This window comes from Musca vetustissima, unplaced genomic scaffold (assembly GCF_032173495.1).
Source record: "Musca vetustissima isolate MV318-11 ecotype Yass unplaced genomic scaffold, APGP_CSIRO_Mvet_v1 utg6009, whole genome shotgun sequence".
Classification (NCBI taxonomy): Eukaryota; Metazoa; Arthropoda; class Insecta; order Diptera; family Muscidae; genus Musca; species Musca vetustissima.
In genome coordinates, this window is record NW_026882788.1 from 167,681 (window position 1) to 228,628 (window position 60,948).

At 32.2% G+C, this 60,948-nt stretch overlaps 4 protein-coding genes across 4 annotated transcripts; 3 read left to right on the plus strand and 1 right to left on the minus strand.

Moving 5' to 3' along the window:
• Positions 1-1,724: 1,724 nt before the first annotated feature.
• LOC133329489 (sodium bicarbonate cotransporter 3) lies at positions 1,725-27,307 on the plus strand. The gene is made up of 11 exons (XM_061537962.1): positions 1,725-1,826; positions 6,600-6,734; positions 6,951-7,424; positions 13,056-13,335; positions 13,453-14,263; positions 14,330-14,464; positions 14,526-15,028; positions 17,389-17,701; positions 17,764-18,006; positions 22,991-23,277; positions 27,196-27,307. The coding sequence occupies exons 1-11, from the start codon at positions 1,730-1,732 to the stop codon at positions 27,296-27,298; spliced, it is 3,381 nt and encodes a 1,126-aa protein (XP_061393946.1). The 5' UTR covers positions 1,725-1,729; the 3' UTR covers positions 27,299-27,307.
• A 1,979-nt stretch (positions 27,308-29,286) lies between these two features.
• On the plus strand, positions 29,287-31,912 carry LOC133329490 (elongation factor G, mitochondrial). Its single transcript, XM_061537963.1, has 3 exons — positions 29,287-29,405; positions 29,535-31,555; positions 31,620-31,912. The coding sequence occupies exons 1-3, from the start codon at positions 29,334-29,336 to the stop codon at positions 31,762-31,764; spliced, it is 2,238 nt and encodes a 745-aa protein (XP_061393947.1). The 5' UTR covers positions 29,287-29,333; the 3' UTR covers positions 31,765-31,912.
• Positions 31,913-32,834: 922 nt separating this feature from the next.
• On the minus strand, positions 32,835-33,811 carry LOC133329488 (large ribosomal subunit protein uL4m). Its single transcript, XM_061537961.1, has 2 exons — positions 33,126-33,811; positions 32,835-33,064 (listed from the first exon to the last, which is right to left on the minus strand). Exons 1-2 carry the CDS (start codon positions 33,809-33,811, stop codon positions 32,845-32,847), a joined length of 906 nt encoding a protein of 301 aa, XP_061393945.1. The 3' UTR covers positions 32,835-32,844.
• A 7,114-nt stretch (positions 33,812-40,925) lies between these two features.
• LOC133329493 (NF-kappa-B inhibitor cactus) lies at positions 40,926-60,345 on the plus strand. The gene is made up of 6 exons (XM_061537966.1): positions 40,926-41,623; positions 42,563-42,740; positions 43,538-43,742; positions 57,069-57,157; positions 57,439-57,699; positions 60,214-60,345. The coding sequence occupies exons 1-6, from the start codon at positions 40,926-40,928 to the stop codon at positions 60,286-60,288; spliced, it is 1,506 nt and encodes a 501-aa protein (XP_061393950.1). The 3' UTR covers positions 60,289-60,345.
• The last annotated feature ends 603 nt before the right edge of the window (positions 60,346-60,948 follow it).

Genomic DNA, 60,948 nt, shown 5'->3' on the forward strand with positions numbered 1-60,948 from the left:
AGAAGCCTGTTACATTGGCGCCCAACGAGGAGCTCGTCTCATTAACGCCCTAGGAGGGGCCTATTACGTTGGCGTACAACGTGGGCCATGTTACAATTTATACATACTGAAAATGTTGACCCTTTGTGGGGGAGGTACCCGAAGGAGTGGACCAATGGGTCCCATCTTCGCACTTCATCAAGGCTTGGTAATGATAATAGATTTTGCATGGTTTGGGTTAAATCCAACAATTCATTCCCGCCTAAAATCGGATTTATAAGTATTGAAAATTGAAATTGATAGACCCATTTGATGGTGACTGGAGATGAGAAATGGATCATATACGAAAACGATCGTGGTCAAAGAGCGGTGAATCACCTTAAACGGTGGCCAAACCAGGACTAACGACCAGGAAGGTTCTGCTATGCATTTGGTGAGACTGGAAGGGGATTATTTATTTTGAGTTCCTTCCATATGGCCAAATTCTGATCTCTACTGTCAACAACTGGACCGTTTGAAGATAGCAATTGAGCAGAAACTGCCAGAATTGGCCAACAGGAGAGGTGTTGTGTTCCACCAGGACAACGATAGTCCACACACATCTACAGTGACTCACCAGAAACTTCGGGAGCTTGGTTGAGAAGTTTTAATGCATCCGCCATACAGTCTGGCCTTGGCACAAGATTATCATTTTTTTAATGATAAAAAATTGGTATCTAGGGAGGATTGTGGAAATACTAGAGTTTTTGGCAATTAGAGAGTAGGACTTCTATGAGAAATGCATTATGAAATTACCTTTAAAATGGCAACAAATCATACAACAAAACATTCTGAAGCATGTTAAATAAAGTCCTATAGTTCACATAAAAAAATTGGATTTCTTTTTCCCCAGCCTAATATTAATAATTTTCAAGAAACCAGGCTCAGTTCTATCGTGATTTCAACAGACGGGCAGGCAGGGCTAAATCGACATAGAACTTTATTCTGATAAAGAATAGGGGTCTCCGACAAATATTTCGAAGTATTGCAAACAAAATGATAAATTTAATAAACATTTATCATGGAGTCCCAAAAATAATAGGCAATAATGATTTTAAATACTGTTACATGGTGGCCTCAAACACTGGGTCCCGATCGATAATAAAAAATAAATATAATTTTTATTTTTTTAAATACCTAAATTTTTTGTAACACTGTGTTGTGGTAGTAGTTGCTCAACTGCCTGGCATTACTAATCCCATTGCAAATTGTTTGTAAACGTCACACTAAGTGAAAAGGTGTAACCGTTGATAAAAACGCCGGCAGATTATAGTTATAATAATTCTAGAAACAAATTGTTTATTTATGATTTGTGTGTGTGTGTTTTTTGCCAACAACAAATAGTAATGTTTATATAATTTATTAATTTAACCCTCTTAATAAATTTAAAACGGCATTCATTCAAAAAGGGCGTTAATAGTTGTTAAACCTTTTATTGCCAAGAATTTACACTTGGTGTATTTTGTTGATTATCACAACAACAGCAGATAAGTTATTTGCAATAAAATTATTACATTTGTTTTATATGTATGTGTTTTAATTTTACATTTTGTATAATGTAAATATTTATTTTACAAAATTTGTGATTAATTTTTGTTGTTTTCTTTTTGTTCTCTTGTTTGAGTTGAATTTCATTGAACGACGTTGATGTTTTCAAGGAAAAAATTATTAATTTATTTTCGTTTTTGATTTATTTTGCAGACCCTGGACCATGCATACTTCCAGCGGTGATGATGAGGCCTCTAAGGATCCTCGTATAATAGGCGATCAAGATTTCAGTCAACAGTATACAGAAAATGATTTTGAAGGTAAGTGCCGAAAAAAAGACAATTTTACAGTCAATTAAATAATAAGAACCATACGGTCGGCTAAATTTATATAAATTAGGAATAAATGCAAACACATGTCTGAAATAGGCCTATAACACTGTATAAGAGATCTTTATATGGTGGAAATTTCATATTGGGTGAAAGCCCTTGGCGAGTATATTAAGTTTTGGAGTTATGACGGGATGATGTTTTTTTTTATATATATGAATCGTTTATTTTAAAAGTGGTGTATGTCGATATCAGACCAGAAACGGCCAGAATTGGCCAATAGGAGAGGTGTCGTGTTCCACCAGAAACTTCGGGAGCTTGGTTCGTTATTTTCTTGAAGCGTAAACTAATACCACAAGAAGAGATTTTTTGACCTACAAACATTATACAAAAATGTCGCTCATTTCTCGATCGATTTCCGATATAAACTACAAATAAAATTTAGATACAATTTAAAGTATTAAAGATTTTATTTTATAATTTTGTTAGCACATCTGCAAATCGCCAGGCTTAAAAAGTTTGTTACAACTCCGATACCTTCCTTATATTTTTGTGCGGGTTATTGCTTTTAAGACTTTATATTTTTGGTTTCTCATGATGCTGTTGAATAATTTTGTTAGAAGTTTTTTGTTCACAGTTCATTTTTCTCAAAACTTCAACATTAGAAACATGGGCTGTCCATTGAAATTTTTAGAACTTGACTATATGTCCACATTTCAAATGCTTCTAACTTTTTTATATCGGACGATTTTTTTTGTTTTCATTATCTAATTACACTAATAAATTTCGTATAAATTTCAGATTTGTCTGAAATAATTACCATAAATAAATCTCATTATGCCAAACATTTATTCATCGTTGAGAGAGACAGATGTGGTTTTCAAAATTTTAGAACCATATTCTAATACCGGTTTTCATCAAACGAAATAAAATTAAATGCACAACATTTGAAACCTAAAAAACTTGCTAATAACATCGAATAATTTGTATGCTTACAGTTAACATGATAAAACCGTTTATGGCACAACAGTTCTAGTGTTTTACTATCGCATCTGGCTCAACATTTATTCCATGTGATTAACAATATTTTTGAAATTTAAATGACATGCATATATGTTAGATTGGTTTATTAAAATCTATACAAAATCGGTTTTATTATCTTCAAATAAGGTTCAAAAATTTAGTGATCCGGATCTATCTCCCGCAAAAAATATTGAAGTGTTTGGCCAGATCTATTTATAGTAAATATTTCAGCTCGCAGTATGCAAGATAGTGTTTTAGAATCGGATATATCGGTCCACGTTTTGGTTCTAGATTCTATGGCACGATGATCCGTTCACGGCTGTTTGAAGCTTTGAGACACATTTCCAACCGAATTGTTGGACATATTTCCAATCGGAGACATTCTGCCTTATTCGTGATTAAGAAAACTTATTTTCCACATAGGTCTTCGTTTTGACATTACTTTTCGGTATATTAAGATTCCAACTAACTTAAGTGTTTGTAATTTGGTATTTTCTTTAAAAAATATCCCGACAGACTATTAACAAAATATCCCCCACATAATGGTGCCGATGGTTTTTAAGTATCACGGTGGGGGTGCATAGGGTTCGGCATGTTTGTCACAAGTCTCATAAAAATGGACTCCTGGATTTTCGATATGTTAAGGGTACGGTCAAATTTTACAACCTAAGCCTCTTTAATTCGGTATTCCTGGTATACAAGTTTCGGTCCGACGGATCTCATTGACGTTCTTACATCGTATTGTCGTTTTATACCCTCAGCCTTATGACTAATGAGGGTATATACACTTTGATAGGGCAAAAAATGAGCCTCGTCGAAATATTGGTTTTACCCCACATCTGTTTCAGAAAATTTGTAGTCGATTTACAAATGTCCATTTGGCCGCACAATAACTCTCGAAGGGAGTAACCGATATCATCCAAACATTGCACATCGTAATATTTCTACCAAACTGTGTTCAAGTTCGAAAAGGGGTAATATCAGTCCACTCCTGCTGATACCTCCCCTACAAAATGATCAAAATTTAGCTAAAATATATTTTATGATATGCTGGCAGACTATCCGATTTTAACCAAATTTTGTACAACCTAATATATCTTTACCAAACCTAAATCAAGTCCGACGATGGGGCCCATTGCTTCACACCTTCTGGTACCTCCCCCACAAAGGTTGAAATTTTTCAATATTTATAAATAAAATATCAGGTGAATGGAATGTCCGATTTCAACTAAACTTTAAATAAACTATTATATTTACAAAGCCTAGATCAAATAGGAAAATGGGATCCATTGGTCCATTCTTTCGGTTACCTCCTCCATAAAACGTCAAAATTTGTAATATCTATAAATCCAATTTCAGGCGAGAATGGAATGTACGATTTGAACCAAACCTTGCACAACCTATTATCTTTACCAAGCCTAGATCAAGACCAAGATGGGACCAATTGGTCCTCTTCTTCTGATGCCTCCCCCATAAATGGTCAAAATGTCCAATATTTATAAATCCAATATTAGGCGTTTCTATTCTCTTTACTTTTAAAATACCATTTCTGTATTTTGAAAGTTGGCCGCATTTTTAGCAGATGGGGTTGTAATCAGGCACTCCGCTTTTCAACATAGCCCCCATGGACAGGATCTGTTAAATTTAAGGCATTTTACTTGTATGACATTTTGTGTTGTTAGTGGGGAAATTTTCGGGGATTTCCAATAATGTCCACTTTTTGATATAGTCCCTATTTTGCATTTGGAAGAACTTAACTGAATTTTACAGTCGAATGATTTGCAATTTGGCATTACGGCTTTTTGGAGTATAAAAAATGTAAAAACTTCTTCGCAGAAAATTTTCAATGTGGGTCCATATTTTCTACATAAAGGTTCCGCACCATTTTCAGTCAACATTTTCTAACCTCACTGTCGACAATTTTCACCCAACCGATTCCACTTACTTTCAATGACCACCTCATGGTGAATAGTATAAAGAGTTCGGCCCAGCGGAACTTAATGACATTTTCACATTTTATGTATTTGTTCTTTTTTGATTACCAAAAATACCATGTTTCAGAATAATGCAAACACCCTCGACTCACAAAATAGCAACTGCGACCAACGACACACTTTTTTCGATCACTTAACTGTTAACAATTATGCGTGAATGATTTGTTTGCGTGGTGTTTTTCATTAACAAAATTTTATCCAAACAACCAACGACAAGAAAAAATATAATTAATTTCGTTGTTGGTGGGTCAGCCAGTTTGTTCTTATTTCGAAAAGCCTCGGAATTTTTTAATTGAAAAATAAATACTAGAGAAAACGTAAACATGTATTTAAATTTTCAATGTGTTTTCAAACAAAACAATTTAAAAATTTTGTAATTGAAATTTTTTTTTGGAAGAATATAAAGTTACTAGTAGTTTTAAAAAATAAAAACTCTTCCATGAAAATGTCAATCAAAATTATTGAAATTAATTACAAGTAATTAAAACCACAAAATTGTCTGTGGCATTTTGTCATTTGACAAAAAAACACACACACAAACACTAACTATGAGTGTGGGAAGAAATAATTTGCACTGTCATCATATTAAGAATATCATAATTTATGTGGGCTATTTAGGAGCAATAAAGAGTGTTAATGCTTTTAAGCTACTAGACATGGATATTTAATTGCAATTTATGTTAACTATTTATATTATAGTTAATTATAATATTAACATAACATAAAAATGTTGTAGCTAAACAAAAAATATATACATAATAAAATATTAGTAAAAATTGTATTTAATATATGTGAGGTGAAAATTACACCATATCAAAGAGCATTCGATTTTTTCCTTCCCTTCGATTTAGTTCGAAATTTAAGTGGGGTCCCATTATTATTACATGATTTTGTATTATTTTTTTTTTAATTGTCGGCTACATTTCCTTTTCATTTTGTTTGCTGGGTTATCACCTACTATCACCCAAAAACTAATCACAAGCTAAACATTGTATATAAATATATATATTTTTTATGATTGCTTTGAATTAGCTAACATTCATATTTATCTATGACAGCTGTGAAATTTAATAGCAAAACCAAATTGTTTACAGGCGCCAGGTTGTCTATGACGAAAATGGCAATTCTATTTAAACGTCATGCAAATTATCCAAATTAAATACAGAAATTTAAACTATTTTTAACACGATGATAATTAAAATATCAATTAATTGTTAGTAAATAATTAAATAATAATAAAAATCTTGAATTTCATATTAATAACACTTTAAAGGGGGAACAGTAAACAAAGGAAGTGATATAAATAGAAAAATAAATATGTATTTAACTTGTTTGTATTTTCTAATTATATTCTACATCATTGGGTGCTGCCAGGTATTATAAAGTTTAGCAGGGGTAATAATGCTTGGAACTATTTGGATTATACTGGATTAAACTGATAATGAATTAAGGGGATTTAACTGGATAATACTAAATTGGCTGTGGATTAATGTTTATGATTTATGATTATATTTTTTTTAAAATTTCAAATTTGTGATGAATATTAAAAAATTAAAAAACAAAATTGCAAGGTCAATTTCCAATTATAGAGAATAATACTAAAGGTTTTCGAATATGAGTTATTATTTTAGTATTAAATAAACAATGTCATATTTTGAGCTAAACGGTTTTATTTTTATTCGATAATGCTTGAAATAATTTAAATTTAAAAAATATTTTTAAAATATCAATTTTCTTTATTTTGCAGGACATCGAGCCCACTCTGTCTATGTAGGTGTACATGTACCCGGTGGACGTCGCCATTCGCAAAGAAGGCGCAAACATCATCATGGCAAAAGTGATAGCAGTGGTGATGAGAGACAACCGGAAGTTGAAAGGCCGGGTATGTAAGAACAACAACAACAACAACAACAACAAAAAAGAAATTCAACAAATTAAATATTACAAAACTACAATTAAGTAATAGAATTGGTCATTGACATGCAACGGCCAAAAAGCGATTAAAAAATAAAAATTCCACTTAGCAAAAACAAAAAAGAAAACAAATAGAAAAAGTTGTTAACCAATCCACCTTATCTTCCCACCATTACCATTACAGTCACCCCTCCCGCCCAACGGGTACAATTCATTTTGGGTGAGGATGCTGATGACGGTACCCACGTCTCACATCCCCTATTCTCGGAATACTTAACATTGGTTAAAGAAGGCGACGAAATCGAATGGAAAGAAACAGCCCGATGGATTAAATTCGAAGAAGATGTGGAAGAGGGCGGCAATCGTTGGTCCAAACCCCATGTGGCCACGCTGTCATTACATTCACTGTTCGAACTGAGAACCCTGCTGTTAAATGGATCTGTGATATTGGACATGGAAGCGAACAATTTGGATTTGATAGCCGATTTAGTTTGTGAGAATATGGTAAATGCCCGCACATTACCGGCCGGCTCAAGGGATAAAGTTAAGGATGCTCTGTTGAGACGTCATCGTCATCAGCATGAATATAATAAGAAGACAAAATTGCCGATTATACGTTCATTGGCTGATATCGGACGGAATCATTCATCATCGAAAAGTAAGTTTTGTTGTAGAAGTGAATGAAAACCAAACATACACTCATACATATATACATATGGATCATATTGAGATATTACAGAAAAAATGTAATTAATATATCATCTAATGATCATAGACATACATTTTTAAGGCACAAAGAGAGGAGTGATATGTCACTGAGATAAAAATGTAGAAATTGAATAACCCATCAATTGACAACATAAGTGAACGCAAATTTTGAATATGAATGCTTATGACAGCGTTTACACTACAAAATCCACTCAATCTCAAACGTCAATTCCATAGCGTAAACGTATATTATATTTGACGTTTACGTTATGGAATTGACATAAGAGATCGAGTGGATTTCGTAAATCTAAACGCTGATCTAAATTTCAGTAACATTTTTTTCTTAAAATGAGATAGATTTAGCTCTCATATATATCTCAGTATATAAACATCTCTCTCTTTGTGTCTTTTTTTTTCTCTCATTTCACCATTTACATTACATTTTAAAAGTATTTTTTTCATTTCTCTGTTCCAAATCATTGTATAAAGTAAATTATAGCGGGAGAGTGAGCAATGTTCTTGCTCTCACTAAACGATTTTTTGTGTTGTGTATTTTATATTGTCTCTCTCATCATTAACATTTCTATCTCATAATCTCGTATCCAAAGCAAAGAAAGTTTCTCAGAGTCCTCCTAACATGTTTTCACGTTTAATTCATGGATTTGTGGAAATTAGTAGACAACGTAACGTAAGACGTAGTCAGTAGCTATTTTGGTAATATAACGTTTACACTATGTAACAAAAAATTATTATAAGATTATGGGGAAATTATTGATAAAATCGGTAAGGAAAACATTAATACCCAACAGATGTATACCCTCAGCCTATGGTTTGAGGAGATTTTCGGAGTTACATACAGGCTTTATTATTCGTTTCATATACAAGTTTATATATTATTAAATCTAGGCTATGTAAAGATAATAGATTGTGCAAAGTTAAGTTTAAATCGGACATTCCATTTGCCTGATTTTGGATTTAGAAATATTGAAAATGTTGACCCTTTGTGGGGGATGTACCAGAAGTATTGGATCAATGGATCCCATTTTCGGTCTTTATGTAGGTTGGGTTAAGAAAATACGATGTACAAAGTTTGCTTCAAATTCGGCATTCCGTTCGCTTAGAAATATTGAAAATGTTGACCATTTGTGGGTAGGTACCAGAAGGAGTTAAGAAGTTAAAGATAATGGGTTGTACGTGTTATTATAAAATTAATTTTTTGCACACTTTTGACCATTTTGTGGGGGAGGTACCAGAAGGAGTGAACCAATATTCCCCATCTTCTAACTTGAACTAAGTTTGGTAGAAATATTACGATGTGCAAAGTTTGGATGAAATCGGTTACTCCCTTCGAGAGTTGTTTTGCGCACCAGACGGACATTTGTGAATCGACACCAAATTGTCTGAAACGGATTTGGTCCAAAAAAAACATGGGGTCTAATAACAATATTTCGATGAAGTACATTTTTGCCGTGTCAAAGCCATAAGGCTGAGGGTATACAAATAATATGTTGCAAATGGCCACCGGAAGTGCCATCTTACAGGCTCATATCCGAATCAAAAAGTTACAAGGTCTAAAACCACAAAATCGTGGTGATAAACTGTGATCGTCTCTTGTAAAGATAACTAGACCCAGATATTGTCGAGTTATCTTTAAGGCATTGAATTTTCCGAGGCTTGTTAACTTCCTAATAGGAACTGGATCTCTTCAGAATAATGATTTTCTTGAGCTCTAAACAAATGATTTTTATGCAAATAGGGCGTAATGGCATAGGGCTCTAAAAAGGCATAAAAACAAAACTCGGAAAAATTGTTCTTTGGGCTACAGTAGCAATATCCTCAGTTGTTCTTGTTTGAAAGTCCTGTACAAAATTATACCCTGTACAAAAGAGATGACATAATTTTCCGTCATATCTTTCAAAGAAATTCCCAAACACTATCCCTTTTTTATTGTTTTATATTTCCTCAAAGTCTACCGATTTTATATCTAAATCAAAATCTTTCAAATTTGTTACATAGTGTAATATTCGTATAGATATAGAGTTCTAATACTGGGTTTATTTAACACATCACAAATACTAATCCAATGTTAATATGTATAAGATTTACATGCCTCTACCAACTCATTGCATGTGAATGTGTCCTCAACAGGACTTGATGGCAGCAGTCCGCTATATGCATCGACATCAACGCCTTATTATGCCACTAGTAAGGATCAGCGAGGTTGTTACCTAGCTGTGCCCACAGGTAGAGCCACAATAATTTCAAATTACTTTTTTAGTTAATCTTCTCTAATATTAAGTGTAAATAATATTGTTGTTGCTTTCAGTTGAATTTGTTACTTTTGGCTAGAAATATTCCTAAACAAAAAACAGAACAGCAGCAGAATATTTAGATGCCAAGGCACCCAACCAAAACACCTGTAAAAATGTAAAATTTTTCATTTTATTAAAGGCACCCCTTGCAAAGCTAGAAAACCACCCTAGGGAATAGATAAACAGACATTATTTTTCCCACATAATTTCTAGAGGTGCAAATGTAGGCCATCATTCACCAACAACAGCAGCAGCACATTTCCCCTTTCCCTATTTCATAAACTACTTTTTTTCTATAAAATCACATCATCCTCTGCTTGTAAAAAATAAACAAAAGCAAAGCAAAGAAAACCACTAAATGTATTTATTTATAAAAAATGCTCCTCATATACTTCCTTCCTTCCTTAATTATTATTAACTTAATAGCTGAACTTGGTCACATTGGTGTAACCACTTGGTTTCATGCCGGCTCCTCACATTCTCCACATGGTTCACATGGATACTCGACAGCTAATAAACGTAAAGAAGGTTTTGTCGTAAAAAAATAGTGTGCTACAAAAAAAACAACAATTAATACTAGCAAACTAAAGAAAATGTGTTTAACTCTCTTCCTTCCTATTTCTCTACAAAAAATATTAACAAAATAACAACTCTTTGTCACTCTCTTTCAATAAGGATTTTTAAAGAGAGAGATTTATTTTCAACTTTTCTCAAATTCACATTCAAGTCTTGTGTGTTGTGCTACAAACGTTATCCTGTTATTAAAAACTTTTTTCGCTCTCTCCCTTTTTCTCTCTCTCCATGTTGTTGATATCAATGTGTGCTGAGTATAAAAATTCTCTTCACGTTATGTTTTGTTTTTCTCTTTAAAATGTCACTATGTGCAAAATTCCTTTGCATTTTTTTTATTTGTTTATTGTGTTTTGTTTTTTAATTTCCTAGAGATATGGGTCATTCCACTAACTAGTTAAAGATAATAATTAAAGCTGATATAAAATAAATTATATGTTAGATAATTTAAAAATGAATAATAATTAATTAATTAAAATTATACAAACTAAAATATTATGGAAAATTCAACAAGGGAGTAGCATTTACGAAGTTATCTATTTTATGACACGAAGTTATCTAGAGTACACAAGAAAGCATACGAAGTTATTTACTGGATTGTATATGACATACGAAGTTAGTACATGATATACGAAGTCATCTAATCAATAATAAATGGCATACAAAGTTATCTACTTTATAGTAAACAAAATACGAAGTCATTTATTTTATAGCAGACGACATACGAAGTCATATACTCAATATTAAACGACATACGAAGGTGTCTACTCCAAAATAGATAATATACGAACTCATATACTCAATAGCAGATGGCATACGAAGTCATTCACTCTCTTTTATAAGCCAAACGAGCTATTTTAAATGTCAGACGAAGTTATCTAGTGTACACTACTTAGCATTTAATAGTAGAAGTTCGATCATTTAAACAATAATAAATAGCATACGAAGTCATCTACTTTATAGTAAACCAAATACGAAGTTATATACTTAATAGTAGACGGCATACGAAGTCATTTACTCTATAATAGATGACAGACGAAGTCATATACTTAATAGTAAACGACACACGAAGTCATTTACGCTATTGTAGGTGACATACGAAGTAGTCTATTCCATAGTAGATAACATAAAAAGTACGAAATACGATACCAGACGGCATACGAAAATAGAGGACATACGTATTCTATAGTAGAAGACATACGCAGCCATCTACATACGAAGTAATCTACTACGACATACGAAGTCAACTAACCTATAGTGTATGAAACACGAAGTCGTATACTATATGATATATGATATACGAAGTCATTTTCTTTATGGTAGATAGCAAACGAAGTCCTGTACTCTATAGTACAGGGTGAGATAAAAAACTGCATCAAAGTTAAACACCACCATTTTTACATTTTTTGGTTTGCTGAGTCCTGTTGGAATGTCCAAGGTCTGCGGCCAAAATGTTTGCGTGCGCAAGGCTTTAATACAGCCTCCAGAATATTTTCGCGATTATATTCGGCATTTATTTTGATGCCACGGTCGATTAATACAAGCGGAGAGCGACCATCGGCTGACCTCTTTGAAGTTGGTTGCATCTTTTTTCATCTCACCCTGTATATGACATACGAGTCCATTTACTCTAAAATAAATGGCATAAGAAGTCTTCCACCAAAACATAGATCTAAATATTTTCCTCACGTGATATACACCCTTGTTGAAAGTTCTGACAAAATAGTATGCATACTATTGGCCACTTTGCCCTTTCTATCTACCTCTCTCACTTTCTTTCAATGCCACTCTTTCTCTCTCTTTCATTTTTTTGTCCTAACTAAATGAATCAATTCTAGTGGAAGAGCATCATAGCGCTTCATCGGCACCGGGTTTAATGGCAGCAACATCGCCCAGTTCCTTAACAACCACAAATGGTTCGAATGGAAATAAAAACGATGATAATACGATGGGTGGACGTTTTTTAACTGTGCCAAAAACCCAAAAGACCCATATTTTAGCAAATGGTAAAACAACGATATTACCAAACTGAATGAGATTTTGTTCATGTTATAGTTCGTTCAATGACAGTAGTAGTCCATGTAAATAATAATAATAATAATATTCCATATAGAATGATAATTTTTTAGGTTATGATTTTTACAAAAAAAGAGATTCTCTTCCGGAATTGGTTCCTTAAAAAGATTTTAGAGTGCATGAATGTTTTAATAATTTTAATAAATTAATTTTAATATTTCCTTTACTATGAGAATGTTTTCAATTAAACAGCAGACATATATTTCCCCTGAACACCAACTGTCAAAAAATACTAATTAACACTCTCATAATCACCACACTCGCATACACACTGATACATGTTTCACTAAATATCACACTCTTTACTCACGCATTCACAGCCAAACTCTCTTCACTCTCACACCGGCTTAAAGTAAATATGCACCACCAATTTTATTCACACACCCTAAAAGCATGCAATGATATTTTTTAATTTGTAGTGACTTTAATTTTTAATAATTTTTTATTTATTTTTTATTTAATTTTTTATGATTTCTACACAACTGTAATCTGCACCCTTTTGTTGTCTACCCACCTAATTTTTTTAAAACCCTCTTGCAATTTTTGGTGTTGTTCGGTAAATTTGTTTCGTAATTGTTGAATTTTGTAATTTTTATTGAAACAAAAAATTCAAAACTCTAAAGAAAAAGCTAAAAATATACGTAAAAATAATAAAATGCCCGTTATAACAGAGGATATGATCAAGAGTCCCAGCAGCCAGTCGATGCAACGGAACAGCAGTGGCAATGATCTCAGCGATCATCGTGCGAATATGAATTTCATGCGGAAAATCCCACCCGGTGCTGAGGCCAGTAATATTCTTGTGGGTGAGGTTGATTTTCTTGAGAAGCCATTGGCCGGTTTCATACGTTTGAAAGATGCCGCCATTATGGGTGATCTAACGGAAGTTCCAGTGCCCACAAGGTAAGCTCTATTCTATTAACATTATATTATAGCGAAGAGGGTCTCCTTTATTCTATAGAAGAAAGAAAATGTGTTCTATTCAATAAAATTTCATTTTATTTCCCCCCCTCCCTGCAGATTTATTTTCATTCTCTTGGGCCCACCTGGCAGTCAAAGTAATTTCCATGAAATTGGCCGTGCCATGGCCACCCTAATGTCCGATGAAATCTTCCATGAAGTTGCCTATCGTGCACGCAAACGTGATCATTTGTTGGCCGGTATTGATGAATTCTTGGACGCCGTGACAGTGCTGCCACCTGGTGAATGGGATCCAGCTATTCGCATTGAACCACCAGCAGCAGTACCATCACAAGAAATACGTAAACGCCCACCCGAAGCACCCAAAGAGGAAATCGACGAAGAAGAATTGGAAGCAAAACTACGTGAAGAATCTGGTCTATCGCGGACGGGTCGTCTATTCGGTGGCCTGGTCAATGACATTAAACGTAAAGCACCATTTTATGTATCCGACTTTACAGAGGCTTTCTCAATGCAGTGCATAGCCTCATGGATCTTTTTGTACTTTGCTTGCCTCTCGCCCATTATTACCTTTGGCGGTTTGTTGTCTCAGGCAACGGGTAAAAATATGGCTGCCATGGAATCTTTGGTTTCCGGTTTTGTTTGCGGTATCGGTTATGGCTTCTTTTCGGGACAACCTCTTACGATTTTGGGTTCGACGGGTCCTGTGCTGGTCTTCGAGACAATTGTCTATGAGTTTTGTCTGAAGCAGGGCTGGGATTATATGACATTCCGATTTTGGATTGGCACCTGGATTGCGGTCATCTTGTTGATATTGACAGCTGTTGATGCCAGTGCTTTGGTGTGCTATATTACCCGGTTCACTGAAGAGAATTTCGCCACACTTATAGCATTTATATTTATAATGAAGGTGAGAGGAAAAGGGAAATTTTAAAATGGCACACATAAAAATCTATCCGTTCTGTATCTTTTATAGGCTGTTGAAAACGTTTTGAAAATTGGCAAAACATATCCTGTACACAATGATATATATGATTGTGTTTGTACACCGCCAGTGGGTAGTAATGCCACCATTTTGGACTATGCCAAATATAGCAAAGATTATTGCTTGGTAAGTTCCTACTTGTTATGGCTCTATGAACTGAAATTAAAATTTGTCATTTCTATTTTAGGCCAACAACGGCACTCTAGTCGGCGTGGACTGTGAACAACCAGATACCTCAAATATATTCCTTATGTCTGTGTTATTGTTTATTGGCACCTTTATTATTTCGACCATCTTGAAAGACTTCAAGACAGCTCGATTCTTCCCCACGGTGGTGCGTCAATACGTCAGTGATTTCTCCGTCATCATTGCCATCTTCAGTATGTCGGCATTTGATTATTTCATGAAAATCGAAACACCCAAATTGGAGGTACCCCACGAGTTGAAACCCACCTTGCCTACACGCGATTGGATTATTCCCCCATTCACTGAAAATAATCCAGCATGGACGGCTGTAGCTGCTGTCATCCCAGCCCTCTTGGGTACAATTCTTATCTTTATGGATCAACAAATTACCGCTGTCATTATCAATCGTAAGGAGAATAAATTGCGTAAAGGTTGCGGTTATCATTTGGATTTGTTTGTATTGTCAATTTTGATACAAATTTGCAGTATTATGGGTTTGCCATGGTAAGTGGAACCGTACACATACATAAAAACTAATGACATTGATAGATTATTTTATTACTATGAGAGGAGGCACAAGAGCTAATTTCTAGTCTAAAATTATTTTTTTACTAAAGTAATTCTCAGAGACATCTAATATAGGCTATTAGAAGTGATCTCTTTTCTTATTTAAAGAAGATATATCTACCATCTATAGAAGAGGGGCATTTTCTATCAATAAAAGAGATATACCATTCTATTTTATTGAGCTGTCAAATCTTAGGTTCCTCCGATGACGGAGTCAAATCTTAGGTTCCTCCGATGACAGTACATCAACCGGTCATCTTCGTCGTATAGGATTCCTCCGTCTCGCAACTCCAACAAAGCTGCCGGGGGAGGTGTTCTACCAACCCTTTTTCCACAAACTAGCTCATTTTCAGGAAGTTGAGGGCATATTTCATTATGCAGGCATTGATTCGGCTGAAGTCGATTGCATTGTAGATGTTCGTATTGACCGGACGTCTATAAATTCCATTTCTATCCAGCGTTGGTCTCATTCCTACGCATGATACTTATGCCGATATGTCTGCCCATGCAGCAAAGGAGTAGGTGATGATGGGTCCAATCACTTGCATTCGAAAGCTTCTTGGATAGACAAATTTCATCTTTTTGCGACAGAAATCGAATATTTCATGCAAGATAATTCCAAGGTATTTCATCCTCCTATAAATTCATTTCCAAACTTTGTAGTTGGAATGTATTTTCGGAAGCTATTAGCAGTGGACTTTACCCTCGAAGAAAGTCCTGCTCGCATTCGAAAGCGTCTTTGATAGGCAAAGTTCATCTTTTTGCGACAGATCGAATCTTCCATGCAGAATGATTCCAAGGTATTTCATCCTGTCTGACACTCCGATGAATTAATTTCCAACCTTTATAGTTGCAATGTATTTTCGGAAGCTCTCCGCAGTGGATTTGGGTTTGCCTTTGAAAACCACCGATACACACTTTCCAAATTTGAGATTAAGCCTCCATTTGGTGAAACAGTAGTGTAGTGTTTCCATGTACACATTCAATAGTGCAACTACCACATCATCAGCATATGTTAACAGCAGTCCTCTTTCGGGTGGCCCTGGTATGTCGCATACGAACAGGTTGTACAGAATCGGTCCCAGTAGTGATTCCTGTGGCACCCATGCTTCGGTCGTTCGCTGTTCATACATCTTATTTTCTACTCTCACACGAACTACTCGATCCTTGAAAAAACTTGCCACCATGCGACTAGTTTGATGATCGAATCCGAGCGATTGCATCATGTAAAGAATGTCGTACTGCCAGACTGTGTCAAACGTTTTGGCAAATACCAGACTAATAGCAATGGTTCCTTCCTTCAGTGTGTTCAGAAGCCTTAGGTGACATATATAGAGAATACTGCCAGTGCGTCGGTTGTCGAATGCTTTGCTCGAAATCCAAAGTGACAATCGCTATGGATTCGGTTGATGCGTCGCAGAATAAAGTGCGATAGTAAGGAAATTGGTCTGTAGCTTCCACGCAAAGACGCATCAGTGCCAGGCTATGGGATCGGTACAACTAGTGCCTCCTTCCATGGTATTGGTGAATGTTGAGGCAGTGAATAAAAAGTACCTCCAGGAAAATTATTATGGCTTCTCCTTCTTTCTTCACTGTAATGTCTGGAAATTTGTCGATACCATACAATTTCTTCGGAGCACGGCGTGCTATAGCAGACCCGACCATGTCTGAGTCTATGAGACCTTTGTCTTCACATCTACGACTATCGTTGATTACAGTTGCATTCGCCTTGGCATTACTGCAGAAATTAACAAGTCTAAATCTTCCACAGCATAGCTGACAAGACTGCGAAAATATTTATCCACTACAACGTCAAATTGGTGATGTCATCTTGAATGCCTTTGATGGGCTGCCTGAAATTCCAGCAGCTCTCTTTACCTTCCCATTCGTCTTGGAATTGACTTAGGTGCCTTCCAGAAGGCCAATAAAACGATGTTTCTCATGTATGTTAATATGTTGCCTTATTATCACACTAAAACGGTATATACATTAGAACTTTTTACCGGGTTAACCTACTTTATGAAGATCTATTTGACATATATGAAAAGGAATTGAAAATTGAAATCCGGTTAAATTTAAAAGCACTATAAGATTCCTGATGTCTGCTTTGAGAAGGAAAAATATGTCTTCTATCAATAGAATATATCTGTAGAACAGGGCCTTTCCTATTAATAGAAGAGAATTCTTTTCCATCTGTAGAAGAGAGCTCTGTATAAGAGTCATCTCCTATTAAATATTTTTACCTATTTTTTTATTTGCTACATATTTCATGTCTGTATTCCATTTTCCAATTTCAGGTTCGTCGCCGCCACTGTGCTCAGTATTAACCATGTCAACTCACTGAAGAAAGAATCTGAATGTTCGGCACCCGGTGAAAAGCCACAATTCTTGGGAGTGCGGGAACAACGTGTCACCCACATTATGATATTCCTTAGCATTGGTCTGTCCGTATATTTGACACCCATTTTGTGTCACATTCCTATGCCGGTATTGTTTGGTGTCTTCTTGTACATGGGTGTTGCCTCGCTAAAGGGTTTGCAGTTCTTCGATCGTTTGTTGATTATGTTGATGCCAGCTAAATATCAACCGGATTATATGTTCCTTAGACAGGTATGAAGAATGGGAGAAGCTTGAAGTGATTAATTTAATAAACTCATTTTGTATGCTTTCAGGTCCCCATAAAACGTGTCCATTTGTTCACAATTATTCAATTGGCTTGTCTGGTGTGTCTGTGGCTCATCAAATCCTTCTCATCCACATCTATACTCTTCCCCTTGATGTTGGTCGTTATGATTGGTATACGCAAGGCCTTGGATTTGGTATTCACACGCCGCGAATTGAAAATCCTCGACGACATAATGCCGGAGATGACCAAACGCCAGGCTGCCGATGATCTCCATCAATTGGATGCTGAGGTGGGGTGCTTTAGAAAAATGTTACCTTGTTTTGGTGGTAGTCGTACTTCACATCCCATCAATGAGAAATCCCCTCAGAAGAAGAATGGTAGCAAAATCAACATGAAATCGGCCAGTTTTACACAGGCCAATGAAAAGGAAATGGAGGCCCAGAGTGCATTGCTGAAGAAATAGATCAGCCAGCAATTGCCTTCTCCTCTTATCTTCATATGTGAAGGAGGAAGATTGGATAACCATGTTTAATTTTGCTACTATTATATGATGATGATGTTATCTCTCTCTATCTATCTCCAACACACGCACACACATACAAACTATCGAAATGAAACTGTGTTTCTATCATTATTTTACTACTTTAATTACCTCGTCTAAATGTATGTGTATTTATTTGATAATCACTGTTAGTTAAACGTTTCTTTCTTTTGAAATGCACTGTAGTAGTCCACCACCACCACCACAAACAATCACAAAAGAAACGCAACAAAGTTTTGTGCTTCACTGTAATTATTTTATTCAAGTTTGAGTTTTGATTTTTTCTGTTTTTAAAGTCAGTATTTGATTATATTTTATTTTTGTATATTTAAGCTAGTTCTTCTTAGTATAATTATGATTATTCTAAATATACATATTTTAATTATTATTAATATTATGTTTTTAATATATATATCGTATAGTTTTGAATGCATTTATATTTAAAAAAATGTTTCGAACAATTTGAGTCTGTGCAGCATTCTAATAACGATAGTAGTTTGTGTTATTTGAAATTTTGTTAGCAATCAATGTTCTAATTTTATTTTATTACAAAGAACAATAGAGAAAGTGTTTATTTTTATAATTATATATATTTTGTTTAATGCTATAACAACAACTAGCTTATAGTCATTTATTTAAATATTTTTTGTTTTCGTTTTATCCTTCATATCCTCCTCTATTTAATGTATTTTACGAAAAATTCTTTGTTTTTGTATTTTTAATCTAGAAAACGTTGTACTAAGTCAATATAGAAAAAGTACCTAAAAACGTATTATAATTAAATGATATATATAATATGTGAGCATTATACATACAAATACATTTTATATATTTACAATACACAAAAAAGCCACAAACAAATATAAATCAAATTTTAACTAAGTGAAGAAAAAGACAACGATCCTATGTAGTAGCATCTGCATTAGTTTGCCTATAAAATTTACATTTTATTGTAATCAAACCCCAACAAACGAAAAAAAAATAAGAAACAAATAATTAAAATAGAACAATTATACAAAACAAAAACACAATTACAACAAAACACACAAACTCTGGAATTACTATATAGAAATGGTAGCCTGTCAATTTGGCTTGAAGATTGACGCCTTGAAACTTTATACTTATTCTGGAGAAATCAAATGAATTTAAACACAGTTACAGTCGTGTCTGGATACATTGAGCCTTCTATATAGTGAACACGATTTTTATAGGCAGTACTCTAACCAGCGAAAATATTAGATATAGAAGTTCTAATGTCAATTTCTTAAGCGTAAGAAGCAAATAAATGAAGTATAACACGTTGAGCGCGGCACCGGTCCCTGGGGACCGTCGCTGAACTTGAACTATATCCAGACAAGACTGTACTTCGTAATTATATGTCATTACGATGATCACATTAAAGTTCAAAATCTTGCTTATAGGATTTAGCAGCTTATTGACGTCTGATGTACATAGAATAAACTGAACACCATAAGAACTTGGTGTTCAGTTTGGAACTTCTACATATGGAGAACCTTTAATATAGCCTTCGAATAAAATGACATTTAAAGAATGACCTCATTTTTATCCACATATCGACGCCTCCGAACCATAGTATGCTAAGTCTGAAAATTGAGTTTTTCAGTAGAAGCTTTCAAAGTATGGAAGTTTCTTTAATCGTACGTGCCATGGTAAGTACATTTTTGCTTATAACTTTGGTTTGGATTGGCCGATGATTACCAAAATTTCAGTGAATTTAAATTAAGGACCGTAGTATCGTAAAACGTAAAGAACTTTAAAACATGCTACGTCGACTTAGCATACTATGGTTCGGATGCGTCGATATGGTACAATATGTGACGACCTACTATTAGAGTTGTCCATATAATCATATAGTTTTATGAAATAGATAAATATTAATATTTTGATTTTAAAAAAACAAGACTTGAGTAAAAATTGTTATGTATTTTTGAAAGGAATATCGTTGGGAGCTTCTGTACACATTTTAAAACGAAATCCCTTAGCTTGAACGATCTTTTGGAGATGATATACGGTAGATTCTTCAAATGGAGGTTATGAGTCTAAACACAACTAAGGTGTCTAGAGTCAGCGACAGCCCAACGGCTTGACGATAGGACAGATTTTATTCATTTTTGCTCAGCGTCATACTCAATAGAGTTGCGGTATTTTAGGTAAAAATCAGCAGTGCTACCAACATTTCAATGGAAATTTTTATCAAAATTTTGACATTTTGTGCCGCTACCGCTAACTCTTTTGTTTGGCGAAAAAGTATGCCGCTGACTCCGGACTCTCTGGTTGTGTTTAGACTCTATGTCAAAATATGAACCTATATAAAACATTTTTGAGATTAAACCGGTAATACAAAGTTATAGTCAATTGAGCGAACATTTTAATATAAAATACACAAGCTTTATTGAATCAAATAGGATCAGGGATGGTCCGTATGACGAATTTTTAGGTTTTCGACTGTCAAAAAGGTGTAAACGTCGAAAACGTCATATACCTGTATAAAATGTAATAAATGTAGAAAACGTCATTTTCAAAAATACATATTATTTTTACATATATCTGTCTGTTTCTTACTAGCACTAATACAAAATTCTAAACTTTTTGGAGAAAAAGATTTTGAAATTATTTATGGATTTCAGTAAAGCATACGTAATTCCCAAATTTATTAATGGAAATAGGTATTTTGTCAAAAACCTAATGGCTTTGGGTGAGTTTCCGACGTTTTTGACGTCTGTAATATACGTCGAAAATGTATGTCATTTACGTCACTGTTTCTGACGGACCACCTCTGAACAGGATGCTTAGAAACTTCGAGAAAGACTAAAAATTAAGAATAAAGAATAGAGATACAGAACGGAGAAACAGGAGGCCATGTTGCCATATTCATAATAATTCATAGAGTTGCCATATAATTTGTAATTTAAATTCCCATATTCTTCCACCACACGTTTTAGGTCGAAGAGTCTGTAAGTTGATATTTTATTTATAAAGAGTGTTTACCGTTTGTTTGAAAACCTGAAACCCCATGTTACAGCCACTACGGCAAGAGCAAATGAGTGATTTTGACATTTTCGTTCGTATAATGAGAGTCCAATTCGTTATAGTTAAAACCAATATGTGAGAAATCTTTATCTACCATTACTTGTTTTTTCGATTGAACTTTCGTTCAAATACATTAACATTTAGAAAGGGTTTACGGAAACCCAAATTGATTTTTTCGAATGAATGCGAAAAACCCCCTTAGATCGACTTAGGGAAACAGGCTGTAAATATTGTGTGCTTTATCTAAATTATTTATATGGGGTTTTAACAGATCTGTATAAAACATTGTGAACTATATCGTTTAACAGACGGACATGGATTCTCTGTTAGATATCTTCAAAAAAAGAGATTTGGATTGGTCCAAACTACCTTTAGTCCGTATCTGGGTTCCCGATCGATCTATATTAAATATTGTTAACTATATCGTGATTCCAACAGATGTGCATTCAAAATACGTAAAGTCGGTATTAAATATTGTGTTTCAACAAACGGACGGGGAGAATATCTTTGGTATCGATCGCAACATCCACCGAGATTTTTTCATCCACCTCTATTATGTCCTGACATGGATTTTCTCATAGATATATTCGTTACGCTCAGTCAAAAACGTCGTTAATTTTGGCCCGGTCGAACTTTTACCTGTAAATATCAATTGATGCCAAATATAAAAATAGACATTTTTCTGACATTATATCGCCATTTCTTAAAAATTACAGATTTGTTCATTATGAGTATAAAGTTTCAAAACTCAATTATAAACAATAGATTAGTTATATTATAAGCTAATGTTATATTTAATTTAAAAAATAAAACTCATAAAAACAAAATCCATTTCCCCAGTTATCCATTTTTGTTTAATCATCTATAAATATTTTGGAAATCTATCATAACTCTGAAATACGTTTAATATTTTTGTAATTTGTTCTTTCGAAGACTCCTAACGAATATCCAGTGTAAGTTTATAAAAAGTACACACCTTCTCGTCGATTACTTTCTGTTTGGGCTAAAATGTTCCCACACTTTTGGAAGGTTAAGGTCCGACTTTGAATCCTTTGGTAGAACATACTGTATATATTTGGTTCAAACTTTAAAAGACAGGTGTGTACATAGACACTAAATATCAAAATGAAAATAATTCTCATAAAAGAATTATGGAATCGGTTTCTAAAAATACTACCAGCAACTTCAGGCCAAACACAAATATTTCACAAAAAAGTCTAATTATTACAGGATTCACAATCGAAATTTTAGAGAAAAATTCTTCATACGAAATTTCCTTATTTCGATCGATATATGATGGAGCTGGATATATTTTCGCAATATAAATTTACTTCAAAATTTAAAAAGTCACAAAAAAATGTTTCACCCGTAATATTACTGCTATTTAGTTGTGCAAATAGAAATTTTTCAATTTCAATTAGAATCATATTTTTCTCGTCATAATTTTAATTTAATTTCCGCCCACAATTTTCTAAACTAATTTATCACAACATTTCACCTGAGATCGTTTTAAAAATTTTCTAATTTCACCCTTATGGCACCTTTTGTTCTCATTACACTCAATCACTTGTGCTAGTGATAAATTTTCAAACAACAAAACAAGGTCCATAATAAATTCCTCCAATAACAAAATACGATAAGCAAACAAAACAACAAAAACCCTATGTATATTATTTTTAAGGATCATCATCAACACCACCACCACCAACAACATCATGACAGATACGATAAATATAATTCTTCTATAAATCCGGGACCAACAACTATACACATACCCCTAAAAGTTGACTCAAGTGAGACATCATCAGCGACACAACAACAACAGCAGCAACAACAACAAGGAAAATCAATGAATATGCCACAAGAGATACAAAGTATTTGGCAGCAATTACACGAAGATGGTAGTTCAACGGAACAGTTGATAATACCGATCAACTTTAAAGTTCGTCAGGTTAACGGGAGTCATAAGTAAGTTGAGTTGAGTTTAATTTTCTTTCAAATCATAACAATTGTAGAAAGCCAACATACCAACATAAATACATACTATGCCGAGAAGTAAACGAATAAAGCTAGAATTGTAAATTGTTTTCTTTTTTTATTTCATTTCCTATTTTTCTTGTTCTCCATTTATGCATTTTTCATTCATTATAAATTTACAAAAATAATAACAAATACAATCAAAAAACTAAATTGCATCGGAATAGTAAACAACAATCACTGACCACCATGAGCGAGGAAGATGAAAATACAACAACCACGACAACACCGAGCAAAGTCATTTTTGATAATTCATCAAAAACCGATTCATTACATGTTAAGGAAACGACTTCGCACGATGCCGAAAATAATAAAAACCTAATAACGCCAGTCTAAATCGAAGTCAATGAGAATTATATAGAGCCATTTTTAGAGAGAAAAAATGAAAAGCCATAGAAACACATGCGCACATTATGAATAGCACAAATAACGTATGGTATTATGCAATTGTAAGAATAGCACAGGAACAAAACAAAGCAGGCTTTTAAAGAATATATATGAATGTAATAGAGTTGCGTTGTTATTGATATGAACTTTGATTGGTAATACAGAAAATCTTATGATAAACGGTTTAAAATTACGTTAATTTCGATCGGATGGAACTTATTTATACCATACACAGTCTAGTAACTGGTAAACTACTTGTTTTTAATAAAAGTGGAGGCGAATTGTTGCAAGCGACTAATTCCAACTATTGATATTTATAGACCTTTTTTAACCTTTGAAATTATAAAATGTCAAATTGCAGCCACTTTGTGTTTAAAAAAACGGTCCTCTAAAATGCCAAATGTGTCAATAAGTCTCTTATTGAGCATATCTAAATGAGACGACCATGTATAATTAGGCTATGTCAAAATATGGAAAGCTCACAATTTTCTGTCAGAAGGTATTGTATTCATTGAAAATCTAAACTGTCAAAATTTAATATATTTTCTAAAACTGAACATTGCTCTCAGGATTTAACCATAGTTGTTACATATTATATTTTATAATATTATATGAGCAATTTTTGCAACTGAACACATGATATCCGTACATTTCGAAGAAAGATATTTTCATTTAAATTTTTAAAGCTGAATACTGTCAAAAGCAAATTTATGAACAAATTGGAAACAATGACGGCATGAGGCTACCTTATATAATTATGTCATTGGTGCATACAAAGCAGCTAAAATTTCACTTCGTTTGGAAAATAAGTCCAGGAGGATGCTTACCTTTTTAAATTTTTGTCTCAGGACAAAAGGTCGATTTTTAGAATTTCCACTTTTTCCTTTGCTAAAAAGTCGACTTTTCGATCATGTCTGATCTGTTCAAAGTTGATTTTTGACTTTTACTAACACAAAATCGACTAAAAATGTAATTTTTTATATGAATTATTGTCAAAAAAAAAGGTTCTGCAAAGCTTTTTCAATTTGAAAGACCATGTTTCGATATCTTTATCTTCCACTTCATGTTTCCATCGAATTCGTGGTCTTCCCCTTCGGCATAAACTATCAGTTGGCTCGCTTTTATATGCCTTTCTCACAACATGACTTAGACACTGTAGTCGCTGCAGCTCGATACGTCTGACGATGTACGAGTATAGATGGTACAACTCATGATTCATTCGATGGCTATATTCACGTCCAGGATTATGAATGTACCTAAAATGTGGCGTGACTTGTATATAGGGGTTGTATATCACTATGTCTAAGCATTGATCAATACTGAATATTTTCTGCAAATATGTAGTGGACACTTCCAAGAAGCCTTAACAACCAGCCTCAAAATACCAAAATGGAATGGTAACCGTTATATGTGACTGTAACAAAACATAGACCAATATATCCTATTCATAGGAGTGTAAAATTTAAAGCTCTATCTTAAATATTGCGATCTCTAGCGCTCACGACAACTCATCTACCAAACATCTAATAATATATTCTCTAAATTTCATTTCTAAACATTTTTTAATGTTATTCAAAACATTTCAATTGAAATTTATAACATTTCACTTGTAATTCATAATATTTCAGTTGTAATTCATTCCAAATTCATACATATTAATTGTGTGTTACCAATAATACTTTTCAAATTTAGAATTAAAAGTTTTGAATAACAAGTGAAATATTATGTATTTCAAATGAAATGTTATGAATTTCAAATGGAATTTTATGAATTTCAAATGCAATATTTGGAATTCATATGCGAGTTTATGAATTTCAAATGGAATTCTATGAATTTCGAAAAGTATTCTATTAATTACAAATTAAATTCTTGAATTACAACTGATATGTTATGAATTGCAAATGGAATTCTCGAATTGCAAGTTGTATGTTGTGAATTACAAATGGAATTATCGAATTACATTTGATATGTTTTGAGTAACATGTGAAAAAGGTGTAAAATAAACATTACAAAACTATATTCTCAATTAAAGTTCAATCAACATTATTCATACCCTATTGAGACCCAAACTATATGTCTAAACTAAAAAAAAACAAATGTTTTATAGATTGACAACTAAATTCAAAGTATACACATTTAAAATGAAATCATATTAATTTCCATCCCTTTTTACAAAGTAACAAACAACCCATTGAAAGATTTTTATACCGCATCACAATGTGACATACATAAATACGTATAAAATTTTAAAAATCCGTACTATATAGAATTAACCCATTTTATATATGTGTCTAAAATTGTATTTTCAATATATATATATATATATATATATTTGAAGTAAAAACAAATTGGTAAAAAAAGTCAATTGAAATACAAAAGTTAATTAATGTTTACTTTTTTATTCAAAATTTTCGGTTTTCATTTGTTTTGAGAAGAAGATAATATTTTTTCAGTTGCCATCTATTCTATAGAGAGACCTAAGGATCTTCATTTTTTATAAGGACTTTTTTTAATACCAAAGATATGCATCTACAGAGAATAATACCCCAGACCTGTTATAGAAAAAGGAATGAGCATCTTGCGCTATAAGAAAACCTTAAGTCTTCATCGATACAAGGCCATCTGTTATAGATGTGTACCTACACCTCTGTAGTTGTAGATCTGAAAAACATTACATTCACACCATATTATAATATTATAAATTGATAACAGTTAAAAACAATAATGTTGATTTTACAGTATTTTAGCAATTATTTATAAAAAAGGATTGAATACAATCGTTCATTATATTCATATCAATATTTATTTTCCCAAAAAATAACCTTGATCGCATTTCAAACATCCCCGGTAGTTATTTATAAATGTCAATAGAACTATTTAATAATTGTAAAAGCATTTTAACCAATAATAATAATAAAATTACATTTTCAATACCACATTCTTGGTTTTATTTAGTTTCAAACAAAAGGTCATTTAGGTTTGATGTTGATTAACATTTGTTATATACATATTATTTTTAAAATTTAAAAAAACATTGTATTTTTAGTTATTCTCCTAATACTACTGAGAAGTCCAAAACAAACAATCCAATCATTTTTTTTTATTATTAAAAGCCATGATGTTCTGGCATACGACGAAACTGTTTAATTTTTCTACTTTTTTCCTCATAAAATATTCAATAAATGTTTTGCACAACTCCTTTAAATATAAATGTTTTAGAAACAGGATTTATTAACATTTAAAAACAACACAATGTCCACATTCAAAATACATCCTCTTAAGACAGGAATGACTATATTGACCATATCTCACACATTGTTGTAAGTAAACTAAATGGAATTCAGTAGAGCTGCATGATTGTTAGTATCATTCTTTCTGTAACTTTGTTTTTTATCTTCATCGCCCAAATATGTTCATAATTGTTTGTTGAATAGTTTAAATTAAATTTCTCTAAATTTTCAGCACAAAACATCTGATACGTCAGTACGAAAATGGGACGGATATACAAATAATAGACGCCTCTACGTATCGTCAACAGAAACATCCGTTTGAGACGATGGTATGATTAAGGCAAAATAAAAATGAAGCCAGAAAATAAAATATTTTTTTATATGAATGATAAATGTAAACCTGTATGGAACGTTCCTTAAGCATCCATAACAAAAAAAAAAGAGAAACCATGTAACCGACCGACCAGAACCACCGTGCCAAAACAACGATACATAATCATTATATTCCCATTGCACACATACATACAAAGTAATATCGATAACAAGTTTATTAAGATATAATGACTAATGAAGATGGCTATGAAGAACCTTTCAACATAAAATATGACACGTGAAAATTTGGCACCTTTATTAACTTTGATTCGCAAAACGAGGGTTCAAAGCAACTGGAATATTTTTGAGCTGAAACTCAGACGCTACTTTATTATGAGTTAATATGAATTCAAATACTAAAACTGTAAATGAAGTTCCCCATATATTCTACACCTTTTTATAATGTTATTCAAAACATTTCAATTGCAATTTGAGAATTTCATTTGTAATTCGAAAACTAATTGTTATGAATTGCAAATGGAATTCTTGAATTGCAATTTGTATGTTGTGAATTGCAAATGGAATTCTCGATTTACATTTGATATGTTTTGAACAACATGCGATATGTTTTGAACAGGTGTAGAAAAAGACAAAAAAATTATATTTTAAATGAGGGTCATCTATGTTTATTCTATTTTAGGGGATAACATCAAACCTCAATTAGTTCCAGTGGTATATATTTGACGTATACGCTATGGGTTAACGAAATCTTGTAAAATGTAAACGTACTATAAGCATGATACTCTTGTATGTATGTGTGTAAAAAACATTTGACATATCACCTATTTCAAATTGTTAATCCCGTTCCATGATCTAGTAATATATTTTAACTGTTAATAACAAAAAAAAATGTATATTGAAAGAAAAAAAAAACAAATCATATAGATTTATTATTTGTAAATGTTTATCTATCAAACCACAACAAGAAAAATATAATATTTAAGGTTCCAGTAATTAATATCAACATAGAAATAGACGAATTTTGACATTGATCCAAAAATTACAAAACAAAAACGATGTGGGAAAAATGTATGGAAAATAAAGGGGAATTTACACCCAAACCTTTCTTTAATATCATCATTTACTTTACATATGTACAACGGAAGTGGCAATTAAAATGACGATATATCAAATAACACCTTCGGTGTAAATGCTCCCATACTGTTCCACTATGTTTAATGCTGCATTTTAAATATATGCAATGGAAATTAATTTTGAAATGAAGATTAAGTGATGATTTATCATAAGACGTTCGATGTCAGTGTGTCTTATGTTATTGCAATTATTTGACATATGTTGGTTTAGACTACGACGTTTAAATTTGCGAAATCCACTCGATCCCAAATGTCAATTCCATAGTGTATATGTGAAGTATATATAATACACTGTATTTGTGAACAGGATTAACTTGACGTATACGCTATGGAATTGGCGTTTGAAATCGAGTGGATTTAGTAATATAAACGCGTACTTATTTTATATATGAAACAAGTAAAATATAATACTAAAAACGTAATGTTAATTGTTTTAATAAAAATACAAAGGAACACCATTGCAACATACCTATATACCTCCTTATTTTAGTGTAAAACAAAATTATTATTGTTAATAAATATACAGAAATTATATAACAACCTCATTGTATGCATTTTAATTGGGAAAAAATAAAGAAAAGGAATCTTTCAATTATTATATATCTCCTAATTGTTTGAATTTTCCTAAAACACCTGAAATTCCGCCTTGAAATTATTAACATCACTAATTGGTGCGTTAAAAGTCACAACATGCCATGATTACTCAAAACAAAGTAATCATTAGTTTGCTATTTAACAGCTCATTGGCAACTCTACCCAATCATATTGTCATAAACAGCTGTAACGTGCCGTCTTTTTCGTTGTTGCTGTAACACTGCAGTGCAGTTGTGGGGACCGTAGTTTTTTGAGATTGTGTGATTTTTTCGAGTTGGTATTGGGAAAATATAAATAAAATTAATTAACGATGACATTAATTAAACGTTTGGTGACTAGTAATCTAGTTAACCGTTTAAATAACCTTAAAACCCTCAACAATGTAAGTAATTTTAATTGACAACTTTCTGTTGATTTTGTGAACAAAAAAATGTAGGTTATGTAATATTGGTTGCCTTGTTGTAAATGGATACAAGAGTTTCCTTCATCTTCTCCCTTTCTACATTTCCAGAATGGTTATTGTACACATTTGAAATTTGCCGAACACAAACCAATTGAAAAAATCCGCAATATCGGTATCTCAGCTCACATTGACAGCGGTAAGACCACCTTGACGGAACGTATCTTGTTCTATACCGGTCGTATTGCTGCCATGCACGAGGTCCGTGGTAAAGACAATGTGGGTGCAACTATGGACTCTATGGAATTGGAAAGACAACGTGGTATTACAATTCAATCTGCAGCCACCTACACCCTGTGGAAGGACACAAACATCAATATCATCGATACACCTGGCCATGTGGATTTTACCGTAGAAGTCGAAAGAGCTTTGCGTGTTTTGGATGGTGCAATTTTGGTACTCTGTGCCGTAGGCGGTGTCCAATCTCAAACGTTGACTGTCAACCGTCAAATGAAACGTTACAATGTACCCTGTTTGGGTTTCATCAACAAACTCGATCGTATGGGTTCCAACCCCTATAGAGTGTTGTCGCAAATGCGTTCCAAAATGAATCACAACGCTGCTTTCATCCAATTGCCTATTGGTTTGGAAAGTGACTGCAAGGGTATTGTTGACTTAGTGGGAGAGAAGGCTATCTATTTCGAAGGTCCCTTGGGTACGGATATAAGATACGATGAAATCCCCAAGGATATGCGCACCGAATCCGATGAAAGACGCCAAGAACTCATTGAACATTTGTCCAATGTTGATGACACTTTGGGTGAAATGTTTTTGGAGGAGAAAGCTCTTACGGAAAATGACATCAAGGCTGCCTTGAGAAGAACATGTATCAAGCGTACATTCACGCCTGTTTTGGTTGGTACAGCATTGAAAAACAAAGGCATACAACCCTTGCTGGATGCTGTCATTGACTACTTGCCCCATCCCGGAGAGGTAGAAAACATTGCCATGATTGAGGAAGACGGCAAGGAACCACAAACTATTGTCTTGAATCCTGCACGCGATGGCAAAGATCCATTTGTGGGTTTAGCCTTTAAATTGGAAGCCGGTCGTTTTGGTCAATTGACATATTTGCGTTGTTATCAAGGTGTATTGCGTAAAGGCGATACCATCTTCAATTCCAGAACCAACAAAAAGGTGCGTCTGGCCCGTTTAGTACGCCTGCATTCCAACAACATGGAGGATGTCAACGAGGTATATGCTGGTGACATTTTCGCCTTGTTTGGCGTTGATTGTGCCTCCGGTGATACCTTCACCACCAATCCACGTGATGGCCTAAGTATGGAGTCGATTTATGTACCCGATCCCGTTGTATCGATGGCAATCACACCAAACAATCCCAAGGATCGTGATAACTTCGCCAAGGCTGTACAAAGATTTACCAAGGAAGATCCCACCTTCCATTTCTATTATGACAACGATGTTAAGGAGACTTTGGTATCTGGCATGGGTGAATTGCATTTGGAAATCTATGCCCAACGTATGGAACGTGAATACAACTGTCCCGTTACCCTGGGCAAGCCCAAGGTTGCTTTCAGAGAAACATTGGTGGCACCCTGCTCATTCGATTATTTGCATAAGAAACAATCGGGTGGTTCCGGTCAATATGCCCGTATCATTGGTGTCATGGAACCATTGCCACCACATCAAAACACCCTATTGGAATTTGTTGATGAGACCATTGGTACAAATGTGCCCAAACAATTTATACCTGGTGTAGAGAAGGGTTTCCGTGAAATGGCCCAAAAGGGTATGTTGTCGGGTCACAAATTGTCTGGCATCCGATTCCGTTTGCAAGATGGTGGACACCACATTGTAGATTCCAGTGAATTGGCGTTTATGTTGGCTGCCCATGGTGCCATTAAGGAAGTATTCCAACAAGGTGCATGGCAAATTCTTGAACCCATTATGTTGGTGGAAGTAACAGCCCCCGAAGAATTCCAAGGCGCTGTAATGGGTCAATTGAATAAACGTCATGGTATTATTACCGGTACCGATGGTAACGAGGGATGGTTTACCGTCTATGCTGAAGTTCCACTTAATGATATGTTTGGTTATGCTGGTGAATTGAGGTGAGAGAAAATAGTTTATGTTGTTTTAGGAGACCTAATTAAAATTGGATTTTTTTCTTTTCAGATCAAGCACCCAGGGTAAAGGTGAATTCACAATGGAATATTCCCGTTATTCACCATGTTTGCCCGATGTACAAGAACAAATTGTACGTCAATATCAGGAAGCACAGGGCTTGATTCAACCCGACAAAAAGAAAAAGAAGAACTAAGCTATCATATTTCCAAAATTCATCTATGTTATAAGTCGAATAACCTGTTCTAGAATTATTATGTTTATAATTTTCAATAATTTTAATTTAATTTTGTTAAAATACATTTTTTGTACAGCTGTGATACAAACAATATAAAAGAAGAAAACTGCAATAGTAAATACTGAGGAATTCTTTGAGGAGAAAATTCAAATATGATGTTAACCAAATGTTGCACTGGGTAGGATTGGAGGAATACAAGTTACTGTTGTAGATGCTAGAAACCTCTTGTAGTGGCATAACGATGTTAATTTGGGCTTTGCAATCCAACAACACAATACTATTGGCAAAATGTAATCAATAGGCTGTTCCGAAAATCATTTTTTGAAAGCAAACATAAGTTTTTTTTTAATACAAAGTTGATGGCTAGCCGATGTGAATTTCTTGCAACGGAGAATGGACTGAGGTGACTATTGAAGAATATCGACAAATGTAAAATTGTATTATCATGTTATTATTATCATATTATCATCATATTAGTATTATCAAATATATTACAAATCATAAAACTGAGCAAGATATTACAAGCATGCTTATATACATTTTTGGCATCCAGCCAAAATCAAAAGAGTTCAAGGAAAATTGCCCGTTGGAAACAAATAATAAGACGAAGTTGAAAGGGGTCAACAGCAGAACCAATAAAATTACCAACTATTGCGACTATACCCCATATATAAATATGCTTATAATCTGTGCTACGATAATGTTGAATGTCGACTATATATTCTACCAGATATTATTGATTATATTTTGATATTAAACGTATTGCTGGGAGAAGAAAGTGCACAAATCACTGACACTTGATATCGCTGTTATAATTTTCAATAAAAAAGTGGCAATAACAATAAACACAATTGAATCTACAATTTACAATACATCTAACTACCATAGAAGTAAAACTTAACTTACATCTCTATATTCAGCATTTGACTGCATTTGTGGCTGTGTAAATTTGCAATTCCATTTGTGATTCATTTAATTTCTTTTTGATTTTCTTTAAAATGTTTTATTAACAATACTTATTTCGCACTAGTAACAAACTTAAACTTGATCCAATTTGAATTTTTGGCCCTTGACCATGGCATCGGTACGATGTAATTGGTACAACAGGCGATCTTCAATATGTTTGACCGCATCCACGGTTAAAACTAATGTGTCGTGTTTCAACATTGAATAACAATTTAAACTAAATGCAGGCATTAAATTGACATAGCCCAAGGAATCGGTAGCATAACAGATGTTCTCAGGGAATTCATCATTCCTGCAAAAAAACAATAATCACATTAATACGTTCGATCAACTGATCCATGCTACACACTTACTTGTCAACAATCAAAACAGATGGCCCCCAATTCCTCTCATGTATTAAATCCTTTATAAAATCTGGATCTTGACTGGGTATATCAACATTACTGATGATATGCAAATCATCCTGGGCCAATTTAACACTAAGAGTTGATGTCAATCCCAAAACTCTCTTCAAAAATGGTAGCATATAAAAGTGGGTGGTGGGTGAGCGGGGACCATGTGATATACCACCGCCTTTCAACATGGGCGATCTAAGCGAACCGTGACGAGAACGACCGCCACCCTTCTGTGGCCATGGTTTACGTCCACCACCACGTACCTCAGCTCGATTCTTGGTATCGGCAAAACTTACATAACGGTACTTTCTTTGCCATTCAATATTCTCCTGTATTACATCAACTCGGGGCTGTGTGGCGAAGACATCAGGATGTAGTTCGATGAGACCCAATTTACGTTCTTCGACGGCATCGATATTCTCTATCCATGCTTGGCGACAATCTTTGAGATTTAAGGGTGCGAATTCCTTGAATGTTTGTGGCAACAACAATGCCGGTCCACTTGATGTTGGTGGTACTGGAACGTTGGGTTTCTCGACGACTTGTGGGGTTTCTTCAGCAGATGTACGTGCAACGCAACTGGAAGATATGCCCCGAACAGCGGGAGCAATAACCAATTTAGTTTTATTTAATAAACCCAACATTTTTCGGGGCACAATGTTTTGGAATTTTTCGCAGTTGTCGGGCCGACCTGCATGTGAATTAGGGATAAGTAAATCGGCTTTTGACTAATCGATTAATCGACTTTTTGTGTAGAAAAATCTAAAAGTCGAAATCGACTTTTGATCTTTGAGGAAGTCACAAAGTCGATTTTTTCCTAAATACTTGGTATATTAACACAAAGCTAAAAATTATACATTTCACAGCATTATTTCACCTGTTGACAACAACAGGTGAAATAATAATAATCATGCGTATGCGTACGAATTTATTCACCTCAAAAGTTAATTACATGTATTTAAATGAATATTACCCAAATACGCATTGCGTATAAAAATATAAAGTTGAAAATTTTCAACATTGACAATGCGTATTTTGGAAATTTTGTTTTTTGAAAATAGAATTCTAGTCATTGAAAAATTTGTTTTTCTATAAATTGGTCTGTTCCCGTACTGCAAGAATCTACTAGATTTTACTATTTTCTTCGATAACATAAAGGAAAATTCGTTATCGTAGTAAAACGTAGTAGATTCTTGCAGTACGGGAACAGACCAAATGTAAACATTTTTCGATCAATTAAAAAATGTAGTCATCCATTTTCGCCGTTTTTAATTGGCGCAGATGCAATAGTAAAAATATACATTCAATTTGGTACTTTTTCAAAAGTAGATGTGACTCATATCGAACGATAAGTTGTTTGTTACAGAAACCAAATTTGATTCGAATTCGAGTGACTACATTCGATCGAAAAATCTTTCAATCGTTTTAGTGAAACAGGCTATTCATTTTTCAGACTTGTTGTTTCTTCTTTCGATTTTTGATAAATCGAGTTCTTCCTACTAACAAATCCAGAGCGGTGTGCACATGATCAATTTTATATGACATGTTATGCTAATCCATGATCTAATAAACAGGTCGTGTCAGAAGCAATAGTTATCGACAATTTTGGATTAAAATCCCCCCAAGCTGTCAAATTGTTTGTTTACGTTAAGTCAAAATTTGACAGCTCGGGTGAAATCACCTGGCCTTATCGGACGACCCTATTATTGGATCATGTGCTAATCTAATGTCTATTAATAAGGTCACACACATGATGCAATAATAAGGTGATGTATCAAAACAACAACTTTTGTTTTTGTCTCGATCCTCTGTCAAATTTTTCCTTATAATATTTCACGTGGTTGGCAACATTGCACATCGAATTCATATAGAAATTAACCACCTTGACAGTTAATCGAGGCATCAGCTGCGCTAAATGGACTACCTATTTATTGTGCCATGGTCACGCAGGTTGCAATCGTGTAAAGTTTATTCACAATGATGCATTTTGACAGCAAACTTGAGAAGCATCTGAATTAAATCTGGTGTATTAAAATTTGATTTCTTATTCGATATTGTGAAGAAAACGTGTCGCTCAATTCAGGTTTCCCGTTTTTGGTACAATTTTAAAAAAATATGTTAAATAACTACATCTACTTGTTGCATTTGTATTTATTTATTCAGTATGTGCATGTGTTTCAGACAATTTGTAGTCGATTTAAAAATGTCTGTTCGGCTGTCTGTCAATTATATGTCAATATATTTCATTTTATTTTAAATATTTTTGTCATAGTATTTCAAACAATGCACATAGTATTCAAAACAATATACACGAAAATATGTATGTATTTTGTTTTGATAGAACAGGCCACTTTGGAAAAAAATGGTTATTGATAAACTAGAACTTTGTACCAGGTTAACCTACGATATGAGGATTTATTTGACGTATATGCAATGGATTTGATAATATTCCATTTGTCTACATTTGGAAAAAAATTAAATCCAATTTTTTAGCAGTCCGAAGATGAGGTCCATCGGTTTACCCCTTTCGTAACTCCTTTACAAAGCTTAAAAATTTGAATTTATTTAATTCAATATCAAGCGAATGAGCAGGCTTTGATCAAATCTTTGCACATCATAACACTTTTACCAAACCTAGATCCATAAAAATGTTACGACGAAGAAAAGTCAGAATAAATGTATGGCTAATGAGCCTCATTGAAATATTAGTTTTAGGCCTTTGGACCAAATTCCAATTCCTTTGGACCAAATTCGTTTCAGACAATTTGGAGTGGATTTACAAATGTCGGTGCGTCTATCTGGACGGCTGGTGCGCATGATAACCAGAGATGGTCTGTCAGAAACAGTGACGTAAATGACATACATTTCCGACGTATAATACATACGCCAGAAAAGTCGGAAACCCACCCAAAACCATGGGTTTTTGACAAAATAGATATTTCCATTAATCAATTGGTCTGTTCCCGTAATGCAAGAATCTACTAGTTTTTACAATATTTTTAGATAAAGGAAAACTTTTTATCGTAGTAAAAAGTAGTAGATTCTTCAAGTACGGGAACAGACCAAATTTGGAAATTACGTATGCTTTACTCAAATCCATCTCAAAATTCAAAATTTTCTTCTCCAAAAAGTTTAAAATTTTTTATTAGTTCTAGTAAGAAACAGTCAGATATGTAAAAATAATATATATTCTTGAAAATGTATATGGTAATAATATTCAAATAAATGAAGTTTACTAGATTTATTACATTTTATACAGGTATATGACGTTTTCGACGTTTACACCTTTTTGACAGTCGAAAACCCAAAAAATTCTCAAAATCGTGATAACGCATTTATTGAGAGAACACGTCGGAAAACAGACAAACTCATGCTTTGGGCGCCAAGTTCAATTGGCAACCAAGATCATCTATTAATTCATTATACCTTTCATCCAAACTTTTCACATCTTTATATTTCTTTCAAACATAGTTTATGTTCGAAGATGGAGAATATAGATCCACTCCTACTGATACCTCCCCCACAAAATGGTCAAAATTGTGCCAAAAAATAATTTTATAATAACATGCAAACGGACTATCCGATCTTATCCGAGACTTTGTACAACCTATTAACTTTACCAAGCCTAGATCAAGTAGGAAGATGGGACCTATTGGTCCCACTCCTTCTGGTACCTCCCCACAGTCGGTAAAAATTTTCTATATTTATAAATCCAATATCCAGCTAATGGAATGTACGGAAGCAAATTTTGAACAACCTATTATCTTTACCAAGCCTTGATCAAGTTTGAAGATGGGACCCATTGGTCCATTCCTTTTGGTACCTCACCCACAAAGGGTCAAAATTCTTAATATTTATGAATCCAATATCAGGCAAATGGAATGTCCAATTTGAACCAAATTTTGCACAACCCATTATCTGAACCAAGAATTTATCAAGTTTGATCAATTAATGATTGGCAACGAACCCTGAAATACGTAAAATCCTATGCCTCATGAGTGCAGATGGAGGAATTGAAGATGTTGTTAAGAATAGACTCAACAAAGCCAGGTCCTCAAGGCTCTAGAAGATCTGGCCGTCCTAGAAATACATGACGCAGAACTATTAGTAAGAATAGAATGGAATTTTCTTTAAATGTTCTATGTTCCCAAGAGGAATAAATAAAGGGAAAAAGTTTTTCGGAGGGGATATGTAAAGTTTAAAGTTGGTACTGACAAAACCGCAGTCAGTCATAGGAAAATATTCTCAAGGATTAATCATCTAAGACGAAGAAAAATTATCTTTAATACTGAGAATTAAATTTTTTTCATTTTGTATGTGCCATGTTTGCTCAAAATTCCATTTTGATATGTCGATCTGATTCTAAAATCTGCCAAAGATGGCGATTATAATTTAGAATTACAAGTCGCTATATAATTTTAGATTTTAATTCAGCTCCTATATACAAATGATGTAATCTGGACATCTCGTATATTGTTATAAGATGCATTAGCATAGAATATATATATATATATATATATTTAGATTATGACAGCTTTATAATAATAAAGGACTTTTCAATAATATTTTAGGCAAGATAATTTTTTTATTAAAACATTATTACACATTTATATTAAAATTAAATTAGTTTTTATTTATTTTTTTTAATTTTATTTTATTCCTCTTACACATATGTATATATAGTGTGTATGTACTCACATACTAATGTGCGCATTTATTAGAGATCGTTCAGATTTCTTCAACAAACAACAAAGAAAAAAGCCAGCACATTCACATCATTTGGTGGCAATTGGAAAATCAATTCTTTGTTTACTTTTCCCATGATGCGAGTGACTTTTAAAAGGCAAAAATTCCCTATTACTAAGAAAAATACCCATAAGAATCATTATGGTTTTCAAACACATTATGCCATTCCGACAACTGATAAGCGCGCTGTCATCAGTAGTAGTCAATCGGAACAGCAGCGGTTTTGCTCACACCGAAATATGAGAGAATAACCCGATAATTTCCTTAACAAAAATCCAAAAATTAAATGAAAATATCAGAAGAATGTAGTCAAATTTCCTATTCAAGACAAGGCATTGGCCGCGGCGGCGCTACACACACATAACAATAACAGCTGGAACGATCAGACAATCGGAAATAACACATATGATGATGATGATGAATATGCATATGAGCGAGCATCCACATCATTCAGGGCCAATAAACCACTCGACAAATATTTAATTATCTCAAAATAGGATATTTAGATAAATTGTGCAGGTAGGTAGTGTGCTGAAGGTTCTTTTATGTTGTTTGAGATGAAAAAAGAGTGTCTGGAAAAGAGAGTGTTGTCTTTTAGTAAGGATATGTTTTTATCTTTGACCTAGCCACGGTGTGACCTGGAATTTCCAAATTTAAAATTAGCCTTCTCCCTCTCAGTAAATGTAGAGGAATTTTTTGTCAAAAACATTAGTATTACTTCATCGTTTGAAATATAAACATCTTTCGGATTTGATGTGCGTAAATATTTGTTTTTAAATTCGCGAATACTGAAAAATAGATATATAATAAATAAAAAAATTAATTATAAAAATAATGTAAGTTTTATATAAATTGTTTGTATATTTGTTATGGTTCATGATGGTGTTGACGGTTATTGGTTGTGCAAGTGTTCTATTAATTGGAACAGTGTTTTAAATAAAAGTTTGAAAATTTGTGAAAATATTAATAAAAGTTGTTTATTAAATTTTTATTAAAAAATACATTACTAACGAATTTGTACAGGATATGAAATACATATATAACATATATTGAATATATACATAAAAAAATTAAAATATAACAATTATTTTGATCAATACTTGAATTACCTTAAACAATGTTTTTTTAAATAAATCAATAAATATCAGTTTCAAATGTACACACAATATATGGAATATATAATATAGAAGTTATGGAATATAAAATATACTTTATATTGAATATATGTATATGTAGTTTAAATATAATAATTCTACTGGTTTCCCCAAAAAAAAATGCTTTATAACAAATAAATATATGTACTTGTTTATTTTTATGTAAGACTAGCACATTTAAAAATATGTTATTTTAAAATATACATATTTACAAAGATTAGAAAAAATAATTTTATTTATTAATACACGGTTTTCCCCAAATCATTATTATTTAAAAAAATATAATTTTCTAATCTATTTGTTTAATTCATTATTTTTATTGAATTATCAATTTGCTTTAATGTATATGTAAACTGTTGTATTAATTTTCATAAAAAAATTATTCATATCGTGAAGAATATTTGAAAAAATGACTAGTTTTTTTATTATATTTTTCCAAATATTAATTTCCTTTATTATTATTTCTCCATCGCATTTTAGTCTTGATTTAGATTAGGCGAGTTTACTTGCGGCAAGTCTTTGTTTGTAGGAGAGAGGGGCAAGGGGTATAGAAATGAAAAAAAATTGCTCGTACCGACAATTTTCTGGCAATCCGTTTTGTGTTTTTCGTATTTGTTGACATTTTATATATATTTAAATGTGAAAAAACAACAAATAAAAAAATATTTTGGAAACCGAATTGCCTTGTGTAGACGCATGGAGCAAGTTCAAAAGAGAACGATAAAAATTGCCGCAAATAAACTCGCCTAATATAAATCAAGACTTATTAAATATCCACACACATAACGTTATACCAAAGGCATTGCCAACATAACACGACAGACAGTTCCATATGTCATTGAAATCGCACAACACAAGAAGGAAAAAAAGAGAATCTCAAATAATGAAGAAAAAAATAATTATCGACGAAAGTCGATCTGTAGAACCCTTGCACACTTCATCATTTATTGGCTGAATCGTATTGCTAGCATTTAAACGAAATCAAAGTTCGGGAGAAGAAGCGTAAAATTCAGTTCAAGTGACGGGAAGAGTTTTGCGATAAGAAAAATAAAAAAATATAGAAACAATTAACAAATGTTTTAAGAAAAATACTTAAGGTATATTTAAACCCAAACGTGCGAAAAAAACGAAATATATTTCTCATTAAAATTCCACAAATGAATACAAACCACAATTGAAAAAAAATATTAGCGTGTGTGTGCGTAACAAAAATATAAAAATTAATAAAATATTTGTCAATTTAGCAATAACGAAACGAGAAATAAACGAGATAAATATCAATGTGTAGGAAAATAATATGATTTTAATACTTGTTGCTGCATGTAGGAGATTATCTACATTTTGTGTGCCCTTCTGGTGTTTTTTATAGCAGCTATTTCGTGTGTTTGTGTGCGTGTCTCCCTCAAGTAGAAAAAGAAGAGTGAAATGGAAAATAACAAGTGTTATTTTGTTGTATTTACGCAATTTGTTGTTGTGGAATAATAAAGAGCTGGCATGCGTAAAGAAAAGAAGAATATTATTTTATATATATTTTCCAATATAAGAAAAATTAGTTCTATTATTATTTTTCTATAATTCGCTTTAGTTTTTTGTGATTTTAATACTATAAAAAACCAACACTGCATTAACATAAATCATTCTTCATAGCTCTCACAGGCAGAGATCAAGATCTCACTCTCACCAGCACTTTATTCTTCCACTAGCTGTCAAATTGAGCTGTTGCGTTATTAATTGCAAATATTTTTTTTAAAACAACAGGAAAATAAAAATAAAATAATTTACATATTAGTCAAATCAATAAACAATTAACACTTAAAGAAACAAAGAATTAAAAAAAAAGAAAAGAAACTGCAACAAAATGTGGCAACCAACACCGTCAACACCATCATCAGCAGCCCCATCGTCAACAAATGATAATAAAAATAATACCGATGATTGCAAATGCAGTGGCGACGATAGTCAAGCAACATCGTTAGAACACAACAAACCAACATTTGGAGCCGTCGATAACAACAAGAAAGTACTAGAATCCACAACGGAGGAAGCAACAGATTCTGGTTTCATATCGGGACCACAAACAACATCGACATCATCCATCCGCATCAGCAGCAGCAGTGAAGTTGTAGAAGGTGCCATTGGTGGTGGTGGTTCTGAACAGAAAGTGCAACAATACGAAACAGATTCGGGTTATATTAACGAAGAAATATCTTCTGGTCATATTGCATCTGCCACGACAAGCGACCAAATGTTACTCAAACACAATGTTGAAACTGGCATGTCAGAGCGTTTGGGCAAGCTTAGCTTACAGGGCAATTCCAATTTAAATAATTTGGATGCACCCAAAGGATTTACACAGCTGCAGCCCCAACAGCAACAAAAAGCAAACATTACACCATCCTCAGTCTCAGTACCATCTACTTCCCAACAACAACAACATGCAGCTGGATCCTCAACACCCCAACAACAACAACAACAGAATACAACAAATATACCAGCCCATATAACACCGGCCAATGCATGGGAATATTATTATCAACAAAATGATGAAGGAGATACGTAAGTGCAAATGAAAATATATTTATAAAAACTACTTATTTCGGATCAGGGGAAACTTAGAAGGTCTTCACAAACTATGTGATTACATAGATATTGTCAAGTTGATTAGGAAGTCTTGGAAAACATTATTTGCTATTAGATGCAATGTCATTCAAATTAAAAGGCGATATTGTCCAGGTATTTTATTTAATTAAACCGTGATAGATACGATTTCAGATAGACCTGTAATATAATTTAAAAAACGCTTGATTCTATTACCCATAAATCGACATTTATTTACATGTAATACATTTTATTCCATGTACTAACGTAAATTTGAATAGTATACTCTGAAGGGTGATAGTACTGTTCTCCTAAACCAAATTTCGAAAAGTCATAAAAATACTTTAGAGATGTTTTAATTTTGTCACCAATGATTGTATATCAAACACCTGCTATTTTCCTCTGTTAATGCCAGGCATGTATTATTAGTTTATACTTTTAAAATATATATATATTTTCACTTAATCTTACTACCTGATTAATGTTACAATCCTCAGATTAGTTTTGCACTAAAATACACTAAATCTTATGACTTACTACCTGCTGCTAATTTTAAATTAGTATCTGTAACATAAAAACCTGTTGCCGAAATGTGCCTTAATCCTTAGGAATTCCCTAAAGGAAATGTAAACAATTGAACAGGTCTTTAGGCACGTATTTCCAGATAATATAACAATAGGTGAAACAATAAGGGGGCAAAATAACCACAACATGCAAAACAATAGGACAGGATGTTATTCTAAATGTGCACATTGCATGTGCATGATGAGACGACAGGTGTTTGGTGTGTGTTGTCCCTAAAAAGGGCAGATGTTTTAACTTAATGATACATACACTTTAAGACGTGATTATTCTTGTTTTATCTATATGATTTATTTATTTATCCCTTTTTTTCAGGCCTTTACATTTGGCATGCATTTCGGGTATGGTCGATGTGGTGGCGGCTTTAATACGCATGGCACCTCATCCCTGTCTATTCAATATACAAAATGATCAAGCCCAGACACCTTTACATTTGGCCACATTAATAGCACATCCCAAAATCATCAGAATGCTTTTAATAGCGGGAGCAGAGGTAAGAAATAAAATAAGTTAAACAAAGTTTTTTTTTTATAAAATTATGTATTCCTTGAATTAAAAAAAAAAAAAAATATTTGATAAGGATTTTCAGTATTTAGATTTAGCAAATTTTATAAAATACTTGAAAACTAGACCCGGAGGTAATGAGTTTCTCTTATCAGTAAAGAATAATGGTATTTCCCAAAATTAAAATTTATTGCTAATTTGAAATTACTGGGAATTGTTTTATATTATAAAGAAACTTCATGCTGAATAAATAAAATATAAATACAGATTAATTAAAATTTGAGGGATTTTTGAAAAAAATCTTTGTTAAAAATGGCTAGTTTCAAAATCTAAGGAATTGATTTTGAGCATACAATGTTAGGTCAAAATTTTAACCATAAAACATTCCCATAACTACGAGGAAAATTGCAAAGTCTGGAAGTCGTATTTTAGAATTCTGTAAATTACAAAGTCTTATTAAAGAATAAACGATTTATATTATTACTTCATAAAGTATTTCTTAAAGTTATTATCTGCCGTCGTATTTTAGAATTCTGTAAATTATATATGTATAAAAATAAACGATTTTTATTATTTCTTCATAAAATATTTATTAAAGACAGCAAAGTTATGTTTACGCTATATAGCACAGTTATTTTTCTTTAATATACTATAATTTATTTTTTAATGCTATGCTATTTTTACATTATTAACATAACTTCTTCTTGTTACCATTGAACATTTTTTATGTTTGTTATTCTTTTTCTATATGTTTTTCTTTATTTCTACTTCATTTTTGTTTTACAGCCAACCATACGTGATCGTCATGGTAATACAGCTTTACATTTGGCCTGTATGTCTGGCGAAGAACAATGTGTACGAGCTTTGACCATGTCAATTGGTGCCTCTGAAGTTAATGAAGCCCACAGACAATACGGTCACCGTGCCAATGACAAATCCTATCTCAAATGTGCCCATTTACCTTCAGACTTGGAAATACGTAATTATGATGGTAAGTGGAAATTCAAATAAAATCGACTATGTTATTTTTTTTCAAATACCGAAAACAATGAGTGTCAAAGTTATCATTTAGAATGGCATCTGTGTGTATTCCCAATATAATACATATTTTTATTATATTATATGCAGACGTCCCGACCCATTATATTGTTTTTTTGTCATATGTCTTTTTTGGCTAGCCATAGTCATAGACATTTTTTTTGTATTTTTGAAAATCAGAAAAAGAAAATAAAAAATGTATTCAGATATTATTTTGCCAAGTTAAAAATAGCTTTTCTATATTATCAGCCAACCAAGTTTCGCCATAGAATTTTCCGCTTATTCGTCTGCCACATTTTCTTGGTAAAATGTCTGCGGGTTTTCTTTTTTGTTTGGATGTATATTTTTGTGCCAATACTTATATTTTTGTTATAGTATATGTGAATATTTTATTTAAATACATTTGTTTAATAGAGTTCATTTCTTTTGTGTGTTTGTAAAGGCCATAATACTTTGGCATTACGATTGTTTTATTTAGAATAAATATTTTTCTTTGACGTCATTCGACTTTTAAACAGTTAATTGTATTTGTGTTTATATTATTATTTTGGCACATGATTGTTGTATTGCATCAAATGTAATGATGAGAGCAACAGCACAGTTTCCTTGATCAGGTCATCAAGGAATAAAATGTGTTTAAAATTATTTTTTTGTGTATCATTGGTTTCCAAATTCATATTATTTAAATAAAGAAAGCAAGCTTATCTTAATTGAAAAGGAGTTAAATAAAAATGTTCACTATTATTTAGTTAAGATTGCACCTTTTTGTTTAATATAATATATTAAAGCTCAGCTTATACATTTTTAAAGCTATATGTATTTTTGTTTTTTTTTTTTAATACTTTTGGATTATTTATTTATTTATTTTTTATTTTATTGCCACGAAAAAGGCATCTGGCCAATAAATATCGCAACATGCCAAAACTACAAAAGTGTACTTCACATTATAAAACGTATCTTATAGCTATACAGTATATATCTTAATATAAATTATGAATTCTAAGTAACAAACTTTAAAGCATATTTAAATTCATTTTAAAACTAAACAGTTCATATACTAACATAATATATGGATTTTAATTAACAAACTACAAAGCAGAAAAGGCTCCCCAGCCATGTAAAAATAAAGCAGTAAAGACTATTGTTGGTAATATCTAAGCAAAAGAACTGAATAAAGTCGCATCTACCAAACAAATTAAAAAATACATTAGTCCAGCATGTAATTAACAGCAAAATCTTCAAACTTGCGTTGAAATACACTGCGCGAAAAAGAAAAATGTCGTAGTTCAACAGGAAGTTGATTCCACAAACGTGACGAACGAATAATAAAAGATCTTTCATATAAACAAGTGGAATAGCGCGGGAAAATTTGAGTGTTCCTGGTAGATCTAGAGAAAACAAGTCGATCACGCAGGACACCGGGAAGATCTAAAGTGACAGATTTATATAGAAATGAAATAACTCTTTTCTTTACGAAAACAGAAAACGATACTCCTAGAAAATTAATTTGGTGATTGTTTTATTAGCATATGTCTTCTGATTTTGTTGTATTTAAAAATGTTTTTTATCTTTCACAACCAGTTTAAGAAAAATCTTCCCCAATCCTAAAAAATTGAGAGAAAAATGTACATAATGGTGGAATGTATAAAAATTCTCTGTCCTTACCAAACCTAGTGCATTGTAAAATTGACTATTTTATAGACTATTTTTTATAATAGGTTCTCTTTGGCTATGTCTTTGAATATAGACTTGAAATTTTATTTTTTGGGCATGATTGGTATAATAAACCTTTCCCAAAGACCCCATAACGATTGTGTCTGACAATGACACTCCACCTGTGCCGCCTCCTCATCCCACATATACATCTGCCCACAATTTTCATTTCGTTGATTTGTATTTTTATTTTGTCGTTACTATACAGTCCAGTCGTCATTGCCTTCACTTTGGTGTTGCTATTTTCGTGTTGCCTCCTCTTCATCACAGTGTGCAGTAGTAAAATGTTCAGCCGTTTTTCTGCCATTTGCTGCTAAATATAAAAATATTTTGGGTTTTTCCCAAAAGCAAATTGACTACATACAAACATACATAGCACAATTTCTCATATACATACATACAAACAATTATATGGATGGTACACAGCCAGTCTTTGGCGTTTTGTGGTGTAGCACCAACAAAGTAAAGGAGAAGAAGAGCGGCGAACGAATGGCGGACAAGTCAATTCAACAACGATTCATTGTGTTGATATGTATGCATGATTGTCTGACGTTTATGTCGTCGATATGTATGAACGTAGTATGTATGTCTGTACATTTGTTTATATTTCCATATGCATAAATATTCCAAAGGCACTAACAGAAGCGTCATACAAAATAACTTAAAAAAACGAGCAACTCTTTTTTGTCAAAATCTTCACAGGAAAATAAAAAAATGGATCTTATAATGCCATACTTTTTAAAATAAAATTTTAATGTAATAAATATTATGAGCTCTTTATTGTTGGGAAACTTGATGTATGTTCTTCAATTTTACATCTAATGAATGATCACTGTTTCCACCCACGTCACAACCCACAATCTAGATGTAAATCAAGTATATTTTTTCCAATCATTTAAACTGACATCTATATCAGTGATAATACAGCCTAACAACCAGCCATTTCGAGTTCAGTTCTTCTTCCAATTTTCACCAAACACCCATATAACACTCATAACATTTTGTCAAAATCATTATATCTTATCAGTATTTTTTTTGTTAATATAAACTCAAATGAATATTGTTTATAGTAATGACCCTCTAGGGGTTTTCCTAATATTTATTGTGCTAATAGCAGTTGCTTATTTCAACTAGTACTAGCAAAATGAAGTTTGATAACACAATTTTGCCAATAACATTAATGATGTGGTTGGTGAACGACTTGTTGGCTAGCCCACAATCTAGTCTATATTACCAAGGGTTCTTCAATCAATGTTTTTCCACTTTTAATTAAATTTTCTTATCATTCGTAGTTGTATTAATTGTTATTAACATGGGTTTCCCCCAAAGACAAAAAACCGCTAACGTTATTGTTCCGCACTTTCAATAACAATATTTATACTGAATGATAAGAAGAAAAAACAAATTAGTCCATGTTGAATAAGGTGGAATTTTGAAGCCATATATATATATTAACATTGGGTGACAATGAAACAAAAAGTTGGAATACTTTAATTTGAAATTATATATAATCTGAATATAATAGATTTTCATTTTAATTTAAATTCCTTCGTATACAAGCAGACTGTACTACAATTTTTTTTCTTTCTTTCATTTGGCCAGTATGATGTAATATTCTATAATACATTTTTTTGGTCTACAATTTTAGCATTAGACGTACTATTTCTCCTAAATGTTGTGTGTGTATATATATATTTTTTTTGGCAGTATTTGAACATTTCTAAAATTATCTCAAGCAAAATGTATTCGTTTGATTGTTTATGTATACAAATAAAAGTCAAAAATTGGGTAATAGAAATGGAAATGTTTTTTTGTTTACTTCGAAGTACGTGAAAAATCTCAATGGTTTTAAACAACTATGTTGTCAGGTTATTATAGCTTTGTCCAGCCCCAAGAGTTTCTAACGCCGCGAAATATTGATCCTAGACCCACCTTTATGTATAACGATCGTCATATCTCGACTAGCTGAGTCGATCTAGACATGTGTGTTCGTCCGTCTGTTTGTCCATTATAATTTGTAAACACGATTCAGAGCACAGTTATGGACCAATCACGAAATTTTGCATGTAGGATGGGTTGTAGGTTAATATTTAGGGCGGTTAATTTACCACACTGGAGGGCGAAAATAAAGCGCTGATCGCTTTGAAATTTTCCATGAGGATCCAAGTATGGTTAAGGACAACAAAAACCGAAAAACCGACCGAAAACATAATTTTTTGCGTTTTGTTCGAATCACAACCCACGGTGAAGGGAGTATGGACAAGTAATTAGAAGGACTGCACTGAATATTAGTAATGTTCAGAAAATATGTCAGTGTAAGAAAGAAGTGCTGCTGACCTCTAATCGGGTAAGAGGGTGCAATTATCACGAAATATTGCCTAAGCTCAGAATATAGAACCACATAAAGTTAGATTTTCGTGGAAGTTGTGTATGGTATCATATCGGGTCGGCCCCGTCCGGCTATAATGCCCCGCTAACTGCTTTTAAATTGTTTTTAAGTTCTTAAAATTCTGTAGTTGGTTATTATTTTATTTTTTTAATATTATCATTATTTGATAAATACCCCATATACCTCCAAATTTCCCACGATTCGTCTTTCATTTTATAATAGGCCTAACCAATATTTTCATCCAATTTAGATTTTTTATAAAAACCTCGAAATTTTAAATTTCAAACATTTTTTATATATTTTACAGTTTTAATGTTTATATTAAGAATGCAAAATAAATTGCCATATTTAGCTATGAGTTGCTGAGTTTTTTTATTTTTGGAGCTATCATTACAAATGTGGAATTTTACTGTGTAATAGTTTGCAATGTACAACACGAGTATTATCTTACGCTTCACTTTTTCCCCCTCGAGAACATTTGTGTGTCATTGCATGACTGACTGACTGATGTTGACGTAAAAAATCTTACGATGTTATTAGTCAATTAACGGATTTCCCTGCAACAATAACAAAAGATTAAAAAACTTCTGAAAACTTAAAACAAACAAACAAATTAAAAACAACAAGTGTTTTTTTTTTTTTTTGAATAATAAAAAAATTGTAAACAACAAATGTTTCAACAGTGGGAATAGTGTATGCCATTAAGAGAAAAGAATATTGATGAATTAATTTCAAAATTTATTGAAATTATCTTTTTTTATAATATATTTCATTGGTATAACAAAATTTTCTACGTCTTTTTTATTTATTTTTAATTTTAGAATCGAAATAAAGTTCGATTTTTTTCTTTTTAATTTTTGAAACGTTATCTAGTCCGTTAAACTTTTTTCGCTAATAAATATTCTGTACCCTTTTGCAGCTACGTAAATATTCTGGTTTATTTAGGGGTTTCCCACATTTTTGGTATTTCGAGAATTTTTTGTTTTGTGTTACCTAATGCTGCAATTGCCTCATCAAGTATAGAAAAAAAAATTGACTTCAAATCGCCAATAAAAAATCAAAGTCTGATTCTTAATTTTTTTTTCTTCTTTTTAAAAAGTCATTATACATTGTTGCACTGTGTCACTCACTCCTCACATCGAGTAATGATGATAATAATAATAATGATGACGAATTTTATCTCTCCAAATACCATTCAACTACAAATAATGATGATGTGTTGTATATTGAATTGAAATTTACAACAGAAATAATCAAGAATTCATTCAGTAAAAATTTTACGTTATTACTTTACAAACGATAATAGAAATGTAAGGGAAAATTACTGTATAAAAAAAAATAATTATAAAGGGGGAAAAACGAATTAAGTTGTAAATTGTCTTGACGACATATATTGTTAGGGTTGTTGTAAAGTTATTTATAAATTCCACCATTAAAAAAATCATCGACCAAAAATAATTATTGACATTAGGTGGCATATTTTTTAGTTTGGTTTTACGTATCTACCAAAATTGTTTTGTGTAGTTAATGGGGAAATCCATACGTCATGGCAATATTTAAGTTTGTTTTATAATCATGGTAAACGATATCACTTATGCCTGTGTCTGGTTGTCAATATATGTATATAGGTATGTGGTGTATACGATAACAATAATGCATGTTATGAATGTTTTATTTCAGGCCCAGGCCCCCAAAGACCATGGTTATTGTTGTTGTTATTTATTATGTACGTATTGTAGTGATAGATGACATGAGGGTGATAATTACGCACACACTTGACTTTTACTTGTTTTGTTATAACAAAAAAAAAAAAACAAGTTATTTGGCTAGTAATATTTTGGCGCCGGTTTCCATCCGAAACAAAAAATACCATAACGATTTTTTCTTTCCTTTCATTGATTTTTGTTATATTTCATAAAAATTTGGTTGTTTGGACATTGTGAATTGTATTGTATGCCGCCTAGTCTGCCAAAGTGTGTGCGTATAAGATGATACTGGTTTTGCGGCTTAAAACAAAAGTCAAGCTCACTTGCTGTGTTCACACATAAAGACAAACGCAAACGTTTGGAAATACCCATCCAATATTAATTAAGGCATCGTCATCATCATCATGATCGTTGTCAGCCATTATCTTGCCCGTTGATTATTATCATCTATATTTGATGCTGGGTTTTTTGTTCAATTTTTATTATCAACAGTTTGAACAAAAATTAAAGCAAACTTTATTGTCTAAAAATATCTATGGATTACAAAAAATAAAAAATGAAAATAATTGCAATTTATATATATATCCAATATCGTATGTATTTTTATCATTTGACTTGTAAAATAAATATCAAGGGTTTTACCACCATCACCACCACCCTATACGTAAACTGTTCGACGACCTCCTTTCCTAACATCCAAAAACCCACCACCAACAACAACATTAGTGTTAACAACATTATGCACATGAGTAAAATGTATTTTTGTTTAGCGCGGGTTTTTTCATTGCCAACTTTTCATTTGGATTTTACTGGCTGGCTGACTGATTGTTTGTGTTTGCCACTCTGTCTATATAAAAAAATAATGGGGGGAATTCACGTTGTGAAGTCACGCTTTTTTCAAGTATGGCACAGTATTTTCAAAAAGAAATCAAATGTGTAACGAAAGACAAGGAAAAGTTAAAATATATTCGTTTTATAACGTTATTTTTTTAAGTTCAAAAAAATTATGTTTTGCAAATTATTTTTTTTTTTTTTTTTTTTGGAAAAGAGAAAACGGTTGACAATATTTTCCCCATTTCATGACACTGTTCAACAACTTGTTGACTTAAATTTTCACTGTGTTGTACTATGTACACAACAACAACAGCAAAAACAAAAAAATGCCAGCCAAAAAAAAAAAACAGTAACAATAGCTCTGACAAAGTGAACTGAACTGAACGAATTGTTGCTTCCTTAAAACGTGATTATGCATTTCTTTTGTTGTTGTTGGGGCCAAAGCAACAAATAAGGAAAATCCCGCTTTCGTACACAATATGTTTTGTCAGTTTAAACTTGAAATGTGCGAAAGTTGATGGTTTTCCCAAAATGCATATAAACAACAAAAACACAACAATGAAAAGAAACATGAGTAAATTTCACTGTGTGGTGGGGCCAAGTGCGTTTGAAGATTCACGCAAAAAAAACCCATCCATCATCAGTAATGGTTGGTCAAGCCAACGTAATTAACCATTTGTTTAATACTTTGGAATTTCTTGGTTTAATCATCGGGGGAGCTATTACAAATAAAAAATTAAAACTCACAAAATTCTATAGAATTTTTCAATCAGAGGGTATTTCAAAAATTTTGGCAAAACCACCAAAAAAGTATTTGTTTCTCATTTTTATTTTCTCCGTTGAAAAGCCGATTCGTGGTTTGAGGGAAAAAAATAGATGCCACTCTTTAATCCCAGCCACAGACGTGCTGTTTTGTGGTTTTCTTTACTTGGCTTTTTACATAGAAGTAGACAATAAATGGCTGGGTTTTTTCTTTATGAAATTCACAGCAGATTTTAAATCATTTTTTTCTTTTAGCTAACAATTCCAGGAATTTGGTTAGAATATTGGGGGGAATTTTTGTATTTGAATTATTTTGTTTTCCAAATGACCAATTCATGAAATTAAATAAAATTCTGTTTTTATTTAATTAATTTTCGTACAAACTACTAATGATACGTAGTAATTATAATTCAATGAACCCCAAAAAGCTCTTAGAATGACGGATAATTTGTGTGCGTTTTTTTATTGTTGAAATTGAATATACAACTTAAAACGCCATCATCGGCCCAGAATTACCCACAACAATAATAACTTAATTTTTGTTTGTATTGTTTTAAACAACTGTATAAATATTATAAATAAAAATATAACAAAACACCAAGAGTTGTTCTTAACATCAATTTGGATTTCCCTTAAATTATTTATTTTTTGTTTGTTGTTGCGGAAATCCACAATTAATGACAACAGTCTACAGTAACAACAGCAGTAAAATCGCATTTAACAAATAATTCGTAATTCAAATACTTGAAATATTTTTGGTTTTTTTGATCTGTTGAAAGGTTCAAGAGTCTCAAACATTTATCTTTGTTTTTTTTTATGAGAACTGCAAAGATTGACAGCTTGTCCGTAATGGAGGAGGAATTTAATTGTATAAAGTATTGAGTAGTTTATGTACATACATTCCAAAAAAAATCTCTTGATCGATTATTAGATGTTTATCTATCAAATGTTGTTAAAATATTTGGAGAATTTGTTTTCGGGTTATTTCATTTATTTTATTTGTACAATTGAATTTGAAAAAAAAATAATAATAATAAATATTAGGAACAAGAATGAAAATAATATATGTATATAATTTATTTTTGGCTATTTCATTAATTTCATTTGTAGAATTGAATTTAAAACCCAGCCGGACGGGGCCGACCCTATGATTCCCTACACAACTTCTGTTACTATTATTCAGTACAGCCCTTTAATTACTTGTCTAAATTCCCTTCACAGTGGGTTATGTTGTGAAGTTCGAAAAAACACAAAATTAAGTTTTCGGTCCACGTTATCCCAAAATTATTATCTAATCATCACCGAAAATTATAGGCGTTGTCCTTGACCATAATTGGAACCTCATGGAACATTTCAAAGCGATCAGCGCTATATTTTCGCCCTCCAGTGTGGTAATGGGTTACTAAATAATATCTGAATACCTAAATATTTCAGTGTAACTCCCACATCCGAGTACATACGACAATATAATTGGTATAAATTTGAAAGTCAACCACTCCTCTTGAATATATTATCAAATTCTTGGGTCTATGTTCTTCAGGTGTAAATATATACGCTATAGAATACAAATGTTGTAATTTTTCAAACAAAAGTCAGGTCGATCTTTCTTAATGTGCTTAAATTATCCTCTCTTGCTTTGATAAATTTCAAATTTATGGGGAACATTCTCAATTGTTCGTTGCATCTGTTCGTTATTACCCTTCAACTCCGCAGATAGATTCAAGTAGGATTTCTTATGACATTTGATTGATGTATACGTATACTTGACTTATTACACAGTTCAGTGACTGGTACTACACACACACTGTGTGTATGCATTCATCATTATGACGACGACTGACGGACGTACTTACTCTGACTGTTATCAATTTGGAAAAACCCTTTTGGGAAAAGCCATTAAAAAATCTACTTGAGATATTTAGAAATTGCATTGAACAGCGTCGTTTTTAGTTCTACCGTGCATCATCACGCAGTGCTTGAACTTTGTAATGTGTAATTTTAAGCACAAAAAATACAAAATAAAGAACAAACGAACAAAATATATATATTCAGTGTGTGTTAAGAATACAAATATTCGCAAATATCTTTGATGGATTTCAAAGTGCTTTTGAAAACCACTTGAATTAATAAGGAAATTCCATTTGCTTTGAAGAATTGTGAATTGTCTGTTGTTTCTTTGCAATTACGGATGCAAACAACTGTCAATAACCAATCGGTTTTTTGATATTAAAAAAAAACAAATCACTTTTAATTTTCTTTTAGCCATTCTTCAAATAGATTTAATTTATGCCAAAACTTGCTGGGCAAGCTTAAGAAAAAATACAACTACGTCTTGTTCTGTTCTCACATTTCTTTTGGCCTGTTTTGTTGTTTGTTTTCAATAATACGTTCTTGTCTCAACCAGATTACTCACAGAGTTGTGCTTAAAGTGTTTGTGTGTGCTGTGGTTGGTTTCATGTGTTGTTTGGGAAATCCCCAAAACAATGTTTTCATCTTTCCAATTTCTATTGACAATGGCGTAGACAGACTGATCTACAGCTTTTGTTTGGTGTGAACTCTAATCTATTCATTGAAGTTTTTTGTTTTCACACTATTCCTTTTTCTTTCTTCACCAGCCATCAAAACTTGAAAGTTTTGAAAATGTTATGTTTGAATTTGTTAACACCAAAGAAAAAAAAATAACTAGAATAATTTTTGGAAAGAAGAAATCTTATTATAGATAATGAATAATTTATGTGTTATTATTTTATTAATATTAGAACGAGATTAAAACCTTGAATGATTTTAATACTCTTTTTTTAATGACTAACATTTTGTTGATTAAATATGAAGATTTCTAAAAATATGTGGATGCTATTTTTGGAAATACCGATGAGAGTTGAGTTTCGATGGAGGAGGGAGTTGTATTCGGTTTTTACAATTTTTGCACACGCTTGATTTTAAGTTGGCCAACCAGTTTTACCGTTTTGTTGTCAACACCTTTCTCAGTTTGCTAAGCCGGCGACCCAGCCATCCAGCCAGTCAGTCAGCTCGCTCACTATACAGCATCATATCTATTTTTATTATTGGTCATTGTAATTCTTATTAGTTGACCAAACATCTATAACAATAACAACTACAATAGCATTTTGATATCATTTGCATATAGTTATGCATACAACACGAGCCATAAATTGCTTATAGTTACCAAACGTTTATAACAAAAACAAGAAATAAAAAATTGAAATGTTATAAAAAAGAAGAAAATCAATAACAACAAACATAATGACAACATTGACTTTGCCCCCGTGCAACTTGGAATTGGAATGGTGTTCCACAAAACAGGAATAGCATGTGGGTACTATACATGCATTCACTACAATGCCTAGTAATGCTTGGTGCATTACAATGAGTTCAAATTATGAGTGTGTGGTCACACAAATGACGTCTATCTCTCGCCATCCATTTATGTCAGACAAAAGAAATTGTGGGAAATACCCATGTTAGTAATAAAAAAAGTAAGTAAAGTCGGACTGGGCCGACTATATGATACCCTTCACCACCTTGGGTATATTCTACATAGTCTCCTAACAGACGTCGCCTTTCGAAATACAAGAAATTTAACGAAATATATATATGAACTTTGGTGCACCATTTCTATTAAATCATGACGAAAATATATATGGGAGCTATATTTAAATCTGAACCGATTTTCACGAAACCTAACACACATCATTCTAGACTTAATTTAGTACACTATGCCAAATTTCGTGCAAATCGAGGGACTTTAGCACACCATTTACCTTAAATCGGACGAAAAAATATATGGGAGCTATATCTAAATCTTAACCGATTTCCACAAAACTTTGCGTACGTCATCCTAGGCCTAGTTCCGTACGCTTCGTGCAAATCGAAAGATATATAGGGACCTTGGTGCACCATTTACCTTAAATCGGACGAAATTATATATGGGAGCTATATCTAAATCTGAACCGATTTTTCTCAATTTCAATAGGGTTCGTCCTTGGGTCAAATAAATGAGCTGTGTCAAATGCATGCATAAATCGACTCAGAAAGTGATCCTATGCATATTCTCAAAAGGAACCATAGGTCTATCTCGTTTCCTTTTGCCTGTTACAAACATATGCACAAAGACATAATAACCTATACCACAATATGGTGAAGGGTATAAAAAGAATACGTCACTAGTGGATGTTGGACCCCCAGTACACCATACAACTTATTGTGGAAATTCTGCTTAGAAAGATTTTATTACTCCAAATATCAGTTTATAAGCATATCTTTATTAGTTTGTATTCATTCACTGAGAGCCCCACTGTACATAAATATCGATTACATTCTCATTAAAATATTCAGAATCATTCCATTCCTAAATAAAAGCGCAACACATTCCTTCATTAATCATTTAGCAAAAAAAATATAAATAAAGAAGTAAACATGACATTATGTTGGAAGCGGTCGAACATTTTATGCACTACAACATGATAGTAAACAATAATAAACTAATGTAGGCACACATCAGAGGGGTAGGACGATAACATACAGTCGATCGATATATCCTATACTTAATATCGATCACGATAGAAGTAATCGTTTTTACTCTTAACAAGAATGTGTAGACCTTAAAGAACATTTCCAAATGGAATGTCAAAGTTAAAATACCACCTAATGATCGACGAGATATATAAATGGCATGAAACAGTAATTGCTACATGAAATTGTGGCTGCTGCTGCTGCACAAACAAAGTGACTGACATACTGCTGAAGAGGCGAGAAGGAATGCCATTTAAATAACAACGTTTTGAATATTGGCATTTTTGTATTTTTTTTTCTTTTTCTCCGTTTGTTGAGGTTGTTGTGATATCTGCAGCAATTGTTGTTGTTGTTTTTTGTATTCAGTAGTATTGTTTCAATTTCAATTCAATCTTTTGTCGCTGTAGTTTTGTTTTTGTATTGATATTTTAAAGATATATGTTTGTATGTATGTTTGTATTTATTTGCTGCTATATTTAACTCGTTTTTATATGATGGGAATTTCACGGGTTTTTTCTGTTATAAACAAGCCAGTTAAACGCCAACCTACAAACATACGATTCCAAGCCAACGAAACGACAAACGAATCAAAATGAAACGCTTGTCGATCGGCTAATTCCAATGACTGTTGTCAATATGAAAAAAAAAATAAAAAACAATTCAGCTCAAATCACATCTTCCTCTCACACTCGTACTTCTTCCCACTGTGTTTTTTTGTTTTATCAAAAAATATATGCCCAGTAAATTGTGTTACCCCCCGATACCTTATACCGGTATTATGAAGAAGAGCACCCAGTTTGTGGGCTAGGCCGGCCTCTTTCCTCCCTTCCCCTATACCTCTTGTTTTCTTTCTTTAAACATCTAATTTAATTCAAATCATTTATTTTTTTCTAAAACACTATGCATACATACACGTACCTAGCACAACAACAACATCAACAACAATATTCATAAGTTTAAAATTTAAAACGCGCTTCAATATGTATGTATGTTACCTTCGTTTTTACTATATCAACACAAAGTCTGCTGTGAAAAACAACAACAACGAAAAGAAATATTCAAAGCTTTATTTTTCTGAAATGCCAGTCAAGCTCAACTCAATTTGTTGATAATAGCTGGGGATTTTCTATATTATCATCATGTGGGACATACATACCAACAATTGTATATATATGTATAGCAGTAGTATTTTGCATTTCATTCATTTATGGGAGATTTTCGAAATATTGAAAAGCTTAAAGTTTGTTTTAAACAAAAACCGTTATATTTTAAATATTTTATTGAAAATTGTATTAAATAAAGACATTACTAATTTATGTTTATTTTATTTTTTTCATTTCAGGTGAAAGATGTGTTCATTTAGCTGCCCAAGCTGGTTATATTGAAATTCTACGCATTTTGGTTTATTATGGTGCCGATATTAATGCCAGGGTAAGTTTGCCAGGAAAATGTGAAAAAAATATTTTCCATAGAAAGGAAACATTTCTAAAAATACCTTAAATATATATTAAAAACATTTAATTAAAACATTTAATTTTTGTTGAGGAATGAGCTACATTATACACACTAATGTAGCTCATTTTACTTTTCATAAACTTCGATTTGAGAGGTCCATCCATTTAGTATCTTAATTTGGTCCATTTAGTATCTTAGTTTCAATATTTGAATTAAAAACCAACTAATAATATATTTTTTCCACTATATTTTTGCAGGAAGGTAAATCTGGACGCACTCCTCTACACATTGCCATCGAATGTTGTAATGAAGATTTGGCCAATTTCCTTTTGGATGAATGCCGCAAATTGAATTTAGAAACCGCCACATATGCCGGCCTAACAGCCTATCAAGTTGCATGCGTTTTAAATAAATCCGAAATGCAAAATATGTTGGAAAAACGTGGCGCTGAACCTCTAACACCTCCCGATAGTGATTATGATAGTAGCGACATTGAAACAGATCTTGACGATTCAAAGGTGAGCTTGTAGAAAACAAAAAAAGTTTAAGAACAAATTAAAATAAACTACTACTACTCCTACTCCCTTGTACTACTACTACTGAACTGGCATTCAGATTGGAAACAACACAAATTTTTAGTTAATAATTAAGTAAATATAAAAAAATCAAAAATGTATTGTCAACCAAAAACAACAAACAAACAAAAAAAATCCCTAAAAATATTAAAAAAAATTGTAATACAAAAAAGAAAAAAAAAAATAATAATATTAATGCTCAAAAAATATGTTTCATTTTGTTTATTAGTAATCCTAATATATAAGTAAATATATATAAATGTCCTCCAGTAGTTCTATGTTTTAGTAGAGCTAATTTATTTTTCATAACACAAATGAAACATCTTAAAAAAACAAAACAAACGTAGCCAAAATCTAAATCTAAAACTAATAACAAACTATATCATATTTTATCTAATTTTTAGTATATATTTAGATTAAAAACAAAACCCCCATTTAGTTGTATATGTCCTCCCTCCCGCCCTAAACCAATTTATTTTGTATAATGTATAAGTTTTTGTATAATTGTTTGTGTTGTCCAGTTATCTTTTTTTGAGTGAAATTGATATTTGTTTTATTGGACCAAACCATATATTTTTTTAGAATCTCAATAAATAGAAAATATTGTAACAAAAAATAATTATCCTGTAGTAATATGTTTATCGGTATTCGGTTTAAGTAGTAAAAAAAGTGAAATTACATACATTTCTTCTTAAGGGGACCCACCTCACTAAAAACAACAACAACAACAACCAAATTTTGCAAATTATTTTTCTTCTCTTTTAAATCTTCAATTATATATGTGAAAAGTTACAAACCCTAACATGCATTGGTTTTAATTAACCAGCCCAATTAAAATCTTCAAAATTTAAAATCGAAGGATTTGTCCTTGATGTCATAGAAATAGTGACTTTCGAAGGGTAATTTTTTTAAGTGAATTTTGGCTATTATATTCAAAATGTGGATAGCAAAAAGTTTACGAAAAACTCATAATTCCATTTATAAATTTTGTTCGATTTTATAGTTATTCGTCTTCATCTACACCCACTACCGACCATAGTTAGTTTATATTGGTCAGAAATTGCGCCATTTGCACTACTAAACCAAAAAGGTCATGTTCGCCCTGACAGCTAGTGTTTTTCGTTCCTATACTGTCGTGTTATTTGCATACATTGATCCTTGCGGTGCTGTGTCGGGTTCTCAGGAAAAAAAAAATTGTGTCAAAGCTCACATATATTGGGCCTTCGTATATTAGTTAAGGTGGTGTTCATGCAAATAAGTTCATCATCTATGATATGGATTTTAATTTTCAAACCCAAAAAAGGAAATACGAATAAAAAGTTGACAATGTATAACATTTTCATCAACATGATCTGCTTATTTGTTTCTATTGATTTGTTTGCGTTAACAATATAATTAGTTCTACATTGTGATGCAATAACAAAACAAACATTTGCAGAGATAACAAAATGTAAAAAAAACATCAATCGCAATTTTTAAATCGTTGAATCTTCGTTATCCATAGTGATAGCCTTAATTATAATGGCTATTATCTAAATAGCATGTCCCGCAGTACCAAACTTATTTTGTAATTTCACTGAAACAAACAATAAAATCAAAATCTAAAATTTCATTTATAATTTCACTCAACACAACAATTATTTTATTCAATGTTAAATATAAAGAAATGTTCAAGAGTGGTTTATTTGTTATTTAATTTTAGCAATAAGCCAATGCTGTTTTTTATTTCTAATAGTCCGTAAGTTGCAAAAGATGTTCACATCCCTATAAACACAAATTTTTAGGTTATTTTTTGAAAACATGCCCTTAATTACTAGGATTTTTTTGTTTATGTACTACTAACTAACAACCCCAGATAATCTGAAAGGAGTAGCTACAAAAATCATTGTTTGTTTTATAGGTTAGAAATTGAAAAAAGTAATCATATTATCTCTAAATATTAACACTTCTGACTGAATAATTAATATATAAAAAATGAACAACAACAAATTATAACTACAACCAAAAATACCAAACTTAAATAAATAGTTCTTATTAAAAAAAATATTTAAAATGTTTTGTAATTATTTTTCATATAAAAAAAGTAAAGGTATGTAATTCTAACCACCAAAAAATTAAGAGAAATTGTTTATTAGTTTGTTGGTTTTGCAAGTACTAATTTTTTTAATTATGTTTTTAATATGTTATGTAATATTAATTAAATGTTAAACATTTGTAACAACAAGAAATTTGAAAAAAAAATAATGAATTATATTTTTATGTATGCCATTCAGTATGTCATTGACCCCCCAATCTACCTCTTGTATTTATTTTTATTTATGTCACACAATTTTTAAATACCTTTTGGTTTAAGGGTTTTTTCATTTCTACTTTTTGTATAAATTAGTATTTGCATATAACCAACTAAACTACAAGCAATTCTAAATACAAACAATTATTATTTTTCTTTAATTACAGTTATACGATCGCTTTGGTGATCCAGGTTACTTTGTTGGTGGTTACAAAAGCGGCAATGTCATGACGGTGGTCTAATTTGGCCAAATACTTTTTAATAATCAATAAAACGCTTCCATGTCCTTTCTATCTACCTACCCTCTCTCCCATCTACAACAACAAGGCAAAGCAGCTCAATACCAATCGTTGAGTTTTATTTGGAAATTTTGTTTTGTGTTTATCGAAAACCAGATTAATTTTAGAATTAGCAAGAGAAATCCAACGAATTACTACGAATGCATATATATCTATATTTTCAATATTTTTGTTTACATGTATATTATATAATAATATTGATACTTTTTTATTTGACCTCTATTTTTTTGGAAAATTTGTTTGTGTGTGAATGTATGTATGTGTAAATACCAAAACGACAATTTGTTTAAACAAAATCATATTAATTGTTGCCAGCCAATGCTTTCGTCGTCGTGCATTGGCCTGAGTGTGTCCCTGCAAATTTCTATTTTTGAATGTATACATGTGTAAAATCAATTTATTTTTTATTTTTAATATATTTTTTATTACAATGTATGTTTTATATATATGTTTTGCAAACTTTCGTTTCGAAAAATTTTTTTAAACAATTCTGTTCGAATTAGAAATGAAAACCTATTTTTTCTTTCAGTTGTGTGTAATTTATGTTGATAAATCTATAAGTATATAAACTTTCGAGTAACAATAAATAAAAAAATATATATA

What these genes read in the sequence shown, in the direction of transcription:
- LOC133329489 (XM_061537962.1), top strand. Translation starts at nt 1,730, where the DNA reads ATGCATACTTCCAGCGGTGATGATGAGGCCTCTAAGGATCCTCGTATA. An exon ending in TACAGAAAATGATTTTGAAG is followed by an intron (nt 1,827 to 6,599) that starts GTAAGTGCCGAA and finishes TTTATTTTGCAG; the next exon opens with GACATCGAGCCCACTCTGTC. An exon ending in CAGGTTAACGGGAGTCATAA is followed by an intron (nt 23,278 to 27,195) that starts GTAAGTTGAGTT and finishes CTAAATTTTCAG; the next exon opens with CACAAAACATCTGATACGTC.
- LOC133329490 (XM_061537963.1), top strand. Translation starts at nt 29,334, where the DNA reads ATGACATTAATTAAACGTTTGGTGACTAGTAATCTAGTTAACCGTTTA. An exon ending in ACCTTAAAACCCTCAACAAT is followed by an intron (nt 29,406 to 29,534) that starts GTAAGTAATTTT and finishes CTACATTTCCAG; the next exon opens with AATGGTTATTGTACACATTT. An exon ending in GGTTATGCTGGTGAATTGAG is followed by an intron (nt 31,556 to 31,619) that starts GTGAGAGAAAAT and finishes TTTTCTTTTCAG; the next exon opens with ATCAAGCACCCAGGGTAAAG.
- LOC133329488 (XM_061537961.1), bottom strand. Translation starts at nt 33,811, where the DNA reads ATGTTGGGTTTATTAAATAAAACTAAATTGGTTATTGCTCCCGCTGTT. An exon ending in TCTGTTTTGATTGTTGACAA is followed by an intron (nt 33,065 to 33,125) that starts GTAAGTGTGTAG and finishes GTTTTTTTGCAG; the next exon opens with GAATGATGAATTCCCTGAGA.
- LOC133329493 (XM_061537966.1), top strand. Translation starts at nt 40,926, where the DNA reads ATGTGGCAACCAACACCGTCAACACCATCATCAGCAGCCCCATCGTCA. An exon ending in TTTTAATAGCGGGAGCAGAG is followed by an intron (nt 42,741 to 43,537) that starts GTAAGAAATAAA and finishes TTTGTTTTACAG; the next exon opens with CCAACCATACGTGATCGTCA. An exon ending in GTGCCGATATTAATGCCAGG is followed by an intron (nt 57,158 to 57,438) that starts GTAAGTTTGCCA and finishes ATATTTTTGCAG; the next exon opens with GAAGGTAAATCTGGACGCAC.